Below are 72089 nucleotides of genomic sequence, written 5' to 3'. Positions count from 1 at the left end.
AAGGACAAATGGAAGGAAGAGGAGAGAAGACAGTAAGAAAAGATGAAAGGAAGGAAGGAAGGAAGGAAGGAAGGAAGAGAAGACAGTATGAAAAGATGGAAGGAAGGAAGGAAGCAAGGAAAGACAGATGGAAGGAAGGAAGGAAAGACAGATGGATGGATGGAAGGAAGGGAGGAAGGACAGATGGAAGTAAGGCAGGAAGGAAAGACAGATGGAAGGAAGAGGAGAGAAGACAGTAAGGAAAGATGAAAGGAATGAAGGAAGGAAGGGAGGAAAGACAGACGGAAGGAAGAGAAGACATAAAGGAAAGTGGGCCGGATTGGACTCCTCGGCGGGCCGGTTCTGGCCCACGGGCCGCATGTTTGACACCCATGTACTAGAACGAATGACTTGCAAACCTATTACTGGGTATGATACTTACTGATCACCCCTGGACCTTGAATATGGGTAATTGTTCAATGTTTTGTCTCTTGTCTTACCTTCCTCTACTAAATAGATGAAATTGTTCTATATGTGAGTTTATCAGAAAAAGAAAAGAAAAGACAAAAGAAAAGAAAAGCTTCTCACACAAGTTTGATGTTTGCAGTTTCCATTTGTTTACTTGATGGATTATTGTGACAATGACTAAAGACATCATCATCATCAAGTCAGACACACTTCTTCCCTCGCATTACAGTATTTTCCTTCCTTCCTTCTGTCCTTCTTTCCTTCCCTCCGTCCTTTCCTCCCTCATTCCTTCCTTCCTTCCATCCTCAGTCCCTTCCTTCCTTCCTTCTGTCCTTCTTTCCTTCCCTCCGTCCTTTCCTCCCTCATTCCTTCCTTCCTTCCATCCTCAGTCCCTTCCTTCCTTCCTTCTGTCCTTCTTTCCTTCCCTCATGTCCTTCTTTCCTTCCATCCTTTCCTCCCTCCTTCCTTTCTTCCTTCCTTTTGTCCTTCCTTCCTTGCTTTCTTCCTTCCTCCCTTCCATCCTTTCCTTCCTTCTTTCTCCCTTTCTTCCTCATTTGCTTTCCTTCCTTCTCCCTCCCTTCCTTTCTCCTTTCCTTCCTTCTTCCTCCCTCCCTTCCTCCTTTCCTTCCTTCTTCCTCCCTTCCTAACTTCCTTCCTTGACTCGAGGACAACAGGAGGGTTAAAAAAAATGCAGTTTCCATTTGTTTACTTGATGGATTATTGTGACAATGACTAAAGACATCATCATCATCATCAAGTCAGACACACTTCTTCCCTCACATTACATTATTTTCCTGCTGTGATTAGATTTTACTCTTTCTTTTCTTTTTATTCTGCCACATTGTAAACATCACATGTGCATTGATGTATGCATATGCAGATGGAGGAAGCAGTAAGTCCAGGTTCAACTTTAGGAATCAATGGAGTGGAATCGTTAAAAAAAATGCTTCCTTACAAATTACCGATTGGTATTAATTTAAAAGCAGTTCTATGTCAGCATTTGGCATCAATACCCAACTGTACATATCAGTGAAATTATAAGTGTGTGTGTGTGTGTGTGTGTGTGTGTGTGTGTGTGTGTGTGTGTGTACTCTATTCCCACCATGACTCCCAGCCTTGTGTTAACCCTCATAAATAAAACAACAGCACAATCACAGACTCCACCTTAATCTCCTCCATTGACAATATTTTGCAACACTTGCCCAACTCGTCTCCCAGAAGACCCCCACCCACCCCCCCCCCTCCCCTCCTCAGCCTCCTATTGGCCCCCTCTCGATATGCACGCCCGAGGACCACCACGAGTCAAAAAAAAAACGCAAAAGCCAAAGCAATTAGAAAAGCGTCTCCTCCCCTAAAGAGCAAAGTTGATCTGCAGCACCACCAGCGCAGGTCTTGGAGGTGCGCCCATTTAAAGCTGAAACACCGTAAGCACCAACAGAGTAAAGCCCTGCCATTAAGGCAATCTGTTTTGTAAAAGGATGGCCATCATAATTTATCTGTTTTTAAGCTGCAGTTGAGCAATTTTCCACATCCATCTTGGCGCACATTAGAATTTCAAAAGCATCTGTGAATCAGGGCTAGAGACCGGCTGAGATGATTGCAGTGGTTTTCTATAGTCTCCTGTGGCGCTCTCCCTGACCCCGAGTCTGTAATCTATATTTTCAGAATAATACAGAGAACCAGAGATGTTCAAGGGTATAACCCTCTAATCTACTCTACTTGCCATGTACTTGAAATGCCCACAACCACTCTTGAGTTTGGAGAAATAAAAGCTGCCGATTATAACTGACTCCAGTTTACTTTAACACCTCGGGAGTCTGGGAAATAACAAATCTGAACAATACAACCGCTAAAAAAAAAAAAAGAAAGGAAAATGGTGGAAATTGCATAAATATAAACCTGAGATATCCAGCTTGTGTTTTAGATGTACTGGTTATGGATAAAACTTAACACATTCTGGCATGATTTTTCTGACATCATGATAAAACTTCTCAGAGTGCATCTTCCATTAGATCCTCAAACCTGTTTATTAGGAGATATACTACAAATATTCAAAAGAAGTTTCTCTCATTGGCCATCACATGGAAGTCTGACTCCCAACTTTCTATAGGAAGAAATGAATAGTTGTGTACCACTTGAAAAAATGACATATACACTCAGGAGAGACTATAATACTTTTACAGAGATGTGGCAACCCCTTATTTGGTATATATTGACACATTATCAGCCTCTATGATGGACGGGTGGTAGATTTACAAGCTTCTGTCTACCTTGGCTCTCAACCTTTTTTTTTTTGTCGTTAGTATTTCTCTTTTTATTTTTTATTTTTATTTTTTCCTCTCTTTCTCAATTCGTTGGTGGGTGGGTAGGTTGGGGAGGATATCTTGAAAAATGCTGAAAATAAAATACTCTAAATGGCCTGAGTATGTTCACTACTTACATCATTTAATACCTTGCATATAAAACACACACACACACACACACACACACACACACACACACATTGCGCGTGACAGGAGCAAACACAAGTGGAGAGACAGACAAACACAGAGCATATGCTCCTTCCACAATGATCAGTGACCTCCCAGGCTCGCAACACAGTGCTAAATGAGCAACTTTCCTCTGCGGAGTAGTCAATAACCACACAGCCACAACGATCGTGTCAGCGTCCAGCCTGGCCAACATCCCCCGTAATTAATTAGTTCATGTCTCCTCCGCTCAGAGAGAGGGAGACAGCACAAGGCATATGTACTCATCCATTACATGTGCTATCCAGGGGTCAGTGGCCCTGGCAGCAGCAGTCGGCAAGAACGCCTGCAGACTTCAACCCGGGCCCATTTTAGAAAATTGCCTTTTGGGTTAAAAAAGCTGTGCCTCTTGGCTGCTGTGTCAGTCAAAGACAATTTGATTAATATCAATCAGCATTAGAAGACAGCGGATCTATACGCCCGGAGGACAACTTGTCCAGAAGCAACGCCGGGCCGGTTGGAGAGGAGTCTCTCTCGGCTCAGAAACGGTCGGTTTGAGGCAGCGGGCCAATCCCCTCGGTCTCAGGGAGCGGGCCTCTGCTTTTCAATCTCTGTCTCAGTTTTTCACTTTTTTTTTTTTTGCTCGACTCCAATCAGCCCTGCCTATCCCCACATCACCATCTTGTCATCTCCACACCAATACAATCCCACTGCCCCTGCACAATCCTCCCCCTCCCTATACCCCCACCCCCCCACCTCCCAAGACCCTGTGTGAAAGTCTCATATCACCATATGTGAAAAACATGGCCTATCTCTGTGTGGGGAGAGAATCAATCTCTCGCTCTGTGGAATCCCTGACCGTCAGATACCAAGAGGAGAGAAGAGGAGGAGGAGGAGGAGGAGGAGGAGGAGGAGGAGGAGAGAGAGAGAGAGAGAGAGAGAGAAAGGGGGGGCTGGGGAGGGGTATTTGGCGCATCAGTCTTCCCTTCAGTCACATGCTGCCTTTTTGACTTTGCGCTGACTCAGGATAAACACTAAAGACAAAAGCCGACCCCCCCCCCCCCACCCCTCCCCTCCTCCCCAATCACAGAGCATTCCCTTTATCGATCCCCGCCGCAGCCACCCTCTGCGCCCGAACAAGGTAGAGCAGCGCAACACATCTGTATCAATCTGTATATTTCTATAAGTCTGCACTTTGAGCATCTGCGTTGTCTGTGTGTGGTAGCATTTTAATCAAGGCCTGCACATCAGATTAATGGAGAAATTTGATAAACGTCTCCTATTCGCGAGCGGAATTGTGCCAACTCAGGACTTCAGCTCGGAGCAATGGGGAAATGAAGAATTAGAGCGGAGATGAGAGAAAGTGGGATGTTTGAGGTCATCTCTTTAAAAAATGACTTTTATCAGAATTAAAACTGTCTGCAATATCCCAGTGATGATTTCATTACCGGGGAAATCAAGATGTCATCCATTTTGAGGACAGGACGTCGGAAGTTCGGGGGGTCTCGATCACTGGGTGGTGGGGTTTTTTTTTTTTTTGGTGAAATGTGGAGCAGCTGCAAGCAGAACTAGTCACAGTCATCAAGACAGACAAGACAGGTCTCATAAAATATTCATGTTTTTAAATTTTCTCTGAGCAAAGTGAGCCTTCACGCATTTAATTTTTAATGAGCATTAAATATCCCCAACAAAAACTAATTGACACCCCTTTAACTCAGGGTTAAGATTATGTACAGCTATTGAGTTCACCAAACCGTATCTGTCTGGAGTGTGGAGTCAGTATGAACCTGTAAAAAAAATATAGGCAGTGTGCATCTGCATGTGCCAATAAAACAATAAAGGCTCAGAGCGACCATCGTGTGTCATAAGTCAAACGTGAGGAAAACTCAGAGGAGAGACGAGAGATTTACTGCTGAATACAGACTCGGAGAAAAACACATGAAATCTGTAACAAACTCTTCCTCTGTGTATACAAAACATACCTCCATTTTTCATTATGGTTTAAACGGCAGCAACACAACACCGAGGAGGATGGCAAAACTTTCATAACAAATATAGATTGGTTGTTTTTCTTTGCTCTCTTTTGACATTGTCACAAAGCTAGGATAATATTGATGGTGAAATTATTCTATTTATTAAGTCATCTTTGTGAGGCAGGGTTTTCAATTGTACGCCGGTTCCACCAGATACCAAAGTGGTACTTTGCGGGGCACATTGAATCGTGTCACCGCTAAGCGAGGCTGACACATGGGGAGATGAAAGTCTTGTCATTCATTTACCAGTGACAACCTGTGTATGCTAATGTCCAAGCATCTTTAGCTCAAAGGGAGGAGGACAGTTCTGCTCATGTCGGCACACATTTGGGGCCTGAGGGGAATCTGCAGGGAAGTACAACGCTGGCCTGTCGCCTGAACGCCTCGTAACTATGGCACACACTCATATAGCATGTTATAGCATAGCAACGCATGCTGCATGACTAAACTGGCACCTCTCATATCCACTTTATTGTGGTTCACGTCCTCAAGAGAAGTCATGTTTTCAGTCCCATTTGTTTAGTTAGACCTTTTCTTATCATTTAAATGTCTTTTTTTAACATTTACATGCTTTTATCTCAACTACAGTAATGTCTTCTGGCACTTGTCATGATTGTCTAACACCATGTACCCAATGTCCCCATTTGAATCCCCCCCCTCAACCCCCCTCCTCCTGAGTGTATACATATTTTAAAGGACTCAGTTAAAACTTTTCTATCATAAAAAATAAGAAAATGTGCAGCAGTACTCTCTCACATTATACTTTTTGTTATTTTCAGAAACTGACCTGACTGATCCTGCACTTCATATTGTTACATTTTAAAAAAAGCAAGTCTGTTTTCAAAGAAAGCAAAAAGCAAGACAAGATCCATTAGCGGCTATTTACAGCAACTATTCATATTCATACCAGCAAAGCTAACATCAAGGCTGAAGCTACTGTATGCAATTAGAATTTGTTGGGTTGTAATCAAATAGGGAATTTACTGTTTGATGCCCCAAAACAAATTTGACTCTTTTAAATCATAATACAGAGATGTCCTCCATTTGTACATCCCATTGAAACACAGGCTAAAGTGATGTCATCTGATTTACTTTAATTGCAATAATGTATGTAATGATTCATTAATGCAAAGATTTTAAAAAAAAAGAAGCTTATTATTATATTAAATGCTTATTTGTTGTTGTTTGAGATCACAGCATTTCTCATCATCTTTAAAGTCGACACTGAAATCTCTGTTGCACTGTTGAGGTCTAGATGCTGAGAAAACATTCAATACAGTCGTCTCCAGCCAAGTTCTAGTGCCCGTCACCTGGCAACCGAGCCAAATACTAAATTCTTCAAATGCCGCGCGTCAATAGAATTCGCCTTTGAGCGTTATTGACATACAGTTAGCTTTTCAAGTATTCACACAGGCTATTTAGAGGGCAATAATTGCATAGTATGGATCTGTCTTTGTTCAATGAATTAATCGAGTGGATTGATATATTCCAGCTGGATGATGCATTTAGTGATTGATGTAAAATCTATCACATTTGCCATCCCTGAGTCTTTTTTTTTTCTTTCTACTGAGCAAAAAAATAGACTTTTGGCTTCATGTATTTACAAATTGGTTTATTTAAATATGCAGATTAAATACAGTTCATCAGTATGTAGTAACTCCTGTTTTCTATTTCTAAGCATTCAGCATGTTCAACAGGCAGGAAGAGAAAAAGAAAATGTGGAGCATGCATTATAGCGGTTGTGAACATCTGTTAAGGCGGTCTTAAAATAGGACTTTAGATAATGCAGATGAGCAATTCCAGCTGAAAGTTATGGCCATCGGTGTTTTTCTCTCTCCTATTACCCAACAATATAACCCGCGTTGAGTTTGGTCCCTGTTCCTTCCACAAATCTACAAGACATAGAGTGTAGCCTACTACTAGTATATCACGGCCTTAAGGATTTCTGTTTATACCATACAGCTAATAGCTAAGCTGCCACCTCGAGGTGAACAACTCAAGCTACAGCACACCTATTCCTTTTTTGACCAAATCAACAATGCATTTCTCCAACTGTAACCACGCTTCAATTACCAGCTTAGATCGACCCGGTTAATAAAACAGTCCATTTGATCCGGTGAACCTGCTCCTGTTTTTTTTTTTTTTTTTTTGGCTCTGAGCTACAGTGTGTGTTGATGTCGTGATCAGATGTATTGAGGCAGACACCTGACATGCTGGTGTTACTTTCACAGCAGCTGTCACTGCGGTCTGTCTGTGATTGACTCGCACCAGATCTGCTTTCAGATTAATATTTCATCTCTCACTTAATAGAAAAACAGATGTTCTGCAGCCGTGTACACTGGGAAATAAGCTGGTGGTAATGTATGCATTACTTACAGCCAGCTAACTAAATTTAGAATGAAATATGCATCTGACAGATGCCTCACAATCAAGTTCCAAAAGCCTATAATGGGATATCGACAGATTTCATTTATGCAGGGCAGACTGACCTCATTGGGGGAACTAATAAAACTTTTGGTACATTCAACCGGAAAGATGCCTTGGCTGTATTTCAGTCTTAGGCAGTTCTCTGGGTGCCCTTTAAAGCATTGACCTCTTCAGAGAGTGAGGGCTCCTATGTGATTAATACTGCTAGGCATTTATTGGCACGCAAGGCACTTTTACCAATAGGTCACCTGCTTGACCTCAGCACGAGCACGGGGATCGAAGCCGAGTGGACAGGAAACTATATGGCTCAGGGTGGTAACAACAGGCAAAATACTAAAAAGGCATCTCAAACTCATAAGCATCCCACTCATATAAAGCTATTTGGGCACACACATACACACATACACACACATAAGGCTCCTTAGTCTCTATCACATTCACCAAGACCCACCCACACAACACACACAGCCCGGGGCATAAAAGGTTTCTGCGGCCAGAACACAAACAAACTCATTTGTAACCTGCCATGACACACTCCAACACACACACTCGCTCAGCCACACACACATACACACACACACACACAACAGAAAAGCCAAGTAACATTATCCCTCTGTGCAGCTAGATGGATCAGACTGTTTATCAGAGGCTCTCCACCAGCACACTGTAAGAAGGATCATAATGTCAGCAATCGATTCCATGGCAATCGATGCAGATACCTATTCAGATATCTATTGATGCAATTTAACGGGGATATTAGTCCGAGCTCAGGTAAATGTCAGGAGTTCTGCTAAACAGTGTTACCAGGTCATAATTGGACTGAAGGTTGCTTTAATAACATTGGACGGTTAGATAAAGTTAACTTAAGTGAGCTAAACTGCTGCTAGGTGATAGAAAACGGATTTGAAACTGTTTTTTTTTTCTCTACATCAGGTCAACAAGCGTCTTAAAATAGGATACAATTTGTCTTACATAAAGCAGGATAGATGGGGCATCAGAAGAAGAATAACAAGCAACCCGAGAAATGGCAATGCAACACAACACAACATATGCACACTCTGGTTTATCAGCAGTAAATAGCCAGTGCCATGTTCTATGCTCCTTAATCATACTGATGCACATGCACACACACACACACACACACACACACACACATTCTTATTCTCTATCTTCCACAGGCAGTCGAAAAACATGCACGCGCAACAACACACACACACACACACACGCACCCATTCACACATATTTTTCCGAGACCAAAGGAAGAGCTGACTGCAACATTTTTCTCCACTTCAAAAAAGTAGCCAGTGTCAAAATGATAAATGAGGGATCATGAGGGAGAGCGTGCATACTTACATTAGACTGCACAAGAGCTTCAAGAGCTGCAACAGCATGGACCAACGCTAGCTGCTTTCAGATGGTTCCAGCTCTGCTTTAAGGCTGTTGTTATTACACAGAGGGAACCAACATGCAAATTACATGCCACAACAGTGATTAGCAATGTGAAATTACTATCAACATAACAATAGCGTTTTCTACACAGCGGGCGTGCAGAGTGTGTGACCTGACATTACGAGCGGCTGGTGAGGGAAAATGTTGTGTTCCTTATACAGGTGTTGGCTGGTAAAAGGTTGATTGCCAATTTCCCCCGAGGTGAATACAGCTCACAGATGTGTGTGTGTGTGTGTGTGTGTGTGTGTGTGTGAGAGAGAACATCTGATAGGCCTTCAGACTGCTGATGCTAGGGCGGCGTGGGGATATTTTCAAACATCATTTATAACATCATTTTGGCATCAGTTACAAAATGGCGTTGGGAAGATTGATGGATGGCGAAGGGCTGGTTAATATGCGTGATTGGAATGATACACAGACTGGTACAGATTGTTGTTGTTGACAGTGATGGCACACATACTAAAAAAAAAAAAGAAGAGGAACTCTCAGATTTACAAGATCAACATTAATTCCCCCATACAGCCAATATTGGCGTGTAAGCATTTCTGTCACATTTGCATACGGAAAACGACTTTAAATAAAATGTATACCACTTTCTTCACAGCTGGTTGTAAAAAGCATCACGAGGTTTGCTTACAATGATAATGTAGCACACTTCTCTCCAGATAACAAAAGAAAGGAAAGCCCTTGCAAAGTTACTGCACGGGCAATGCCCAGCACACCCTCGGATCAATTACAATGTAATTACAATAGCAGACAGAAATACAACCTGGGTCTGTGCTCTGTCTGCACTGATAACTGATAGATAAGCACCTGAGGGATGGCTGAGAGAAGCACCTGGCCAGAAACACATCTCAATGCTGTCAATAAATTACTCTGCTGGGACCGTTCTTTCCTGGGTAAGGCTACACGATCGGCGGGCACCAGCCACATCCCAACCTCCTGTGCAGTCCATCTAGCTGTCCGTCGGGAAAGACAAGTGGGGGGAAAAAAGCACCATTTTCGGATACTGCGGTAAGAAGAAGAAGAAGAAGAAGAAGTAGTAGAAGAAGGCCTTGCTTTCCACTATTTCCCACACCCATGCCTCTTGACTTTCCTGCAAACCTCTTCGATAACCCTGCAAGTCGCTGCAATTTCAAAACTCTGATCAACCCTTCGCTTATCAGGAACCACTCAGAGCACACAAAAAAAAAAAAAAAAGAAAAAAAGAAGAAGTAGTGTGACACTGATGCAGATGTGCCAGCGATCCACGGTCAAAAGGATGAGTGCAAAAGCGAATTTCGCTGCAGAGAGTGTACAAAGACAAAGAGATCAGCGATAAGACAGAGAAGTGCACCCATATCGACTGCTGTCAGTTAGGAGCATGTTAAGGAGTGTATTAAGGATTAGAGGGGATTAGTCATATCAGATCACTAGAGGGTTATCAGTGGTCGCAGCTCCACGACGAGGAGCTCCCGGCCGCTCCGAAACAAGCACCCCACCGCCCTCGTATAAGTCTTAATATTAACCCATTAAGTTGGACGATTTATGAGTTTGGAAAAACAATTAAGCCTGTGATTTTTATTAGGAGCTTGATTGAGTGCCTCCTCCTCCCCCCCCCCCCCCCCGGTGTCTCGACACTACACCAAAGTTTACCCCCTCCAGAGAGCAAAAGGGGGGCCCCCCGCTCCAAATATTACCGTGATTTAAGATGCAAAACCAACACACATTAAAACAGCTCAGAGCTTATTCCACGCGCGCTTCCACACAAAACCAATTTAGTTTCCATTGATCGCTTTTCAAGCAATTAGATTTCCATTGATGGAAAAAGTAGAGGCTGCTTGTATGAGACGGGGAGGGTCAGTGGTCGAGCGCTGTGATTTGCACGTTTATTCAAGCCATTTGACCACCTCCTCTAACCCCTGACAGATCCCTGGCTCCCTCCCTCCTTCCCCTCTACCCCTCTACCCCTTTCACGTCCCCACCTTCCGGACAACAAATAATTCACCCAGCATGAAAAAATGCCTGGCGTCAGATTATATATCCGTCTTTATTTCCGATATTGCCTCTTTGTTTCTGCAAACTTGGCTGATTTTCTAAATTGTGGAGTATTGACTGTTTCAGAGCCTGACCAAGCGAGTCTGATGTAACACATTGGAGGTAATGATATCCCAGCGACGGGAGAGGCAGTGGCTGGGGCAGCACTGGACGATGGCCAGACCCTGTAACCATTAGTCTCCTCAGGAGCCGGAGTGTGTTCTGTTCCAGCACGGCAGGGGCTCGCCATCAGCATAAACGGTAACCCAACTCAACCAGTGAAACCACCAGAACCCCTCCCATGTGCCCCGCCACAGACAGAGATGCCATCAGGAATCACTTCCTTTCTTTTCATACAAGCCAAGGTCATTTCTCGTCTTTCTGGAATAATCTACAAACATGTTTAATCCTCAACTGTCACGCGGCTCGGATTCGGGAAGAAAAGATTCGATATTCAAAATACGTTGTAAAGGTGAAAGGGTGAAAAGTAGATTCAAGGTATAAAATAGGAACACTGAATGCCATTAATGTGAAAGTAGGGAGTAATTCCCAGCATGTTCCCAGAGGAAATCCACCTTTCTCCAAAGCCGTGGGGTTTTGACAAATGCCTTTTTCAACACCAGCAAAGGAGACAAATGTTACATTTAAACAGAAATACTTAATTTCCGCTTTTGGTGACTTGCAGCAGATATCATTAATCAACAGAGGCCTACCACGCTCAGTGAGCCTGCTAAGAACCAGATGATCGCCCTCTTCCACTCAATCCATCAAGTATGATTGGAGAAAGAAAAGGTTCAAAAATTTTGAGTTGCACCCACGCAGGAAGAGTAATTACCCTTGTGCCAGTCGCTGAGGTGTTCCCGTGACACCTCGACCCTCTGTTTATCATGCACCAGATTACTCATGGGGGTGTCAGCGCGGTGTGACAGAACCAGCACCTCCACCTATGTTCCTCTCACTCACTGCACCGGAGGGAGACAAAATATGACGTATGAGCGTCCTGAACTTTTAACGAGCAAACTTACCTCTGGATCCAGAAAACACACACGCACACACACATACACACACAAACGTCCCTTTATGTTTTGAGGAATCTGAAAAATACTGAGGTCCAGTTTGTGGAATGCTAGTATCACCTCTCCGTCTTTAAAGAGCAATCTGTTGATTTTTGTCACATCAAGCAATCACTGCACCTTGGGCATATTAGTCACTGTCTGCTTTATGATAATATGCATTGAAATAGTTTTTTTTTAAGTTGCTATGTGCAGCATTTTGAACATTAATGCATCATTGTCAAATTAATTGTGATACATTTGTTTACCTCACTTGTAAACAAATGAGACCATTATAGCCTCTAGCTCATGTCACTGAAACTGTTAGTGGTTGTGGCTCTAAAAGTTAGCATCACAATAACACTTTCTGCTGTTTCCTGGTGTTGTTTGCTTCTTTAGCTAAAGTTTTTAAGGTGATTTGTAGAAAGTGATGACTGGCTTACTCTGAGGAAAGAAGTTTTACTAGTTTAGGCTGTAAAACAACTTGCAAATAAAGGACTAATAAAGGCCATAACAAACATTAAGCTGCACTACGAGGTGTGAGGCACATTTCCAAAGCAATGATTCAGTGCTACAACACAGTCCTGTTATCTTTGATATCTTTGAGTGTCTTTCTTTAAAAGAAATACTATTTTCATTCACATATTATTTCCAATCAGTTCTACTTCACCGTTGATTGCTCTTAAGCTATCATCAGTGAAACTTCCTTCCTGCCTTATGCTGATTAAGCCACTGAAATATTTTACAGAGTGTGAAATATTGCTACAGAAATGCTGAGTTTGGCTGACAAAACCTTAACAGCCACGGCAAAGCGGAAGGGATTGGATTTTCAGCGGTGAGTATGACATGCCACTGTTGTTACACTGATAAATAACACACACAGGTAAACACTGAGGAAGGTTTGATTTAGTGTTAACTCAGGGAAACATGGGGAGGTAGAGATAAAGCCCTGTCTCTAATATCACCTAGCCTGATGTAAATAAAGGCAGCTGTTTAAGACATTATGTTAAGCAGACTTTCTACCAAATCAAACCTCTTGGCGGGAAAGTTAAAGCTCATCATTTTGAGGTTTTTGCCAAACAATACTCAAATGTTATAAAAAAAAAGGAGAAAACTGGCTGTTATCCTGATTCAGTGACCCCAATGCAAATGTGTTTTGTTCTGGCTGTTTACTGCACAGCAAATTAAGTCACTGTGATACCAAGACAGCTTAGAATACACTTACATTAATAAGGTGAAGATAAAAATGGGGACAAAAAACTAATGAGCTGCTAATTATGCAACAGAGTCTCTATCTAAAAACAGAAAGCAGCACATGGTTAGACTACAAATTTCACCAAATCCTTGTTTATTCTTTAAATGCAATTTTGACCTGTTTTCTAACATTTGAAATAAACACCAGTACATTTCTGTTTTTCGGTAAATCAAAAGTAATGAGGCCTTCACACTGAGTAAAATGCTGCGCTCACACTGGATCAGGCTAACAATTTTCCGTTTCTAGTAACTACACCAATTTCTTAAATTAAGATAGTGATATTTTATTGATGTTAAAATGCTACATGCATACTGTTTAGGTCAAATTTGAACCATTTTTGTATTTGAAAGCAGTGAAAACGCCCTAAATAATATACAGAATATACAAAAATGGAAGGTGGAAGGTGGAAGGTGTTGTTATTTATTCAAAGAGATTTTAAAGTCACCAGATGGGCTCAATCAATACATTAATCAAGGTATAGAGTGGTTATGTGGAATCTTTAAACAGTGTGTGTGTGTATTTCTGCCATTGGGACATAAGAACTGCCCATGTCCCCCAACATATTACAACATTTGCCAGGGCTCCCACCTCAGTGTGCATCTGCACCTGCAAACAAGCCTATAAATCAAACCCATCAATTCTCCAACAACCATCCTTCCCATAGTGGATGGCAGCTTTCAAAGGACTATAAAAAAAGTACATGAGCCCCTATTTCACTGATCTGGTAGAATATGAAGTAGTGATTCTGTTGGATGTGTTATTCCAAGATGAAAACGGAGAGAAAGTTTGAGAAGAAGAGGACTAGAGAGACAAAATGGAACAAAGGCTCTTGTGATTTGTCCCAAACAGCAGCACGGTAGTCCAAACCTGGCCCTGATCAGTCTGCAGTCCCTCGGTCTGTTGCCACACGGGGACAAAAGAGAAGAAGATGCAACTTCAGCACAAACAAAAAAGGATTGTAAAAGTAATGTGCTTCTTTTTTTCCTTTCTTTTTTTTTTTTGGTTGTTGCAGTTTTTATTGTTTGAAATGTGCAAAGCAGTTTGTTGCTTTGTTTTTATGACTAATACACTCAATGCAGAGTCGAGTGAGTCCAGCTGATAGAAAGGTGGGGGAGTGTGCTTTACAGCCAGTGTTTGTGATTGATGGTTTTAATGCTTATAATGAAACCTGCCATTCAAAAACATTGTCGTATCCTTCACTTCTAATAAAATCAGCTGAAATAATTACGGCTGTTTAGTCCTCCTGTTTTAGATAACATGAGATCATAATGTGATTATGAATGTTGTGAATGTGAAGAAAACACTCTCTGCTCTCTGAAACATTCATTAAGGATAAATTAAGGACTGATAAGATTTATATATGGATGCAAAATACATTCTTGGTTCAAAATTTGATATTAGATATATACGGTTATATTTAAAAAACGCCCCGTATGTAAGGGTTACTGAGCCTGACGTAAACAAAAAGGATATTTGTTCTTTAAAAAATGTATGAAAACAGTTTGTAAACATCAAAGATGAACAAACTCAGTCGGATTTAAAATATGTCCAAACATGAGGAGAGTCAGATGAGGACGGATGTGCAGAAGCAATAACAGTAAAGCAAACAGGCTGCTGCCTTTGCACCACTGCTTCTTGCCTCCCTAGTGATACATGCCAGAGATAACAGCTTAATTTCAACCTCAGCACTTTTACTGCACTGTCCGAGGCATTCACTGCATCAATGTATCAATGTACCGCCATGCTAGTCACTCTCCACTGCGACAACTCACTATTTTTTTTCCTATGATGGAGGCTTTCAGAAAGGTACCACGATTTAGCTCACACACAAGCCGCCCTCCTCTGATGGCTTTGGTCTTTGGAGACTGTGCTGGCTGTTTGTTTCTCGGAGAACAGGTCACAGGGCAGACTTTTGATTGAATCCCCCACACTGTGACGAGTGAAGGGGGCGGAATCGCTCTTGATTTTGCTGCAGAGGCTCTTCCCTCTGCAAAACATTTCCTCCTTCACTTTGAAAAGCAGGTGCTGGAGCTACTACTGACTGTCTGAGAGAGAGAGAGAGAGGAGAAAGAGAGAGGGAGAGAAAAATGACATCAAAAAAATAACATAAGGAGGCTGAGATTCTTTATAAGAACAGCAGCGCCAGTGGCTGAGTTGTTTTTCACGTTTAATGAGCAAGATCAGATCTACAAAATGATATATTATGTACCTCAATCTACAAAATAATGAGTAATATACTTCAAAAATGTATAATATACTTTAGAAAGAAAAAAAAAGCTTCAGTTCTCCTTTGAAAATCTGTAATGTTAGAGAAGAGACTTCAAAGGTTTTTTTCTTTGATTTTAATCAATATTCCCCCAAAAAAGAAGAAACTACTCAAAAATAAGTCCTACTTTGTTTAACAGCCACACTGGTGCTGTTCGTTTGCAGCCCCTCGCCGTCATAAGAGAGGATCTATAAAGAGATTTTACTGACATGACTCTGCTGAGAGTTGACATGTCGGCTCCCAAATCACGTTTTCTAAACAGGTGTTGATTTTCTTTTTTGTTTTGTGCTAAATTTAATGGCTAAATTGTTTCTCACGAGCTATAGCTTGACAAACACAACGCTTGAACCAAGGCTATTCTCAAAGCAATTAACGGCTAAATTTAAAAAATGTGCTATAATAGATTACATTCATTTCAAATCCTCTGTCGATTCGCATTCATTCTCATGCTCCCAGTGTAGCGGGAGACTCTGCACCACGCTGGCTGGGATTTTCCTTGGAAAGCCCAGATCTGCCGAGCGTTGACCCTGCCCAGCGCCCGGTGGCACGCCGAGCATGCCGGACTCTTATTAACACTGACGGAAAAGAGGCAGCGGCGCGGCTGCCCGGGGTGCTAGGGCCACCAAGGGATCTGGGCACCAGAGGAGATCCACCTTGTTGGGGGGCGTCATGGTGAGAAAGCGGCCACATCACACATCACCTCCATCTGTAGGGGGTCACGGAGGGCAGCGTTTAAAAGGGCAAACATGAGTTGAATAAAGAATACGCTTTGTAGCACATTATTCTGTCCTCTGTTATATATATATATATTTATAAATGAAAAAAAAAGCTCACCAGCTGTCTGGATTGTCGAGATGCCATTCCATAGGGCTTACATTTCAAACACAGGGATGCTTTTTTATTTATTTTTTATCATTTTCATGGAGCATATAACTGGAGACGACGTGCTCTTTGTGGCGCTCCCTGTGCTCGCCGTCCTCTGTTATGACAGCGGATCGTCTCTCTTAGCTCATGCATCTTACACATGAGTAATGATCTTGCAACTTAAAAATAACACAGCTATCCTACACTTTCACATAGGGGAGAGCTGGTGGCAGCTCTACGCAGGCAATGTCTCCTGTTATCCATAGGGAAGGCAAAATGAAATGTGCTTTTTATCATGTGCCATGAACGTTCTTCATGAACCCCCCCCCTCTCCCCGCACCCCCACTCCACCCCAACCTCAACCCCCTCCTCCTCCTCTCACTCATCTCCATGTTGAACCCGTCAAAAAAATATTGGCAAATGTTGTAATTACGTGCAGAGTATCTGAGCTTTACATGGCTGGAGGCTTGCAGCAGTCCCGGGCCTGATATTTCAGCTTTATCATATTTTAGTTTTATTTGAGGATGGTGGCAGCGCCGTGCCTCCAGTCAGCCATAATTGAAATGAGGGAAGGAAGATGTAGAGGCTGTGTGCCCCACTCCTTGTAATCAAGCCCTTAGTCCTGTGTGCTTTGCCATTTTTCAAAGTGAAATATCCTCGCAATCTTTATAGTAATACGCAGCGAGTCCTCTTCATGCCTTAGCCCGTGGGTAATTAGGCATGAGAAAGTGTACTTTTGGCTTGTAGAAGAGCCATGCATTAAGGATGTTGAAGCCACAAACTTGGCCTCGAATGTTGCAAGTCCATGAGAAACATTCAATTAAATTCACGATCACATACATAACAACATAAGGCTGGTTTGTAACTAATTTATTATTCTTTCTGTAGCGAGCGTGACATCAGTATTCTACAAGCGATGCTATCCGTTTTCCCTACATTCACCGTGTGAGTTGCATGTGAGTCGTCGTGTGTGTGTCGGGAGGCGAATAGTGAAAAAGTGATGCTCGGGGTGGGGGGGTGGTGGTGGTGTGGGGGGCTGGGGGGGACTGATGGAGAAGTTGATGTATGATCCCTGGTGGCTGAGCTTGTTTGAAGCGTGGAGCTGGGCAGGTGATTCGGAGGCGCCGGCTCTTTAAACAGCGTAATGAGCCAGAGAGGACGCTGCCAAGCCCCCCCCCCCCCCGCCACTACCCCCCCACACCACCTTATCCCATCCGCCTTCCCCTGTCAGCCCCCTCTCCTCAATCCCTAACCCCCCCCTTCTTCTTCTTACCACCAACCAACCAAACCTCTCTCCTGACAGTTCAGTATTATTGTTTATCGACATTCAGAAATCATGCTGTAATGAAATGAACAGCTTCATGATATGAAATGTTAATTACTCATCTAAGAAAAAAAAACAGTTACTTAAAGTGACATTGATCAATATTTCTTTAATTAACAATTCCTATCAGTCTGTGTGATGTGTGGAAGGGGGATTTTAGCCTCTTTTAGCTCAGTGTGTTTTTGTTTTGTGGCACATTATTCAGTCTCTGTGAGCTCATCAATCTCTTCTCCAGCAGCAGACAGCTGTTTTCTGTGAGAAAACTCTGATAAACTCGCTGTATACAACCTGCCCAGCACCAAACAACACCACATACAAAGTAAGAGACTAGCTGGTGACGAAAGTGCAGCATCTAACAGCTAAAGAGACACTTATTTTTCATTAGGAGCTGGTGGAGACCAAACCAGAGGTAAAAGAAGGGTGAATATTGGACTCACAATCATTAAATGGACACAGTCACAACTCTGGTTTGTATAATAATGTTTCTCTGTATCTGCTGGATGTGTAGGCAACAGTTTGTCTGCTTCCTAGTGGTAAAAAATACACATTAAACCTGCTTTAAGTTTGTGATTTCATTGCACGAATGCTAACTTTGACGGAGCACTACGTTTAAGAAAGGTGACATGAATGTCCCCAAAATAGTTGATCTCTATTTTAGGTACATTTTCAGGTTGTAATGAAGGTTTTCTGCCTCCTAGTGGCTAAAAATACACATTACAACTGCTTTAAGTTTGTGATTTAAACATATGAGACACCAACCGCAGACATTTCATTGCACGAATGCTAGAACGACGCGCAACTTTGACAGAATACTACGTTTAAGAAAGGTGGCATGAATATGAATATGCATGTAATATATCCCCAAAATAGTTTCTCTCTTTTTTAGGTTAATTTTCTAGTTGTAATGGAGATTTTCTGCCTCCTAATGGCTGAAAATCTATATTAAAACTGCTTTAAGTGTATGAGACACCAGCAGCAGACATTTCATTGCACGGATGCTAGAACGATGCAGAACTTTGACGGACTACTACATCAATGAAAGGTGGCATGAATGTGAATATGCATGTAATATGTCAACAAATTAGACTCTCTCTTTCTTTGGTTCATTTTCCGGTTGTAGCAATAATCAAGGCACAACACACAGAAGGGTATTCAACCGATGTGGAAGTCCAAAAAAAAAAAAGCGATACATCCTTGAACACTAAACTAAATCCATTGGAAAATTTTACAGATGTTTTTGAACCCATATTTATTTCACCAGTCCTAACCCTCTGCCTTTATTTCAGGTGTATTATATTCAGGCCCGGCCTCGCAGTCTCTGGTGACGCTGCTCTGCTACAACACTCACACTTCACTGTGTCAACTCAACACACTACAACAGGTTTGTGCACAGAGGGATTTGTGTGACTAACAGAAAGTTAGTGCAGATGCTGAATGTGTTTACATTGACAAAAAAAAAGTATGGCCGCCTGAAACTCATCCTCATGCACAATTTACCATGTGCCTGTTTGCAGACAGGTTTTTTTTTTGCGATGGTGAACAAAACACGGCAGCAGCGGCTCGAGGAGGAAACAAAGATGAGGGGGCACACGGAGAGAGAGAGAGAGAGAGAGAGAGAGAGAGAGAGAGAGAGAGAGAGAGAGAGAGAGAGAGAGAGAGAGAGAGAGAGAGAGAGATGGGCTACAAGCCGCCTATGCAGCGTTTCATTGCTGCTGATAATATATAAATTCATGCACACATGGATGCTGCTCATAAATGAATAAACACATACATCAATTTCAAAATTCAACACATTTGAATTTCAAATGCAGCAGGGCCCTTTTTTTTTTTTTTCTTGTCTTTTTTTTTTTTACGATATGTCTCATTTCTCTTGTGGAGATATAAAAGGAGAGGGCTGAGAGGAAAAATTAGAGGGGTGGGAGAGAACAAATGCTGTATGGAATTTGAGATTATGTATTTGGTTTGTGTGTTTCCCTCCTGTTTAAATCAAACGCGTGGGGGCCGAGTAGCCCTGGGCTTGTTGCTGGTGACAGTTTCAGTGTTTCTAGACTTCACTCCTCCCCCTTTTTCAACGACAGTCCTGAATTGAGAAGCGAGGTGGAACGGGGTGTGGGCTTCTGGCGGAGGGTGAATTAAATAGTCACTCTCTCTCCCTTTCCCTCTCTCTCTCTCTCTGTCTCCCTCTCTCTCTCTCTCTCTCTCTCTCTGTCTCCCTCTCTCTCTCTCTCTCTCTTGCACTTTCCTTTTTTTTTTTTCAGTGGCGTTTAAAATCAATTCATTCAGTGGACTGCTGACACAGCCCGGCCCAGAGAGCCCAGGATTTATGGCTCCCTCTAATGGGCATGCTCTGAACCAAAGCCCTGCCGTCAGCACAATCCTGCCAGCCACCCGTCCACCCCACTCCCTCACTCCATCTAGCTTTTAAAGACGCAGGCACCCCCCTTCCTCCCCCACATCCCACCCCACCCCTCCTCCTCTTCCTCCCCTCTGCTCCTCCTCCTCCTCCTCCTCATCCTCCTCTCTTTTCCCTCATCAGCCCTGTAGTGGTGGCAGCTGAGAAACAAAATGTAGAAACACAATACGAAGGAAAACAACTATAAATACAAAATAAACACTTGTAATTTTTTTTTTTTTTGTAATTTTACATTTTTTTATGTTGAATGTTTTCTTTCAGTGCGTATATGATGCCTGTACATTTAGAGAAACATTTCTTAGGCCATGTTGACAGGAGGTTTTTCTAACAAGTGGTGCTTCCCAGAGCAGTACATTATTATCTGAGTGTTTACCATAAAAGCTGTTTTTCTATATGACCCTGTTCGCTCCAATTTTAAAACACAAATGCATGTTTTTTTGTTTTGTTTTGATGTTAAATGTTTCCTTAATATCTCTGAAATTGTGGCAAAGCATTTTTTTTTACCAAGAGGTTCTTCTGAAAGCGGACTAAAGCGTCTCTTTCTCTCAGATTCTGCCCTCCAGCAGATGATTTGTATTTTCCAGGAAGAGGACAGACTATATGACACTATTCATTTATATTTTAAAACACAGATTTACATGTTTCTTTTAGTGTTGTGTGAAGCTTTTCTTACAAGTGGTGCTTCCCAGAGCAGTATATAATATCTCTCTATCCATTACCTTGTCTGACTAGTGGAGCTTCCTAAGGTCTTCGGAGTGTATATATATTCATATATTCATAACCAAGTCTAGTGTCACAGGATCTGAAACAATTTATGGCGCAAGAGGAAAAAAAAAAACATGATTGAAAACATTCGCCTATGAACCCAGCCAGTGTAAAGATATATAAAAAAGATCATGACCTGAATTGCGATGACAACATGAAGTCACTCCCGTACGACGACACTCGAGTTGAGCGAGTTAGCGTGTCTCTCCGTCTGAGTGAGCGTGTTTCTGTATTGTATTTATGTCTGTGACACTGTCTGCGTACACTCTGGAAAATATGCCACGCTGCTGTTGACCCTGTTATATCCTCAGGCAACCCGGCAATTTGCAGACAAATACAGACCTTTACTACAGCCCCAGAGCCTCTAACGTACATCCCTCTCCATATTCCAGCTCTGCTCTGCAGCCTGTCAAGGCGTCATGGGCCTTGAATTAGCCTCCCATTATAGCAGGGCTCCAGCTCCCCCTAAAGTTAACCATAACTGACCATTTGCCGTGGCTTCATTATAAAGCCATGCATGTAAAATCAAGTCATGGTCCCTGGCCGTCACATTCAATTTCAAAATACAATCCCCACCCCACCCCCCCACTGAGAATCTCCATCTTTCTCTCTTACTTAAGTTCAACCTTCTCCTTGTTTCATAAAATATGATCTAATTAAAATAGATTACACACCTTGTTAGCAGAGCGTTTCATATTTGATACAGTGGCGGCAACCTCCTCCATGATTCAAAGGAATTGTGGCCTTGTTCTCTGGCCTATTTGTTTAATAAGCTCTGCTACATCAGTGGGCCTTTTAAGTGAACACACTCCCCTGCAGCAAAGGCAAAGATCAATACCCACACCTGTATGAAAAAAAAATTAAAAATACAGGAATCACAGCCAAGGATTTTCTCCTTCTAAGGAATAGCAGGCAAGATAATCAGTAACATTCCTACTGCATGTGAGGAAATCCAAAAAACAGGAAGCAGCTTTTATGTTCTGACCTGTAGGGAGAGCTACGGGTCAGCTGTGAAATATTCGGCGCCGATCAGTCCACCACAGCTTAAACTAAACCTTTTCCAGTGTCTCGATGGTGAGGGAGACAGCGGTATGCAAATAGGATATTATAAAACAGAAAGAAGAAAGGCAGAGTCTTTGAGGGTAAATGAATTCATTATAATCCTCACCTCATCTGCTGACTGATGGAAGACTTCTCTTGTAATCGCTGATGGGGGGGAAAACCTTCTACTGTACTGAGGGGAGCTCAGATGTGGGTATAATACTAGGTCATATCGCCTCAAAATGAAAATAATACTCCCCCATTTACCGTGAACAAAGTCCATGTAAGAGGGTAAAATGTAATACTGTGCTTGAGGAATGTAATTATCATTTAGCGAGTCCGTGAGCCGTGTTTGACAGGCCCTGAACTGCGTGAAAAACTAATTTTCATTTTTCTTATTATATCATGATTATATAAACATTCTTAACCAGTGGCCACAGCAGCAGCAAATTATTGCAAATTAGCCCCATATTGCCGGTTTTTAGCAGAGGCAAATGAACAAGCACTAGAACTCCATTCCATTTATTCCATAAATCAGCCGAATGTTGCACCTGTTGAGAATGTAAATAGCTGAGACTATTTGATTAAAGTCTTACATCAAAAACATTTGAAGAGCTCCTTTTTTTCCATTTTTTTTTCAATTTTAAATGTTTATTCTCTTGTTTTCTTCTCAGCGTCAAGTTCTTTCTCTCCTCTCTCACACACCCACTGCAGGTGAAGTTTCAATGGGCAGTGACGGGGGAGACATAACACCCACCAGCTATACATGGGGGGGGCACGAGAGGTCCATCATTACCAAGCCACAGCGGTGATCACGGCAATAATATAGAACTATAACCGAGCAATTAGACTAATGGAAAACGTCCCTATTTCTCCTGGTGTGCTGCAGCAAGATACGCCACGTGCCCCACGGGTCTCTCCCCCCCCCCCCACCGGAGGTGAGGCTGGAGATGTGAAGTGGAGAGGAGGTAATGGCGGAGGCCCATTGATCCTCGCTGCCACCTGCTATATGGCTCCGCGGAGGACGAGCAGGGAGGCTGAGGGCTCCATCTGGGGAGAGATCACCTCAGCTCCTGGGCTCTCAGGCATATGGATAAGCGTCTCTCTCTAGTCTTCCGCTACTTAACCGGCACACATTAGCACAATATGGCCGGATTGGGGGAGAGTAAGGCATGCATACATACAGGCTTTAATACAGTAAGGGCACATTCACGCCAAGAGGGGCACGAAGCCGTTTTTTTTTCCTCAAACTCCTCAAAGTTTCTCATGCGAGGCCAGGTGAGAACAGCAGCAATGCTCAAATCAACCAAAATGAAAATGAGAGTGTCACTTCTAAACGGAGGAGGAGTGTGTAGGAGTGGAGATGAAATCCAAAACGACTGGTGAAAACAACTCCAAAAATATAAAAGATGGATAAGAAGAAGAGAAGGAAGATGGGTGTTGATACTGGACGGCCAGCAGCAACTGTGACCCAAAACCAGAGTCGGAGAAGACACAAAAATAGACAAGTTGTTCATCATGTTCACAATCAAAACTAAATCTTGACTCTTTCAATCAACCAGCTGATTGAAAGTTCTCTCCTTCACTCAGGCATCAACATGAACTTCACCTGCACTTGATACTTGATAGCATTTTTGCACAATTTATTTGGATTCGAGTCTGATTTTTCAAACTGTAAAAATCACGCCTTCTGTAAACATTGGTGTTTCTGAAGAAGAAAAAAAAAACTACTGTATGAATGAAGACCACGAGGTAGGAGAAGCAGAAAGTCACAAAAAACATGACACTCAGTAGCTCTGGAGTCAAAACTGAAATAAACTTAACTCCAAAAACAAAACAAAAAAACCTGAAGAAGGAGTGTTTGCACTATACAGTATAAGACACCTACAGAGGGTGAAGACACACACACACACACACACAAACACACACACACACACACACACACACACACACACACACACACACACACACACACACACACACACGGAGGGGGGTTTATAGACTGACCTGCCCAGCTGGGGGTCTCCATGTACAGGTAAAGCCGGTCGGGCTGAAGCTGTCTCAGTCGACTCGCTGCTGCTGCTGCCGCCACAGGATCTGATGAACCCTGAGAGGAAAAATAAGAGAGAAAAAAAACCACAGAAGATGAAGCATGTGTGATATTGTCAATAAGTCAGTTTAAGGGCCAATTTTCAAACGATGTTAGCGTCACTGCTCACATACTTCCATGCGTCCTTTACGTTGGCATGGATGTTCACCAATACATCCACCAGGAGGCAGCACCGAGTCAAACGTTTATGAAACGACAACAAACTCAAAAACAAACATGGCGACTGTGGAGGAGATATCGATAATGTTCCTCTTGCATAAAAGACAAAAACGATATGATTAAAGTTTCTAACCAACTCGCAAAACCTTTCTTCAAAAAGTTCCACCATTGTTATTTCTTCTTCGTGTCTCACTAGCGCTACGTATCGAGTAGTGATAGCAACACTGCCTCCCCATGGTTTCCGGTGGTACTGCTCCGTTTGGTCCGGATCCGTAAGCTTTATGGAAACGTGCAGAAATACTGACGAAATGAACGCAGAGCATGGACAGAAGGCTCCGTCTGTATCCGGATCTGTATTTAACATTGAGCATAAATGGGCCTTAATAGTATTAACTGTTAATTGCGAAAGGAAGTTAGTATTGTACTTAAAAACATCCATTCTCTGCTACTTTATACCTCTACTCTACCACATAGGCTATTGAAGGTAAATGTTGTACTTTTTACTCCTGTTCATTTATCATTGAGCTATTGTAACTTTCCAGACAGATCATCTTATAAATAAAAAACATGATGCCTTTCTACAGATTCAACCATCCAAAATGAGAGTATAGAGAAAGGTTTGTCCACTCTCACCACATATAAAATTACAAAGGTGCAGCTTACACAGTAATGCATCAGTAACATCAGTAAACCCATTAAAGTCAAGACTCCCATTTACTCCCATTTACTACAACAATACACATTTTAGTTTCCACTCAAACTCCATATACGGTACAATTCAATGCTAATACAGCAGGAGGCGGTTGGAAAAGTGAAGGGAGTTAAATATTTGAAAGCAGGCAGTTGTGTAGTGTTAAACAAGCGCCAAATGTCTCTATGCGTCATACATTTTGGTCACACTGTATATTATTTGATGATATATCGAATGTGTGACTGTAAAAACACATTTCATGAACTTCCACAAACTTCTGCAAAGCTACAAAAACAATATAAGATTGCATGATAAACATATGGCTTTTACTTTTGGTCCTACATTTAATAATACTTCCATACTTTTTAGTTAAGTAGCATTTTAAATGAAGGACCTTCTCTTGTAATTAAGTATTTTAACACTGTGGTGCTGTAACCTTTACTAACACTCATTCCACTATACTGCTAATAACTTATAAACAGAAAAAAACCGCATTCCTCTTAATTTACTGTTCAAAAAGTAATAAATCATGATGGTAAAACTTCTTGTTTTGACTCTACTTCATTCATGTGTTACAACAAGAAACATCCTGTTCCAGCTGAGCAGGTCAGGACATTATCCGAGTGTAATTACATTATGTTTTGGGTACAGAGGGAAATCATGAATATGTCTGCATGTGTTTACTTCCATGACCACACGCTTGTTCTATTTAAACATGTGAGTGAACATTACAACACACATATATGTACACACATGTACACACAACACACACATTTAAGTGTTACAGCATGTTTATGCCTCGGCGTGTGGCTGCTCTCATGCAGCGAGGGGGGGGCGAAGGGGGGGGGGGGGTTCTGCTGACTTGTGTATCTTTGCAGGCCTCGGGTTGGCTGTTGCCCAGAAGCCCAGCCGGTGAACCGCGGAGAAAGCGCATTGATTTCATCCCAGCAGAAATCCCTTCTCCCAGTTCCCGCCTCCCTACCCCGCCCTGCACCTGATTAAGCATTTGCAGGGAGCCATGCCAACACAATTTGTCATTTATCAAAAGTAATTAAAAGCAATTTCTTTTCTCTTGTTGATTGGGAATTGACTAATTGTTGAGTCTATGAAAACGGGGGAATAAATAAAACAGGGGAGGATGAATTTTACATAAACTCGGAGGAAAACATAAATGCCAGACATCTGGCTCTGTGATTTCTCTCTACATGATTATGACTGCAAAACCGAAACAGTTGTTTAGTGCATTAGGATATACAGCTCATAGGCAGTAAATAATATATTTCAATCAGGACAGACATAGTGAATGAAGTAAAGATAATTGTTTATTATAACAGATGATGTAGTGGTAATTAAGTCGTGGTCAGGAAAGTCTTTGACGCTTTTTAATCGAGGGGCATCAGCCCTGAGCAGCAGCATAATAAATCCCCTCATGGAGGCCAGACACTGGTGGTGGTGATGGTGGCTGATGACTTCTGCTGAGACTGATAAGGCTGATGAGGCTGATGAAGTGATGAAACTGATGAATCTGCGAAGACTAGGCGGTGACTGGGAGGAGGAGGAGGAGGAGGAGGAGGAAGGGGGGGAGAGAGGGGCGTGCATAACAGCGGCACGAAAGCGCTAAAGACAAAGAGAGAAACATATTTAAAAAGACAGCAGCAAGACGATAGGCTAACAATGGAGGCGTGCCGCTGCGCTATTGGATGGATGTGAACAGCTGATGCGAACAGCTGATAGCTCAATTGACAGCGAGAGGGGGGAATTATGAGTGAGCATGTGAGGAGCTAGGATGAAATGAGAAATATAACTACAGGGCTGTGCACGCAAAAAAAAAGACTGAACTTTCTCTAAAGCTCCATTAGAAAGCCGCATATTGACTAGCCGACTTAAAAGGCTGTTTTTCTTCTTCATGTTGTGCGAAAACGCGTGTGGGAGGAAAAACACAAACACTGGTCGGTTACTTGTTAACAGAAAATGAAAAAAAATGAAAAAAACGCTGCTCCCACTCGTGCCAAAAGAGATATTTGAGCCGGTAAATACCAACATCTCAGTTTGAGAGGAAAAAACAACAAGATGGAAGGTGAGAGAGATAGAAAAGAGAGCGAGAGATGGAGAGAGAGAGAGGAGAGGAGCTGAAGTCATCCTATACAGCAGAGGTTACGGTACTATCCAATGAAACCAAGCAATACCATTTCAACATTATCGGTAACAACCTTTTGAATGCACCATTACCTTCTATAAGGGCAGAATGAAATGTCAGAATTGATTTGAGAGGGGAGGGTTGAGATATAAGTGGGCAGCTAAGGTGGCCATTTTGTTTCAGTGGTCCTTTATTTGGTGTCCCTGGATCATTAGCAGACGACGACGACGACGACGAGGGGAAAAAAAAAAAAAAAGAGCTGGAGGAACATGAAGGAGGTGGTGGGCGGCCATCGCACGCGTCTCAGGTGACAGCATGTGAAATGAAAACAGCAAAACAAAAACACACTCATACACACACACACACACACACACATATATATAAAGCAGAAATCAAAGTTATAAAAAAAAAAGAAAAAGAAAAAGGCAGAAACACCAGAGGAGTCGTTCAAAATTTCCCCAACACTTTGTAAATAACTTTAGCTGCACAAATACCTGGCTTAGCTCTGGCCGCATTACATTTTTTTTCTATTTTTTCCCCCCAGCCAACAATTTATTCTCTGCCAACAAATGGAGCCGTTGCTTCGATGAGACGATTTGAATATCCCTTTGAAGGCTGCAGATGGACAAGCAATACTATCATTGCCTGGGAACACAGAGATAATTGGGCAACAGTGGGAGAAGCCTACATTCACATCTCTGCTGAGACAGAGCCCTACTCGGAATATCTAATTGAACCTCTCACTCTCCTGCCTTTTGTTTACATTCCCATTCATCATAAAAAACTCAATTACTTATGTTCTCTAACATGTATGGTTATTAATGTTCTAATTATGCTTCTACCCCTCTAATCTTTTCGCCTTGCAATTTGGGTGATATATGTCTGAACAACACGGCGAGTCCCCTGGAAGTGAAAGCCGAATTAGGAATCTATGTGCAATAACACACCTTCTCCTGGGAGCCATCTGACGGAGAGAGAGAGAGAGAGAAAGCTTGTCATACAGTCGTTCTTCTATACATGGGGATTAATGCCAGCTCACCGAGCATGTGTTATAATATACTGTCTTTGTTCGACATGCATTTCAAAGCAGAAAGTTGACTAATCAGCTCTCGCTATACTGTAGCATCTGAGCTGAAGCTGACAAGAACAGCCAAGAAAAGATCCCCCAAAAAAACAAAGCAAACTACCTCTGGCCAGCTCTTCTTATTCTTCTTGTGAAAGGCTACGTGTATGACAGCTTTAGAGGTATGAAATAATGTTGGTGAGAGCCTTGAGGAGCCCCTGCAGAGAGGCTGAGAGGGTCCTGTACTGCCTCAAGCAATGAGTGTTCTTCAAGGCTTTTTCCTCAGAGCACTTTTACAAGAGCACAAATTAGGTGTAAGGAATGCCTGTGTCGGCGGGCGCACCCCTGCCAGCCAGCACATGGAGAAAAAGACGAGGAGAGGAAAAAAAAAAAAAAAAACTTAAAAAAAATAAAAACAGGGGCAGAAACTTGGATGACAGTGAAGAAAGGAGGGCGTCATAAAGTGCGGAAAATAAGCTCTCACTTTCAAACGTTTACGGCGGCTCAATATCTGATGATACCTCTCATAGCTTTTAATCTTTAATGTGAAAAATTAATCATCCCATTCATTATTTTAATAGCTGTCATTTTTCTCTCCCCAAAGTGATGATTTATAACCATTAAGCCCTGCGTAGGCTTGTGTGAGAGGGATTTATCGTAATGTTTGCACCAGGTAGCCTCCAACCATATTTCATTACTCTGACAAGCCATTAAAATGCCCTGGTGATTAAACAACAGCTCTGAGGTCAGTGTGTATGGCTGTTTCTTTACCCATGCAGGAGCGCAGCCTTGCAGGCGGGGACCTGCAGCCTAACAAAGCCCTTTTCCCCCTACGGTTCCCTCCAGACTGACGATGGTAGTTATAGATCTCTATCTGCTGTGTTGTGCCAGGGCAGCAGGGGCGAATGAGAATAATGTACATGCACAGAAGCTACAATGAAATAACCTTAAGAATGGAGCTATTATGCTTTTTCTTTCTTTTTTTTTTACCTCAGAGGTTTGACACTGTGATAACTGTGCACTTAGAGGAAAAAACTGCCCCTCAGTCGCTCTCATATCCATCCATCTGCGGTATACGGCTTGTTCTGCGAGTTATTTTGTCATCATGTGTTGTCATTTACGCCTATAGTCACCCCATGCCTCTTCAACCTCTATTGCTGTTATTGATTCTCGACCAATCCACACACATGCAGGGGTGTTTTGAGAACTTCTAGGGGTAAAGGGGCAAAGCAATCCAACAATCCACCTCCCCCCTCTGCTTCTTGGATGTTCATATAACAGGAAGAAACCATAGCTTTTATATAAAGATGGAAATAGTGAGGTTTCATTGGAGCCAGAGAGTTTGAAGCCCAGATTTCACCACCATATAACTCATTTGGAGCCAGGACCTTCCAGATAAGGAGAGCGAGGTGTTGCCTTTCACGCTCTGTAAACATGTCCCGCTACCTCATACTCAAGCTAACGCTAGCCTACTGAAAACACTGAACACTGCACACTTGGGACTAACGTTAGCTAATTTATTTAAATAGTGCTAACAGGGCAGCTATTGTAATCAAGTGACATAAATCTTAGTCTGGCCCAGTGCGAGTCCGAGAGCCAGGAGAGCAGCAGGTGAGCCAACTGTCAATCACAATGGTTAATCAACACCCACATGGCAGACATCAAAGCTGCTGTAAGCCTTCAAATCTTATTAACGGAGCAATAATTTCCTAAATGACCACCAGCACACTTATTAGATGACCTGAATTTATGATTGAGACAGTAATGTCTTGTTGGAAAGAGAAAAAAAAAGATTGACTTTCTAGAGAGATTTTGAGGAGTCATGTGGAGCTAGCATAGCTGCGATGTGTAGCATTGCACTTTAAGGTAATGACACATTGTCTTCAGCTTTAAGTCATGGTAGTAGCAGAAACCTGTTGCTTAAAAGAGTAATTAATTGCACAAATTCAGAAAACACACACACACACACACACACACACACACACACACACACACACACACACACACACACACACACACACACACACATACAGGTATAGGTGGTTTATAAAGACACTTTTCCCAAACCAGTCTAGTGGTGGTTTATGGGGGCCTACCTTTCCCTTTGTCATAGAGAGTTGCAACAAAGATAAAACTGGTCCAAAATGTTTTAGAAAAAAGCCTGTCTACTTAGAATTTAGATATTGTGAAATTATCTGAAGATATAAGCATCTGACATTTGACAGGAATATGAAGACAGGGCGGGAAGAGGCGTTCCCTAGCACACTGGTGGCTTATGATGACATCCTTGTTTATTGGGACATAACCCCCACACACACACACACACACACAATCAGGACACAACCCTTGTTTATGAGGACCACACTGGTTTAACTGGACATTATCTAAGTCATGACAGTAGCAGAAACCTGTTGCTTAAAAGTGTAACGCCTGCACACTGACTGAAACTACACACCGAAAGTAACAAAATTCACCACATTAATAAATCCCAAACTATGCAGACTAAAAAAAAAAGCTTCACTTTTGCTGAGTGTTGTCCCACAGTGCAATGCACAACTGCAATAAATAAGAAAAAGTAAGACAAATTGCAGATGGTGGTGAGACACATTCAGAAAACACACACAAAAAAGTTTTAAAGACAAAAAAAGTGTCTATGTGTGAAGTTTTAGTGTTATTTTTAAGCCAAAGTTAGGTTGATGCCTGTCACACCTGCACACACACACACTGCATAACTTCCTGTTAATAAGATAAACAGCAAACTACACACATTTCTTGTATACTAAACTCTTTGCTAGTCCATGTTCTGCTGTTGGTGTACATTCTGGTCAGCTTCACTTTAGTCCACACTGTTTTGTTATTCAATTTCAAAAGAAAGAAGAAGAAGTCCTTACTGATTCATTCTCCAGAGATGTACGCCTTTAACTGACATTTCAATTTGATGTTTTGGACAACTGGAATGACAAAAAGTTTTTGGTCTATTTTTTTTTTTTTTTTTTATATCAAACCCATTGTGTGTTTGTGTAGCAAGGTGACAATACTGCATCTGGCCAGTTATCTGACAGAATATGAAATATGCCCACAATGACAAATGGCCAGAAACACAAGGCACACTCTCAAACAGTCTGCTTTTTTTTTCAAAATAATATTCTAGCTTGAAATGTTGGATTTTTGGATGTTTGAAAGGGTATTGCTGAAATTTCTGTGCGGACACAAAATGGACAGATGTCACTGAAGAGGTAGCAGCAGAAATAACAGCCTTTATCTGTAATCATTCCTCCTGTTCATACTGACTATTAAAATATCCCCTTTTTTAATGTGCTTTCAATGGAAGTAATGGAGGCCAAATAGTCATTTAAAAGTAGATGATCAGCTTATATTCAGCTTCAGCAGTCTGAGTTAGTCATATAAAGTGATATCTGACATATTTACAGTCTTTTTAGCATCAAATTCTCCTCTTAGTGTTTCCTTGCTGAGCTGTGGTGGAAGTATAGTAACAAAAAGAGGAACTTTAGCACTAAAAAAAGACTGTCAAATTGAAAGACATCTACTTGATTTGACTCATTTGGATGGCTGAAGCTTCATATTAACTTCACATCTTCAGATTTGTGGATTTAGTCCTCCATCACTTCTATTGTAAGTGCATTATGAAGGGGTCTTCTTATTGTCAGTATGAACAAGAGGAATAATTATAGCAAGCAAAATATGTTTAAATGTTCATTTGAGCTCCTGACTGTTGTTTTAAGACACACTTGAAAGAGCATCTAGCATTAAAAACCATTAAGTATTGCAAGTGGACATCAAATACTTTCTTATTAGACATTGATGCATGCATATTTTTTGCATATTTTGTGAAATAAAAAAAGGGTATCCCCCAAATTAACTCCTCTCATCCCAACTCCCAATTATTATCATAATGTCACTAATACAAAAAAGTCTCCAAATGGGACATGACCAGCAGTGTAAGATGTATTCACATGTTTTACATTAAAAATAATACTTGCAAAAAACACCTAATTTACATCTTTTATTTAAAATTAAAAGTGAAAGTAAAAGTTTGTATCAGCAGCCTTCTGTATAAGTGTAAAAGTAGTATAGTAAAGCGCTCATATATGCTGACTAATGCATTTTGGTGAGGTATTTTATCACATGTATTATGGATCATTATTAATGATACATTACTTTATAGCTGGTCAGGATAGAGCTATTTCTAACTACTTTAAAATGCGTTGGGTGGTTTAATGTAAAGCAAAAACCTTATATTTAAAAACCGGTCACGTGTTTTGTATGTAAAATCTACTTCAATGACTTGGAGCTATAAATGTTAGCTGAAAAGAAAAAAAGTAAAGCATTATCCTCTGAAATGTAGTGTTGTACTGTAGAAGTGTGAAGTAGTAGATAATGGGAATATATCGGTACATTGCCGTAGCTGAAAACTGTAAAGTACTGAAGATGTAATTGAGTAACTTTGAATTGTGATAATGGCATTTTTAAGAGAAACAAATATTGACAGAGGGAGAGAGAGAGAGAGAGAGAGAGAGAGAGAGAGAGAGAGAGAGAGAGAGAGAGAGAGAGAGAGATGGGACTTCAGCTGGTGCCATGCAGCAATCTCAAAAAACTTCTCAGTTATTAACATGAACAGCTTCGGCTCCTGAGGGAAAGAAGTGATCATCAGTGAAATCACCTCATAGATTTGTAAGCCTGATATGAAAATGAAGACATAGCCTGTCTGCTCATGAAGTTTCTATTCGATTTCATGTCCGAATCTTCTCGAACTTCTCGTTTCTGGGCGTTACACCAATCCAAACACACAGAACAAAAGCCAAAAGCTGTAGAGGGAAGATGTGCATTCAAACACGTGTATATGTATGTATGTGTGTGTGTGTGTGTGTGTATGTGTGTGTGTGTGTGTGTGTGTGTGTGTGTGAAAAAAGTGCTAATTTGTAATAGATATAAAAGTTAAAGTTAATTACCACAGCAAATACAGCAGTAATTAAAAAAAAAGGCAGATTACGCCATTTCTGCAGAGGAGTGTCGTTTCCTCCAACCAGAAAAATGATATTTAGTATCCAGATGTAGTTCTGGATGCAGGAGGAGGAGGAGGAGGAGGAGGAGGAGGAAGAGGCGGAGGGTGGGGTGTGGTAGGGTATATTGGGGGGTGGAGGGGGGGTGGAAGGTACTTGTAATTCTGAATATTTTTTCTGCAACTTAGCAAGTTTTTCATCTATCAGCAAGGCACATTAAATCCCAGCTGGTCAGATGCTAGACTCCTGATGCTCGGCTTTAGACATGAAACAAACTACTGCTGAAATGAAAGCAGTTCTCAGAGCTGTGGAAATTCGACTCCTACAAGAGTCTATTAAAAATACATGTTCAAATGAATCTTGGTGGTGATGACAAGTTTTACCATATTCTTCTTGAACTTTTAATGTACCCAGCCACGACTTCAAAGGGGAAATTAAATATTAAGGCTATTATCTAAGCTGTTCCCAATATTATCCAAGCTTAGGTTATTTATATAGTACAGTAATAATTAAGTTATATAAGCCAGTTTTCATTTTTGGAGCCAACATAATGATCAAGAGGTGGCTGGTTTGTAGTTTTGCAACCTAAAACGAGTAACCTAATTCATATATTTGCTGCAGTAAACTCAACAAGCTTATGTAGATTTATTACAGCAATCCTAGGTGGATATTGTGAATGTAAATAAATGTATTATTTATGACTGCAGAGAAATAGATCATTTACAGTGAGCGTGAGGAGGAGCTCAACTTATGGGCCGTTCAACGTCATTTTGTGCATCTGTGTGAAAAAAAACAAAACAAACTGTGAATTATTATCTGTTCTCATTTAGAAGAATCACAGTTAATCTGGCGCTACCTAACCCGGATCACCGCTGTTTACCCACCGGTGAAACGGTAAATACCCTGGCTGACATTTGAGAGAGGTTAGTGTGCTCAGAGAGCAAAGTGGAAGTGGAGGCTCAGATGAATTTGTCTGACAAATGCTTCTGGAGTATGTGTTGTCGACTGTGCTTCGGCGAGGCCCTGGACTGGGATTTGAGTCTGACTGAAGCCAAGCAAAGCATGCCAGATCACTAATTGCACAATTTAAAACCAAAGTCCCTGGCAGCTTGTCATTTGAAATGGAGAGAAGAGCCATTGCTTAATCAGTGAGCTCAACATAGATCTGCGAGGCTCTCCACCGAGGAACCCCAGACGTACGTGGCTGAAGCTCGGTGTCAGATGCCAAAGCAAAGACAAAGTGATCGGCTGTGCTGCTGCCACGGCTGTAATTGAAACGTTTTACGATCCGACTGACGCATGTGATTGGATGACTGGATCGCTGTGCATCAAATCTTGGTGCGCTGACAATGATTTCATTTTCGTTTAATTGTTCATATATGAGCGGGCAACTGTTGCTAAGCAGTTGGTGGTGATGAATTTCTCAGCGGCTGTTTGACGTCTCTTAAAGGTGTCAGACGGTGTGGCAATCATACAGTTTGAACTGTCTCTCTCTTTTCTTTCTTTTCAACATCCAATACCTGCTAAATTGTTGTATTTATATCTTCTCAGCTCCCCCTTAAAGGATACTATTACTGATTGTCATTTTAACTTAAGGAACTGCAGGTGTCATCTTTTCAGTGCGTTCCACTTTTCATACAGTAACTCAAACATGTAATCTAATATCTACACACACTACTGGGAGCAACTGTGGTGTCTAAAGCAAGTAAACTTCAATATATAGACTGGAAGAGTCAAAAATCAAACAGCCAGCCTCACAATTAATGGCATACTGTCAGAGCTGCTGCAGCGCCAGCATGACATTCAATATTAAATTATGTCAGAATTTTCTGTAAAATCATTTAATAAAATTAAGTTAGCGATGAAGTGAAATCACATTTCTCTTTCCTTGCTATAACGTGCATCCTGACTGTTACAATCCACAAACATCCAGATTCAGCTGGATGTATTTTTCCTTTCCATGACTTTCCAGAAAGAAGTAAAGCTTTTTTTTTTTCTGACAAGTCGAGTCGAGACGTGTGTGTGTTTGTGTGTTTGTGTGTTTCCATCGCCAGCAGCTGTTAATGTTGTTTTTATGAAGCTTTTATCAAAATGTTTAGATTTGTGTAGAGGCAGGCCTGTGAAAAAAAAAAACACATCTAATGCAATGAATGTGTTGAACAAGCTTGTAAGATACAGCGACCTATTTTAAAATACTCATTAGAGAATTCAGAAATCCCCTGACTCCCCTTGACTGGAGTTCATATCACTTCATTAGATGATATTCCAGAAATTTTCAGGACCGGTGGGAAACTTGAACATGTTTTAATTAAACATGCAAAACACCCTTTAATCCTCTCCCTAACAGTCTCTTCAGAAAAGAGCTACAATGAGAACAGACATCCCTCAGTCTTCAATTTATATATATATATATATTTAAAAAGGAATAATAGAGTGTATGTTTTACTGCATCTATACGACAGGCATCAAATTCTCTATTTCTTGATATAGCTATGTTACAGGTTCAGGCAATTCTCCACCAGCTATTGGGAGGAGCTGTAAATATTATTACTACAGAGGTTGGGGTTGTGTTTTGTTGCAAACGTTAGCTGAGAGCCAACTTACTCATCGCCCCAGCGACATGAAACTGAAGTTGAGTGTTGCTCTGGCCTAATGAGAGAATATACACACACACCATCAGGGAGACAGTGGTTCAGAGAGAAAGAGGTGGAGCTGGAGACACCCACACAAACACACACAAACACACACACACACACAGTTGCACAAAGTAAGGAAAATAAAAAAACGAGAGAGAGAGAAAGAAAATAAAAAAAACACTGCCCTGAAGTCAATTCCACACTCAAGCAACATCCGTCTCTGATCTGGGAGCGTTCTTTCAGTGGCGGCGCAACAAGAGTGATGCTGCACTGAGGGCCATGAATTAAAAAGTCAATATGTAAAACTATAGAGGGATGCCATTTTGAAAAAGCGTTCCATCAATGGAAATCATATTAACATGATAAAGGGCAGATTGGGAGGTGAGGGCATTGATTCAGATGCTGCTCCGTGGCTCTGTCGTGTCCACCTCAAACATGTTAATGAATCGTGCCGCAACAACAGAGGTGGAGCGGGGGGGGGGGGGGGGGGGGGGGGGTTGACGGGGATGAAGGTCGGGGTAAGGAAGGTGGAGGTGGGGGGCGGGGGGGTCATATGAGGGGAGAGAAGCTGGCTTTAAAGCAACAGGAGAGGAGGTTTGGGAGCAGACTGGTGGCGCCCCGGTGAGCCGCACCACTGGGTGTCACATCACTCGCCGTCTCTGCATCACTTCTGGATTGTTTTCTGAAGATTTTTTTTTTTTTTGTGGAGGATAGGTGGATGACTTGCAGAGTATTTTTTTTTTTGTTTTTTGGCAAGTTGGGAGTGGATCCAATTAGAAAGAAGCCTGGGAGAGAAAGATGAAGTGCTATAATGCCACCCAGAGACCGAGAGTGCAGGAGCAGAGAGAGCAGAGGATTCGCCCCCTGTTGACCATGACTACAGACACATAGCCTGGGGGAGGGAGCATCCAAGGCTTCACATATTCACATATGAAAACACACACACACACACACACTTAGAGAGAGAGACACACACACACATACATACACACACACAGAGTGACATGAAAGCAACAAGGCAGTGCTGCCAGGCCAAACAGATGAATTACTTATCAAAGACGCGCACAGCAGACTGGCTATGAGGCTGCAACACACAGACAGCTGGGGCATTATCAATTCACCTTCAATTAGCTGTCCTTGGCACTGCCTGCCAACAGGACCTGGAGTATCAGTACATTCACAACGCATAAGCTCATTCAACACAAAAAAAAAAAAAAGTGGGAGGATCAGGTGGATTCTTTTGAGGAATTCAATTAAAACAGTGTCGACATTTACCACAAAAAAGACAAGAAAGGAAAAACACACATATACAGAGACAATTTCTATAGCAGGATGAAAGCAAAAGGATTATTTTCAATGCCATAGGAGGCAAAAGAAGAAAGAGAGAGGGAGGGAAGGAGAGAGAGAGAGAGAAAAAAAGAAAAAGAAAAAAGCGCTCTTTCCTTGGAGTCTGATGGCACAGCACCTTTGTTAAATATGAACTAATTAAGTGGAAAAATGAAAGTGTTTCATCTTCATTAGTATCAGACAATAGGACTATGAAACATAATTGAGAGTAGTTCCACTTTAATAGAATGAACAGAAGTCATTTGGTATTGAAATGTGCAGGGTGATTTAGCCAAAAGAAAGTGTATTATTAGATTTAATAGAATACCTACCCATGATCAATGCTCAGAGCACAGGTGGTAGTTTGTCTCGGGTTCTTCAAATGATTAGACCGACGGAATAATGGCCGACCGGATTCACGTTGCTCCTGCATTGATTATAAGGAGCAGCCCATTTTTCATGAAGTGGAGCCCCGCACACCATTTATTAAGCCTTTACACATGTGACATAACAACTGGTGGCCGCGCAACGCAACACAGGTTCGGTTGAATCAGGATGCAGTGGCGAGGCCCAGTGACGATGATGATGATGATGATGATGATGAATTACAAAACTATGTGGACACCCTGTTTGTTGTCGGATATGTCAAACCAAAGGGCATTTAACCTGCTGCTAATATCAAGCTTCTGATTTCAGGCTTTCCCACCAGACTTTTGAGCCATTTCGAGTCATTTTCTCCAAGAGCTACTGCGGTCTTAATTGATCCTAAAGGTGCTGGATGCAAGACTGGATTACTAACCAGGCCAAGTGACCTCTCAAAGATTTGTCAAACCCCCAGAGATCACAAAAACCTCAGATTCAATACCTGTCTGCTAGTTGTTTTGCAAGTACAAATTTGTTCCCGATATGCATTTTAACCATCGACACAACCTGCTTATAGAGGAGGAGGGGGGCGGGTCTTGTGTCAAAATGCAGGTTTAAAAACTTTAATATATCAGTTTATATCTTACTGTTGGCTCACAGTAAGAGGGATCTGGGTTTGAACCTGTGTGGAGTTTGCATGTTCTCCCTGTGCATGCGTCCGTTCTCTCCTCTCCACAAAACAAAGACATGCAGCTCGGGTTAATTGGAGACTCTAAATTGCCTGTAGTGTGAATTGTGAATGTAAGCATTAATGGTTGTTTGTTTCTATGGCTACGTTCACACTGCAGGCCTTAATGCTTAATTCCGATTTATTGCTCAAATCCCATTTTTGTGTGTGGCAGCAGCCGGTAAATTTGTGAGCAGGTGATGAGGAAGAGGAGAAAGTAAATGAATACTTTAATGATGCCTGGGTTAGGGTTAGGTCTGTCTGTTTAATGTGTGTTGCTCACAGACCAGACCAGATTGCAGTCGTATTCAAAAAGATCCGATATGTATCCGATTCAGTAGCACATTTGAAAGTGGCCTGAATCGGATTTGGAAATGTCAGATTCAATGAGACTTGTGCTGTTCACATTGTCAGAAACAAATCAGATATGAGTCATTTTTAACTGCAGTGTGAACAGTCTATCCAAGGTTGTACCCCACCTCTCTCCCAATGACAGCGGGGATTGGCTATGGATAAGTGGTTTGGAATATGGATGGATGGATGGATGGATGGATGGATGGGTAAAATGATGCATATTTCAAAATAAAGTTCAATATGAGAAAGTGTACACAATGCGTGGAAGGTGGAAAGTGGGTGGCGGTTAAATATAGGCCCAGTAGCAAATTTGTGCCCTTGGTCCCCGGAGACACAGGTGGCCCTGTAGTACATCTGTGTCACATAGATTAATCTGCTCTGGTTGGATGGGGTTCAGTTCAAGTCTCTGTGCAGGCGAGTAAACTTCTTCCACACTAAACTGGAAAAAACCCATTTCCTTCTGGACCCGGCTTAGTTCATGGTGCAATTGTCATGCTTTGTTTAAAACATGCTGCATTTATAAGATTTCTCTTTATTTGAACTAAGGGTTACAAACCAGCCTCGCATCAAAAGCACAGTAAAGTAAGTATGTTCACCAGGTGTGTCCACATACTTTTTGTTCATGCTCTGTTCACCATGAGCACGGACACCTCGACTTCACAGAAACTGTAAAGAGTTTAACTCATGCAGCATGTGACCCCCACCACCCCTCCACAAAAAGAAAAGGCACAGTCGAAAAAGCAATACGGTCATTTTTAAAAAAAAACATGAGCGCATCACAGAGCTCGGCCATATTGAGACGGCTGTCTTGAGAAACAGTGGGTCTTTATCACTTCAAAGGCTGACATCCCTCGGGCGTCTCGGGGAAGCCGTGACTGGCACTCGTACAGCCCTCTTTCTGCTGCATTTGTCCAATCTAAGAAAGCCCAGAGTCAGGAAACACAAGGTCTTTTCAAAGTTAGTCAACAGGCCTTTGAAGCGCAGCCAACGGAGTCAGCAACCCAGTGACAAGGTGCCGAGCCATTATCATTCAATAGACAGCCGGGATTTTGCATATTTAACAGGAAATTTCACTTTGCTTTTTTGACACGGGGCATTATGCATCCTCTGTACATAAAATCCATCAGCACCTTGCCAATTTTGTTTGTGCTTTTCCCATTTCGCTGGGGAAATGTGTTTCTCTTGCAATGCACACTACATTCAAAAACATGCACTGGAATTAAATTATATGTCTGTTTGGACAAACAAATTGGACCACAGGTTCAAGGTAAACGGTTTTACTCATTTATTTATTTATTTCGTTAGCCTGTTTGTTTTACCGCTGATATAACCTCGCGGGTAGAAAAGCCTAAAATTGCGACATTTGTTATCTTTGCCTGTTTGTAAGAGAATTAAAAATTTAAAAAAACAACCCCACTGTGCTCGGATCAGTTTCCTCACAAAGAATAAGGCCAAGTGAGGTTATACTTCAAACAGCAATAGTTGAGGCAAGAAAACCGACACCAGAATAACCCCTATTATGTTTGGGTCAATGTTAAACTGCCCATTTGATAAATCAGATGTTGATGACTACATAATGCCACAATGGGAATATTTTCTGTGGTTTGGCTCAAAAACAAAAAGAAAAACATTTGATTTCAGACTTACTTTTGCACTTCTATGACTTAGTTGGGTATCCAGTTAAATTTAGGCCTATATTTAAACAGATAAAAAAAAACGACTTTTCAAGAAAACCCTGGCTAAGAAAGCAGTATAAAGACCAGTATTATGGTAATAAAGACAGCACAGACAACAACAAAGTGCAACAGAGCAAACAAAACATTCATGATCCAGTAACCATTAGGTTTTCTTGTCAGTTCCAAACAGAAAGAAAACCCCCGAAGCATTTTTCCAGGCCAGTTTTGCACTGATGTTTAAGAATAATGTGAGAAGTCAAAAACAGAAAAACAAACTCAGGGTAGGAGAACACACAATGGATCATAAAGCAACGCCATTATTCTGAGTGAGGGAAACACACACTCATGGAGTTTGCTTGCAAGCCAACTACATATATGACCATACGAATAACTGCTCTTTTAAAGGGAAAAGTCAGTGTCTCTCCTCTGGGATGTGTGTGATATAAATGGTGCTTGAAGTCTATTGATGCCACAGACTGATGCTGATCTAACAGTATCAGTTTGAACAGTGAAGAATCTCCATTTAAGTACAATTCATTATTTTAAACTCCTCAACAACAGCAGCAAAGTGAATCCACAAAAAAACCCCACACTGCTGGCATTTATTATTTGGACTTTGGGGGGCACCATCTTGTCTCTCTGGTGTCTTCATGAGCTTTGGTGTCCCTCAGCAATCTAACAGTAACAGTAATAGCTGCACTTAGTCCGCTGGGATTTGCTGTGATGACCCAACTCAAGTGCATCCATTCCTAATGAGCGGCAGCCAATGCCCGTCTTCTCCTGTGGGTTGTCAGCTGTCTGTCCCCCTGGTAGAAGAAAGGATAGAGAGAGCACCCAGCAACCCCTCAGCCCCCCGGAAGGGCAACTTCATAGGACGGGGTCCCACGACGAGCTGCTAATGATCCATATGATGGCTTGGGCCAGCCATTGTTTGGGCTACATTACCCAGAGAGGGACAAACAATCGTTCGCAGTGTCACTTGATAATGGCCCAAAAAGCAAATCTCACAGACCTTCATTCTTCACAAGGGTAATTAATTCGCCGCTGTGTTGGAATGCTTCGCCTCTTCTAGCTCCTCTTGTGCTGCCCCCACTATACTCTCCCAAAGATTTCCAATTGTTTTGCAGACAATGGTTTCAGAAGGCAGTAAAAGACCATTGATCTGAGGGCTATTTGCAAATACCCGCCTCCATACAGAGAAATGCATCTTACTGTTGTTGCGTTAAGCAATTCCACATTTTAATGGGTGGACTATTGATGGTTGATGCCAGAAGAGTATGGTATTGACGCGCTCAAACACATCCACAATGAGGTCTAGAGGGGATAACACCAGCTCAGCACAATAAATTAAGAAAGGGGCATCAAACTGAGGAGGAGGGATTGCATAACACTGCAGAGCCCTCATAAAAAAGTTACTATAATGTGTGTCATGATTGACTTTTATGATCAATGCTGTTGTACATCCAAACGTCTGCAGCAGCACAGCTTCCAATAAGCGAGTCAGATCCATACTTCTCAGGGCTGGACTACGTAGTAATTACAATTGCCGATTAGCTACATGTGCATTATTGGATGTAATTAGGTGTTGATTAAAATTGGAACATTACTTGCAACAGCTCCATTTAGAGTGATAATAGCAAAGGCCAAAGATTGGACTTATATCTCCATTTGTCATTAAAAAAAACACACACACACACACACACAAAGTACATAACAAGAAGCATTTGCTCCCCCTGTTTCTGTATTACCAATAAATCCCACGCACTGAGAGAAATGAATTATCTTTCGATGAAACAGAGACAGCACGAGACAAGACAAATGTCTGTGCTTACATCAAATGTTCCCAGATACGAAACAATCCAACCACACCAATAAAGCAATCAATGCTAACCTAATCTCTGCAGCCTCAGCGGCACTTGCTTGCAATTTCTTAGCCCCAAAATGAAGAGGAAAGGAGAGCCTGAAAGGCATAAATAAATAAACCTCAAACCACTCGTGTTCTATTGCTGCCACTACGGACGGGTGGAGTGGAGTTGGGGGGGAGCACAAACAGCCATCACACATCTACAGTATATAAAGCTCATTTTGGATGGGAGGGCAGCTTTATTCAAGCGCAGAGGTGAATTACAAACACAGTCACTTTCAAATTTGGTTAAAGGAGAGAGAGATAGAGGAGGAAAAGAGGAGGGAAAGGGAGGCTGCGGATGAGTCATCTCTGCCGATCTGGTTGCCCACACTCCTCGTGCAGGGGCCAACAGGGTGGGGTGTGCGGTTTTTCGGGTTTTTTTTATTTTTTATATTTTATTTTATTTTTTCTCTAAGTGGGGGAACAGAGTGAAGCTGGCCTAGTCAAAGGTGCTTTTGGGGATAAGCTGGGCACTGTGTCTCAAATGGGGACACTCGAGTGGGTAAAGCCTGCCTTAAAGAGAGCTGTGCCTTTTTTTTCCCCCCACTGTGACTCTTCATACCTCCATCCAAGCAGAACTAAGGGCGCAGCTCTCTGAGATACAAAAGGGACAAAATCACTGTTTCACACTTCCACACTCTCATCTCTGCATACCCCGCGTGTGTGTGCATGAGTGTACGTACTGTACTGTACAGCGCAGACAAAGACTCACAAACACACACACACACACACACACACACACACACACACACACACACACACACACACACACTCCCAGGAACAAGACTGCTCCCTTCTGGTTGCGCTGTGTGGCTACATCCCCTCACCGCTCTCCCCCACCACCACCACCAGCTCCTCCAGCCCATCGTCACATCGAGAGCAAAACGTGGCTGGATATTGTCCAGATGCAGTTATAATTTCACTAATGCTCACTCAAATGTCAATGGGGTCCAGTGACAAAGGATTCTTAATCCCTCATATGAATTTAGCGCCCAAAGGCAGAGAGGAAGGCGGTGTGTGTGTGGCAAATATGAGGGAGCTGCATGAGGGGGCATACATTACACACGACTTGTCTCTGGCCTTAATGGGACTGTTCAGTGAATTCAGCTGATATTTAAATCAGCGGGCAGAAAGAGTGGGGAAACGGCGAGAATGATGAGCATGTCGAACTATTGAACTTTCCTCTATTCACCTGTCCCTGCTTGGAAACGTCTTGTGCAAGTAAACACAGATGAGTTGGTGTTTGAAGCCAAAAAAAAAAAAAAAACACATCACGCAAACACAGCCAGCCCATCAGCCTAAATCACTTTAGTGGAGCAGAAACAGAGAAGAGAAGAACCCCCTCCCTCCCCCCCCACCCCCTTCCTTGTCCCCTAAGTGAGACGCTGTAGTTTCACTCTATTTGCCCAAATTATACTCCGCTGTCGGAAGGGCCGCCTCGTCCTCAGAAAGTGATGAATCAAAAGTGAAAGGCTAAAACTGCTGCAATTTGACTTTTTTTTTTCTTTCTCTCTCTTACTGCCATTAAAACCTGGGCAAAAAAGTTGAAACCTGACAATGTATTTCAGAAACTGCACGACAGACTGTTTGGCTGCAGGTTTTTGCTTTTGCTCCTATTGTTCTGGAAAGTCCATTAACAAAAAAAAAAAGAGCTTTCAAAGCCATACTGTTGTTGTTGTTGTTGATGTTGTAACAAATGTAATATACGTCGGGTTGAGCAGCAGTGTAGTTTTATAGTTTCATTTATTCCAGCTGCAGTTTTAACTTTATCTCACAGCTGATGATCACTTTAATGGAGACTATTTTCCAGTTTTTACATCACTTCACACCCGTATGGTGGCGGTGGAAAAACCCAAACAAACCGATTCAATCTTCACATTCAGTTTTTTTTTTTTTTGCACAATGGGACGTTTGATATGACTGCAGTGAAAGAAAGTCACATGATGAAAAAATAAAAAAAATAAAAAATTCAACATGACTGCGAATATGTGCACGATTTCTGGGTTTGAACTTAATGCTTTTTTCTTCTTGCTCTTCATTATGAGCTGAAGTGTGAATATATCTCAAATCATTTCAACAATAAGGGGATCAACACATTTCCTCTCCGCTATATCTGAGCAGGATCACTTTATGAGGTTAGATTAAAGGACTATTACGGCTGACATTCAGTGATTTTGTTTCTCTTTAATTTCCTTTGAACATAAATTACCTGACTGCTCACACTCTTGTCACAAACCCTGCACACACAGGGACCATTGTTCCCCTCCAGCAGTGGCCCTCATCTGAAGGGACAGCTCCTGCAGTTTCGGCACCAATAATTACTTGACTTCATGTCATAATCAAATCCCTTTAATAATGGGAACAATTCAGTGATTGCCTGGCGTAATCAAATTAGCCTGAGTCTTTTTGGATTTTCAATTATCTCCAGTCGGCGAAGCACTTTATCCGGGGCGCTGGCTCCGGCTCTGACTCGGAGCTCTGTGCTGCACCGGGGCTGACAGCAGCAGCCTCACAATTACAATGAGGCCGGGCTAATGTGATGACAAGATCGCCTGCCTGCCTTACTTAGCCTTTCATTTGTGCCGGGTCTCCATGGCGTCCCCGCTCTTATCATCATGTCCGTGTACCTGCACTGCACCGAGAGACCCCCAAAACACACCGCTACCTCTGTTTACCTCCGTTTATAGAGGGCAACAAGCATTTAAGTTGCAGGTCCGACATTTGTATTCTTTTACAATCTGCAAAGAAAGGTTTGTTGAACGGGTCTGAAGCACTTTTTTATTCATACAGCTCTACACATTCACACCAGCAGCGGCAGCTACTGTACCAGTGTGCCAAAAAATACCAATGAAGCAAGAGGGCATTTAGCATGTACTGCTAGCAGAGATATAGCAGCTATGTCCAGTTTAGCAATTTGGTTATGAGGAATGAAGAGAAGAATGGGTGCATATTAAATTTGCTTCATCTAAGTATCTCCAGTATAGAGGCTTCACTCAGGATTTTCTGAATTTCCCTAAGGGGATGAATGAAATATCTATCTATCTATCTTTTTTGTGTTTTTATTTCTCACGTTTGTGTTCAAAGCCGCCCTCCAGACATGCTTTAAGACAAAATACTCTGCTTCTTTTTTCAATAAAAAAAAAGTTAAATTTCCTGGTTAGAAATTCTTAAATGACATCTACTCCTTCTACCTTGTGAAAGATTGTGAATCTATGAATATGTAAAATACTGTATATTTCATTTCAAAACTTTCCCTGCTGGACACTGGACTACTATTCTGAAAAGTCCATTCTCAGTATTTATGCACTGGAGGCTTCAAGTTTCTACAACACACTTGTATAAGTTGCATAGTGGGCTGCAATTGGCTTTCGGACGTGTTGTGATATCATAAATCATGCTCGTAGGTACACGCCTTAAACTTAGATTTTAGGCGAGCTCAGAGATAACTTTCCTCTTTCAGCAGATGAATGTGAAAACAAACTCTGCACATATATCATTCTGCACAGACAAGCTCAAAAATATGAGTAAAGTAACAATGGTCAAAACACAAATTTGAGTGGAATATGTGCATAGTTTAGAATTTAGTAGCATCTAGTAGACCAGACTTGGCACAAATGGAGTATAAGTATATTTTAATTTGTGTATTATCATCTGAAAATAAGAATTATTGTCCTTACAATACCAACAGTGTTATTTAGTTGGTTGTAATATGCCACATTACCACTAGATGTCACTAAATCCTACACAGTGACCCTTTAAATATTTTAATTAAAAGGCTTTCAGGGTGTAATTTTGTTTTAGTGATTTAACTTGTTTCATCATGACACTAGATGTTGAGTTGGACCTAAAGTTGATGACTATTAGACATGATGAATATTAGACAAGCCAAAAGCAGAATAGCTATCAAGATACCTTGTATATAATTTCTGGTTGACTGGCTGAGGCAAACAGAAATGAAAAGTACAATAATTTGGGGATGTGTGATGTGACAATATTAGATCTTGAATAATTAAAATGTCTCTGCAATCTGCCTTTACAGAGAGAAGGTTAGTATTGTGCTACAGGGCACATTTTATCAGTTCAGCTCTGTGATGGAGCACAATCTGCTAGCAGGAGGCTAACGGGTAACATGGTGAGCGCCTCGTGCCACATCTTCAGTCTGGTGGAGAAAATGACCTCCAGTGTCAAGGAACCTCGGGTAAAAACGAGCTCACAGCAGAGCAAATTATCTCCATGGTTCACATCTGGAGACAAAGCTGTTTGTTTTAAACAGTAAATGCTATGAAAGCAGCGAACAGTAGCACATTTTTGCTGATAGCCGGCCACCTGTCTGAACATCGTCACGTCACCAGCTCACGAGATTTGATGCTTGGTAGCATATTTGTTAAAATCTGCAGCAGCTGTAATGTCCTCCTAGGAAGCTTACCTGCTGCACACATGTTAAACTGACAGCTGGACTGCAGGTAAATGCCACCTTTTGTCAGTTAGCTCACATGCTAACTGGTAGCATCAACGTCTGTCATGCTGCAAGAAAGCCATGCCATCAGCTCTGGTGCAATGCGTCAGTGCCTTTTCTTAAATAGTGCACATCCCGCTAGTAATCCCACACAACACACTAACACTTCTACACAACATCAACTGTTTGCTTTTCAGCTGTGAAATTAGTTTGGTTATACTATTTTGGTTTAACGCTACAATATCCATTTTAAACAAGGCCAAATAGACTGTCACTACTTTTTAATGCGGCTTTGCACACTTAGTTATTTATAGAATCGTTGTGTTTTAATGTAATTTTATGTGAGTCTTTCGTGGGTGTACGTTTTATGTTGTTTGTGAGTCTATAAACTAAGACGAATTCCTATCATTATGCGATAGACAATAAAGAATCTTGAATCTTGAGTGCTGTTTAGTAACTTGCAAAATAGTCTTAAAAACCATGAAAACATGAAAGAGAATCAAAGAATCAAGATAAGATAGTAGATTATGATCCTGCTTGAAAAAAATGAGATGTGTGATATGATAGGATATGATATTTGTCTATGTCTCCCACCTCTAGTAATAATGTATAAACGTGCTGAATACATTTTCTCTCTCATATAACAAATGTAAACCCAGATTCTCAAACTCAACTCCATCGAGTCGTCTGTTCTACCTCAGTGTGCTTTACTTTATAGGAAGAGGGAGAATGGGATCAGACTGTGAAATAAACAAATAGACGTGTAATTACTGTAACACTGCAGAAAACAATTTAAAAAATATATTTATTTTTATGTATGCAATTCTCACGTGGCTCTGCTCTGCTCTGCGTGCTCCAATTTGGTTTTGATTGTCTTGATGTAAAGGAGAAACTGACTGGAGCACTACAGTAAGTACTTAGAGATCAACTTAATTAGCTCGTCTTCGCCCGCTGCCACGTTTGATGTGACCTGTGACCTCATCACTGATTTGTCATTAACTGTTGGGCTGACGTGGTGAGAGGCAAAACTCCAATCTGCCAGATTTCAGAAAACAATCCAACAGTCTCTGTGTGTGTGTGTGTGTGTGTGTGTGTGTGTGTGTGTGTGTGTGTGTGTGTGTGTGTGTGTGTGTGCCTTCCTGCCGTGCCTTTAACTGCTGCCAGGGAGTCTGACAACGCTGCTCTGACCGCTGAGGTGAAATGAAAGCAGGGCAGCGACACTGACACTCACTGCCGTCTATACTGCTCATACAATTCACATCCAACTGGAACTGGAAACATCCTGTGCTCTTGCATGTGTTGGATAATTTTTTACCTTGAATGATGAACTGATAGAGAAGACCTTGAAATTAATCATATTGATGTAGATAAATAAAATCTGTTCAGTTGTCTAGGAGCCTTTGGCGTGATATTCAAGCTAATCCAAGGTTCAGCTTTTGCAGGTAAACTTTTAAATCAACGGACAACTCAGCCAAGCGGCATGAGTTTGGTTCTTTTCAGTCAAATTAGTCAAATATTATCAAGGCAAAAATCACAGTGAAATAGTTTAGTTTCACAGTCATTGTGGACTTTCTTTTAAGCCAAAAAAGTTGTGCATTGTCCTCATCACCTTAGCAGCAAATTAAGAATACAGATCTATTAGAAAGGGGTTGTTTTCATAAAGGCTATTCAGATGATACTGCCCACCTAGAGCACATCAGGCAGATTTTAAAAGTAATTAATATAAGTGTTTAAACTTTGTGCTAGTCGTAGCTAGATAGAAGCAATAAGCTCACCAGCAGGAGGATTAAAGTTTACAGCATGAGGAGTTTTGGACCAAGCTACTGAGAAAAAAAATCATGCATTGTTGTCAATAGGAGGTTTTAGTTGCACACAGAATTACAGCTGACTTAAGGCCAAATAGAAACAGTTGATGGCGATTTGGGTTTTTTTAATTTAAAGGATAAAACAGGTAATGATCTATAGAGTTTTGTTATTGACAACAGATCCCATGAAAAGACCAAATGTTAGTCCATTTCTCTTCCTACACTACTTTTGTGGCTCTCACCCCGAAGCCCATTGGTTCCTACTGAAGATGTAAATCCTTAAAACCAGACTTAATATAGTTTAATATTTAGAAGAAAGGGCTGAGTAATTTCTTGCTGCTTATAACACAGAAAAAGGAGGGAATGGTGTGTTTGTTGGGGACTATTTTCAGTGGCGGATTAATCCACATTTAGTCCTCCGGTGAGTATTTCAGGCAGCAGGACAGTGTGTGAGGGATTGAGTCAAAATAAACCACGGTGTGTGTGTTCATAGTAATAAAGAAACATGTCAACCAGTGCAGCGTTGAGGCTCATTGATGTGTTTTTCATTGTTTTTGGACAACAACGAAGCTCTATGGCAAAGAGGAAGAAGATATATTAAACACAGACAATACCTGTTGGCTTTGTTGTTGTTTTTTCAGAGCTTGTTGGCAGTAAAAAGTATAGAATATCATCAGATTTATCTAAACTACAGTATCGTGTCACCCCTTCTCAAGGAGGCTGGAAGTAGTCTTGCCAAAAGTAGCATGATTCATTCTCTGCCATTGGCTGCCAGTGTGAAAATTCAAAGCAGCTGCTTCAAGACACAGGTCCACCTTCCAAAAAAAAAACTGTACAATGCTCAAAGAAAGATTTCCATAATTTAAACATTACATTTTGATCATGTTGTCGCGTGAAAGGACGAAAGGATAACGACAGTCATCTCACTATTTACTGTAAATGTGCCTCCTCTTTGTTTCCTCACTGACAGTTTCACTGAAGTGATTATTCGGATTTTTTTTTCCTCTTGAATATGCTCTATTTGAATATTATTCCATAATCAACATAACATGTTGCTGCTTGTCTGTGTTTACATCACTGATTTGCATTCAAATCATATTTCCTCTTTCTCTCCCAGCATGCTCAAGTGCAGATGCTCCAGAGGTAGCAGGGAAAAAGGTTGTGTGTGCCAAATATACTGTAGGAATAAATAAACACTTTATCAGGGCATGGAAGAGAGGAAAACCTATGTACGGGGGAGGAGCGGGACCAAAAAAGGAGGGAAAAAGACTCCATTGTCCTCTTTCGTATGAGCAGTGTGAGAAGTGATAATTAACCGGTAATTAATTTGGTGGTCTTTATCTCAGAGAAATGTGTGCTCTACGAAAGATTAGCAGAGCTTTTTAATAAGCGGCATAGAGTTTGATTCTGCCTATTTCCGCCTGCAACAAATAAGCCTGTGTTTGTTTATTCCAGACAGGCAGCTGGCAGAGAGCTGCTGATACGTTCACAGGAAGGCTTTCCCAGTTTATTCTCAGTCTGCTGCTGCTGGTGGAAGCCTGAAGCTCGGCATGTGCTGTGCACCTGATACCAGATCACCACTGATAATTACAAATGAATGCATTTCTCTCCTGATGTGGGCAGCGACACAGAAGCTGAGCCGTTATATTGGGGCTAAAAAAGAGCAAAAATGTTGTTATGGATTTCATTTACGTGCTCTGCAGAGCTGAAACAAATGGTGGATTTATAGATTTATAGAGTCAATCATCAGGAAAGTTATCAGCAACAATTTAATAGTAAATCATCAATCAAATACGTTTTTTAAGGAAAAATGCCAAAACTTTTCTGGCTCCAGCTTCTCGTAAGTGATTATTTGCTGGTTTTATTAGTCTTCCATGGTAGTAAACTGAACATTTGGAGTTTTGGACTGTTGATCAGGGACCATTTTCACTCTTTTCTGACATTTATTTGAGAAAATAACGAGCAGATGAATCGATCATGAAACAAAATCATTAGTTGCAACTCTAGGATGAAATTACAATCCAAATGCTCTACTGAGTCTTTTTAAATGTTTATAGAAAATGTAAAGGTGTAAAAATGCAGGAAGAAATGTGATTGAGTGCCGTATGTTTCCATCAATGTAAAATTGAACACATATTTGTATATTTTTTAAAGCAAAAATAATTCAAATGAAATAAAGATGCTGTTTAAGACCCAACGTTCTGTATGTCAAGAGTAATTTCCTGTTTATGCTCAGCGTTCCAGTCTCAGATAAATAGGGGAGGATATGAGGAAATCTTGTTAAGAGCATTATTTCCTTTGTAATATAAATGTATGCATTATGTTGATTGATTAAAAAAAATAAAAAAAATCAAACGCCAGCATGGAAGTTAAGAAGTATGATAAATAAATGCTTCATTCCTTCACAGACAAAAAAAAGGTATCCATGTGGTTTGTTTGTTTTACAGTAAAGCTAATCCAGAGCACTGCTGCCATCTACTGGCCAAGATTGACAACAGGGCAGCAGAGTGATGGAGGCACAGTGAGGCAGAGCAGCACACTGACATGCAGCTGATAACATATGAGATAAAGATATGGAAATGTATTAATGGAAAACACTGAACATTGAGATGCATGTGAGGGTTTTAATATATCTAGTGAGGGTTTCATTTATATTTTTCTATGTGTATTATTTACTGGACATATGTAGAACAATTCATCCAGGTCAGTTTCAACCATCTGTTTGAGTTCACAGCCCTTCAGATTACAAACACCTGCCGCCATGATGAGCTGCTACTCACTAAACATGCAAAGAGAAAAAAAAAAAAGAAAAAAAAAAGGTGCAGATATTTGTTTCAGTGCTGCAGTTCTGCCTGTGTCCACCAGATGTCCCTGTGCAGACAGAAATGCAACGAACGCATGCCACTCCTCTGTCCTCAGCCGACCCCTTTCCAAAACTGCAGCAACCACCCAGCATGCCCCCCTCTCGAATCCACGCTCACCCCCTCCACCTCCACCCCTCCCTACCCCCCCATCCGCCCTCTACCCCCTCTGCCTGCCTATACTCATCAGCCTCTGCATCCTCAGTGGAGGAAAGTCATCACATCACCTCTCTGAACTCTGCAGAGGGAACAGATTCAGTCCGTTTAACAGGACTTAAATCCTCCTGAGAAGCAGAAAACTGTCTGCGGGTTTATATTTAACAGGGACAGGGGCGCGTTCAGAGGAAGACGGACTCTGTGAGAAGCCATGTCCGAAATGTCACACAAACCCACACTATTTCCTACTGTACGTCCTTCACTAGATGACCTAAATCAATTGTCAGCCCACACAACGGGGTGAGTGCCCCCTACTGGAGCTTGACCTTAACACTCCTGTCTCCTGTTCAAAAGGCCTGGAAACAAACGCACACACACACACACACACACACACACACACAGAGCGAGAGCGAGAGCGAGAGAGAGAGAGAGAGAGAGACAAAAAAAGGAAAGATTAGACTGCCTCGCAAATACAGCCGGCCTGTGAATAATGAATAGGAGATGAACGCCGTTCTAAACAATAGGGGCCCCGGTGGTCGTTCTGCAGCTGTTCCGATGGCTCCCAGCATGCACTTCACTCCTGGGCAGTCCGTGCCTTTATACTCTCTAATACAGTGACACACAGAGGCCGCACCTGCTGTCCCTGTGGCTGCCCCGGGCCCTACGACAGCAACGCCACACAGCCAATAAAAGAAATATGAGCAGGATGTAGCGGCAGGGCAAACACACACAGCCGTACTCGCACACGCACACACACACACAGCGCTCCCACTCTCTCTCTGTGAAGAATGAGGATATACGAGCACACAAAATCCAACTCTATTTGTCTCTACTACCCCCCCACCCACCCCCTCCCTCCATCTCCATCCTTTCCCTCCGCACTCTCTCTTCATCTCCCCACGGCAGAACTGACTAAAAGTAATTATACATGTTTAATAACTTCAAGGACTATAAAAACCGCTGTCGGGGGGCGAGGAGGTCCAGTTTAACGACGGTGATAAAAATGAGGGTAAGGAAGAGGGGACAGAGGAGGGGAGGAGTGGTGACAGTAAGAGAATGAGCTTGTGAGAGGAATCGAGGCCTCAGAAAATATCCAGGGAATTACGCCGCATGAAAAGTAGTTCAGGCCCATTTCGAATTTCAACGCTGTGTGTTAACTCTATTGGCATTAGATGAGCTGAGCGGCGCTCCGTCAGAGGCCATCGCCTACTGTCTAACCAACAATCCTCCTCTCCTCCGTCTACCAGTAAAGCCTGGAATATGTGATGCCCATATTCCTCGGGAGTATCGTATTTAAAAGTCAAACAGACAATGGCGATGAGGGAAAACCTGTTTCAAAGGCGCTGAAGTGAAGCAAATCTTTTGTAGCTCGCATCCTGACGGAGTGAGACACTCGTGGGCCGGGCTTGTATTAGTTTGAATTCTGGGAGTGTGGGATTGACGAGACAAAGCTACGCAGTCTGCTGTGTGAGAACACAGGGCGGTGAAGGACAGATCGGGCTTTTTTGCTATAGACACTGAGTGATCCAGGGGTTAGTTCTGAATTTCTTTGCCTGCTCTGACTGACTGCGGTTCTGCCTATTTGGTGTGCAGCACAGCATGAAAATCCCCCGAATAACCCCCGGTTCACTCATTCCCACAGCAGCCTGAACACACAGAAGACTTGCCGTGTTTTGGGCAAAGGAAACACATATTGGAACATGCAGCTCATCTACTTTTACTGACCTTGGCTGAGTTACATCCTTTTTGCTTTCGTTTTGTTTTCACTATAACCTCCTGATCATTGGATTATTGGAAAATAGTGTAGATTTTTCTCAGCCTGGTCTAACTGTACAGTGGAATTCCTTTGCACTTCATTGTGAAGAGGAACAGAAGGTCTGCTGGGTTCACGCTGCCTCTCCTCTTCCTTGCTCCAGGCCTGAGCATTTTGCGATTATGTATTCTTTCCCAACTTCCTGACCTTGTCCATGTCCAGGTGAGTGTTGCCGGGCTCAGTCGACCCAGATGCCCGGCAGGTTTGCTTGGCCTGGGCTGTGTGGAGGCGCCCGCTGCCCCACTGAGGGCGTGGGCGAGGAGTGTGAGGGACGCTGGGAGGAGGAGGAGGAGGAGAGGACATTCCTTGGCCTCAGGTGAAGCCGGGCACCGTGCCGCAGTGCCGGACGCACACTGTGAGCAGGAATATATAAACACACTGAGCTGCAAGCTGCACCCGCTGGCACAAACACACACACACACATATGCAGTCAGGAAACACATGTATGCATACACACAAAGACCCGCTTGGATGTGCACACAAATCATATTCATAACAAGTCTGAATGTAAACAAACAAAATGAGTAGAGCGCTCATGTCTGGCATAAGAATACACAACCCCAGTTTGACTACACAAGTATGTGTTTCTGTATTTATATCACAAATACAACACCAACGCACTGTTGGGTATTACAGCACACAGCCATCCTCCTGCTGCTACTTCCGGTAACGACAGCCAAGGCCCCAGCTCTAAAGAAAGAGCTAAGCCAGGGATCAGGCCTGCACGCCTGCCAACAAAAACCACCATCACCACCCCACACCCCCCCCCCCCCCCACCCTCCAGGACCATACTGCCCCTCACATAAACCCACTCAGCTCCAGCAGCAAAGCACAAAAGGATGTGGGAAGACTGTGGCATGTGTCCCAAAACGGAGCGGACACACATACATGACAAAATATTGTGTTGAAAGAAACACAAGGCGGAGAAAAGAAGAAGATGTAGGTGCAAAGTTACACATTGATATCCAATATAGGCCCCCAAAAAATCCAAAGAACAACAGTGTTCAATACATCCTCCAGATTTGTTATTTTTATCAGGGTGAAGAAGCCTCTGAAAAAGCATCACAGGACACAAAAAACAACAAATCTTTATTCAGTAATAATGTAAACCAACATTAAACCTCCACTGTCATTCTATTAATAATGAACCAAACAACTACTTGGGGCTGATTGCAAAACATACAGACAATTACCACCAACTCTGCAGCTTTACGGGGCTGTTTTTTATATCTTTTTACCATCTTTAGTTTTTGTTTTACAACACATTTACTGTCTGGTTCAGCCTCAGCGCTCTCATCAACCCATTCTCCAGCTGTAGCAGGCAGATGTTTTCGAGAAACAAACACTATATATGTCGCCTGCCCTGCCAGCACCAAATGGCAGGAAGACAAAGTTAGCAATGAGCTGGGGAAGACAGAGAAGCTAAAGATCCAGATATATTTTTTTTCAGGAGTTGATTTAAACTTAAGCAGAGATAAAAGGAGAGTGAATCTTGGACTTACATTCATTAGGTGGAGAGAAATGTGACTGTAACTGAAGGATAATGTTGCTTTGAGTGTGAACATGTGCAAAAGGTTTCTAAAATGTTTGCTGCATCAACTTTATAACACAGTATTACTGTATGGAAGTGATTTTTTCTGCCCCCTTGTGGCCAAAAATAAACTACTGGTAAAATACAACTCATGAGCTAAAACATGTTCATTAAGAGATTATGAAGAAAATAAATCCACTGAAACTAACTGACCAGAGCTTGATTCCCAATCAGGAAACACTTTATTTATTAGGTTCTAATGTAAAATTGCTCTGACATCTGTTTTATATGTTGTAGGTGCTAAGTTTGAGCTGCAGTGAAACCATACAATCTACCATTGTCCTCAAGTTTATCTTCCATACAACCAATGCAATACTGCTAATTTCTAATCATACTCGGAGAAATGTCTGAAAATACTTTCCAGATCCAAAACTGATGTCTTTAATTTGCAATCAAGAGTCCAAAATCTAAATATATGTCATTTAATTTGAGATAAAACAGAGAAAGGCAGCAAATCCTCACATCTGAGAAGCAGGATGGTGAGAAAAAGACTTTAAATTATTAATATGTATATGAAGTGTTGCAATTAATTTTCTGTTCAGCTTATTCTAACAATAAATATGTACTCGAGCACACTGCAGGATTTCTATCACAGTAAGTGTGAGCCTCACTGACAGATCAGATCACATTTCACTGAGGATGACTTTAAGTAAAAGGCCAGCAGAGAGCCAACGCAGACACAGAGAAAGACGGACTCACTCTGACACAAACACACTCTGAGCCTGCGGAGTGACAGAGGAGAGAGATCTGTCGAGGAGACATCGCCTTGGCCTCAGAAGATGGCTTCCCCTCCAGAGCCACGGGAGACAGGAGACTCAGCACTGGCTGGCTTCGGGTTAGCTCCATTTGGCAACCAGCAGGCCGAGCTGGCCTCGGCGTGTTCACAAATGAGCGCGGAAGGGAAAGGTGATGATGTGTGCTCGGCGGCGAAGCCAGTGGAGTCATTATGAGAATCAATCATGACTTATTATCACCATAACTGATCATATCGTACACACGCATGGTTGTTCTGTTCTTGGATGACAGCCTCTTATTTTCTCGGGAACAAGCGCTGATAGAAATGAGAGGCTTGTTGTTGCCGCCGCCCCCGCAGCACCCAACCCTGGCCCGATCATGAGATACACGCAGTTAAAACCGCACGCCCGCTCGTTTGATGACAATGACCTCCCCGGCTCCGCTGCCTATTTTCAGGGAGCTTTCAGGAAGTGTCTTTTTGACAGGCTGACATGCCGCTGTGCCTCGTCCTGAAAGACAATTCCAATCAGAGCTTCATTCAGATAGCGCCATTCAGAAAACAGGAACAATGGAATAACTGAAGTCTATCATGTTCTGCCATGTAAAACAACCTTTGGGCTAATTGTTCCCAATTAGGTGGCTGACACAAAGGAAGGATGACAAGCACACAGGTGCCTGTCTGGCTGACTGTCTCTCAGAGGAGTATATCCTAGCTGCTTTAGCTTTGTTAGCTTCACAAGCCTCTCAATTTGTCTGTGCACATCAAACCAGAGCCTGAGAAAGAAAAAAGAAATAAGTGGTGTGATTTATAATGAAACAAAAAACAGGAGGAGAAGGAGGAGGAGGAGGAGGAGGAGGAGGAGGAGGAGGGAGAGAGCCAGCAAGGACTTTTTCGTTTCTGTTTGGTTTTTTTTTTGTTTTTTTATCCAAAACATGTTGATAGAGCTAAGTGAATTATTCAGGGTGTTAGCCTGACTCTCGCTGGGCAGCAGCTATAATGTGCACATTTGCTTCAGGGCTCAGTAAAAGTTTGTGGAGATTCGGACAAGAAGTGCAGAAGCTGAAAAAACAAAACACTGTTTACATCTACAGTATATAATATCTTATAAGTGAATTGGGGGCAGCTGTCTGACCGCTAAGGCTGAAGATTCCCACCATTTGATTTGGTTTTGTGTTACTGTACGATTAAATGTTAGCTAGTCTTCATTCTTTGTGTAACTGTCAATAAGATGATGAATAACAGGTTTAACATCGAGGCTTAAAAAAAATCTGATTGTTGGAAGTCTCCCTCTCCTCAAAAAAATTGCCATCTCCAACATCTCCTGATTTGAATATTGACTTGACATGATGAGCCTTTCCCCTTGAGTCAGTGCCATTCATCACTAAAGTAAAGGTATAAAACGAAGGCTGACATCTAAATGATTCCGCCCAGTCCGCCATATTTCACAGGAGGCCTTACTAATATGAGTGTTGACATTTAAATGAACATTTTCATCTATGGGAAGGTCTAATTTGATCAATGCAAAAAAAAAAAAAAATCCAAAAAGAGAGCTTCTATCTACACACACACACACACACACACACACACACACACACACACACACACACACACACACACCCACACACAGTGATGTGCATCTCAATGTACATCTGTCACCTTCATGAGAGGAGACCTCCCTGTGACCTGGCCTCCATAAAGACAAGTCTCTGCTCACCGGCTCACAACAGACTGCCAGCATCTGAGCCTCATCCACCACCAACGTGGCTTTTATCCGGCATAGCTGCAGGCAGCCGGGAACATACAGCACAGCAGCTTCACAGAGACATGTGACGGCAGACAGAGAAAAGTACACAGAGATACGTACGGCAGAGGATGGCAGGAAAACTAAGATAAAGATCCGGCTATTCTGCAATAAATCTCCTAAAACCTGCAACTAAATCTAAGTTGTGTATTTTTTTTTCCTCTCCCCTGAAGGTGTTAAGTTTGATTTAACAGGGCCAGCGTGATATACTTCTTCTTCTTCTTCTTCTTTTGTGCTTTGTGACAACTTCTCACTTATTTTCCCAAATGAGCTACACACACAGGAAATGATGAAATATCTTGACAATGTCATTCACGATGCACACAGAGGAAGCAACTCAAAGCAAGCACCTAGAGAAGAAGACTGACGGAGCTAAATCATGAAATGAGATCTTATATCTTGTTTAAAAAGGGGAGGGGGGTAGGGTGGGCGGGGGGGGGGGCTTATTCTGCACATTGCTAAGTCTATATTTAAATTCTGGGGCTCCACTGGAATATCTCAGTTAAAAAAAACCTCTTATATTGGTTCTTTGTGCTGCTCTTCAGTTCAGCCTCTGTCTTAAAAAGGCCTTCCTCCATCCTTCCTTCCTTCCTTCCCTGCCTCCCTCCCTCCCTCCCTCCCTCCGTCCTTCCTTCCTTCCTTCCCTCCCTCCCTCCCTCTCTCCCCCCTTCTGTCCTTCCTCCATCCCTGCCTCCTTCCCTCCCTCCGTCCGTCCTTCCTTCCTTCCCTCCCTCCCTCCTTTATTCCTTCCCTCCTTCCCTCCTCCCTCCTTTCCTTGACTCGAGCACAGGAGGAGGATTAAACAGGCCGTTAGTTCTTTAATGTGTACTTTACTTAAAACATTAACTTCCAAACTGTGTCTGTACATGTTTGAGCCAGTATCAGATCTAAAATATGAGACTGGACAATGCAAACAATTAGCAACAAAAGCTACGGAGTGGACGGATGTTTGTGGGCATGTACGAACTATCTGATGTCATCACGAGAAGGAACTGGAGTAAATAGTTTTAGTAGTTTTACATCATCATCTATATCTAACAACACAGCAATATAAATACATATATAGTTTTTTTCTTAAACCACCAAAAGCATGACACGTCCCCTTTAAATCTCCCACCTTATTCTCTAAACTCTAATTTTCCTCTAGTTTTCTTTGAGATTACGATCAGAACTTTTTAAATTACATTGTATCACTTGTAATTTTGTGATTAAGTGCTTCACAGTACAATACAAAAAAACGTGTTCAGCGATATAAAGAGTTATGTGTAACACTTTATCATTATGTCCTGAGGATTATAGCTGCACAATATCCGTACTCAGGCTCCTCCTGTATGTATCTCTGTTAGCTGATCCATCTCCACTCAAGTCTTCAGCTCCACGTGAAGCCGGCTGGATTCCGACAGCACTTATGATCAGCTGGAAATTGATAGTCAAGGAGCGGAAGTCGCCGTATCCTCCTCTGTGTGCATGGTACCTGCTTATAAGTAGAGTGTCCTCTTACAAGAGATTTCTCCACTATGAGGACTGATAAAGCTAACGTACTGTATATGCTAAGAAATTGCTAATTTTTAAGACTGAATGCTCCCTGAAAATGTCAAATGGTGTAACCACATAATAATGATAAATATTAAACATTTTATCCACCAACAGTGTATTTAAGTGGACTTATACTAATAATTACCTTTAATTTAGAACAATTGTATTCCATTAGCTTTATTTAATATAAAAGTTATAATGTAAGATCATGCCAAACTAGTTGATATGGTGTTTTATTGAGAATTTACTGTTTTTAAGCAAGTTGAAAGTTTTTATAGTTACACCACTTAGACATTTTTGCTATAATCCGCTAATATATTCTCTCAAAATGGATTAAAAGCAGAAATTTGAATGTGTGCAAGTTATTCATATGTTTATTTTCACATTTTTACGCCTTTAAATTTAAACTAAACCACAGAAATACATCACTCACCCATATTTTTATGTTATATGTTACATGTTATACAATTTGTTGCATTAGTGCTTCTCTGCCAAAATTATTATATAAATATGTTTGGTATAAAATGCCTTTGTATTATGAATCCATTTTTTTTTAATTAAAACTTATTTTATATAGTAAATGTTGTTAAAAAAAAGGAAAAATTGGAGGAGATGCAAACCAATGCATAAGAAGAGAAAACCAAAATAACCTAATTGCTCTAAAAGGCATTGGCTCATGTTTTTACTCACATGTGTTTTATGTGCATGAAATAATCAGCCCGAGGAAAATACAACTGTATCTTCTGACACTCAATCCGAAGCCTGTTTACTAAATATAACCTGTAACACTGCAGGAACAGCTCACCCAGCATCACCTCATGCACAGCCAGTACACTTAGAGGCATCTCTGAGGCTCACACACACACACACACACACACACACACACACACACACACACACACACACACACTAATAGACCCACACCCACTCAGACACACACATCAATCGACAGCATATCAACATCAACCGTAGCCTCCCGCCTGCTTATGAGAATGTGTCACCTCTCGTGGCACCTGGAGCAGATAGCAGGAGGCTGAACCAGAGTGTTTAACTCGGGCTCAAGTGAATGGCTGTAGGTCACCACTGTATCATCTCCCTTCCTCTCTCACACACACACACACACACACACATACACACACACACACACACACACAGGGGCTACCAGGTGGCTTTTATTTGACTTTAATGTGGAGAAATATTAGATTTTTCCTGGACAGGCTAAATCCCTCCCCTGGGCTCCCAGATAGCCCTGCAAAAACCGTACACAGAAGACGGGTCAATAAGAGCCCTGATGCCAAATCTCCTTAAACTCGCTCTTTATTCATGAATATGTGCTGAAACAATCTTTTGGAGGTATTAGGGAGTTTGTGAACAGAGTGCAGGCCTCTCTAATCCACTTTAGTTAACGTACTGGACAGAAATTTAAACATGCTCACTACTGCACTTTAAGCCCATAAGGAGGACAGATGATGTGCCACCCTTTTTTTGGCTGGTACGCTTGTGGAAGCTACGTTTTCATATTTTTAATCATCACCGGGTTATTGTTGAAGTGATTAGGCTACCTATCCTGGGTGTAATTACTGTAAACAAATCAAAGCGTTGGTCCGATGATTGGGAGACTGTAGCTCTAATCGTGGTGTTGTGAGTCATATTTGTTTTCATTCAGATTAAGAGCTAGAAACTCGTTTTAACTTTTACTTATCTGTCTCAAATTTAAAAAAAAAACAAAAAACAAACTATAACACAGCACTGTTCATTCTCATAATTGTATAAACCCGCCTCGGTTGCTCATCGACTCATCTGGTTTCCAGCTGCTGGGCTAAAATCGATTCTCAGCTGGTGTTTTCTGAGCTAATATCTAAAACTGAGCTTGCAGGATTTATGCAAGCTTCTGTAAGGCTACCACAATGTAAAAATGCAATTTAAATGCTGGCAGGGGCTGCCAATCTCCTCTGCAATTATTTTTTTCTCCTTTGTTTGATTGTATAAAATCTGTCATGTAGTAATGACTATTAATGTCAAAATAATGCATGTATTGCTTTTTTTTTTTTTTTTTTTAGTATTTCTCTCTGAGCTAATTAGAGGAGAATGTCTTCACCTCACATTAATGGCTCGGACACAGTTTTTGTTTTATTACAGTGCCATCATTGCCATTAAATCTTAATCACATATGGAGCTGTCATAGCAGACAAGAAGTGAAGGAAAAAAAAAAACACATCCAGGAATAAAGATCTACAGCTGACTGTCGGGGGAATACATCACAGCAGCGGATACACTGATTGATTGACAACTGATAGTAGTACAGAAAATAGCACAACCACGCATCAACAACAAGTAAAACTAATGGACTACAAAGGACTATAAGGTCAAAGGATCAAATGACTATATGTAACCAGGCGGGGAGTTCTGGTCCTCTGAAGTGAAGCCAACGTGGAAGTAACTTAGAACTGCATTCTATCAAAAGGCCACCAGGGGGCGACTGTCTCTATACAAGTCAATGGAGAATCCACCAACTTCTCACTTGATTTCTAACCTCAGTAAACGTTTTCAAAATGTGTTTATGGTCTCAATCGCTAGTTTAAAGCCTTCTTCAATGCAGTATGATGTTCATTTGGGACATTTTGGCCTCCCTGATTTTATATTTGACGATAAAGCAGGGTATGCATTAGGGCGTGGCTACGTCCTGATTGACAGGTTGATTGACCAATGTCCTCGAGATCCAGCCCTCGCAACCATAGCAACCTCCCCGCTCCACCCATGGCCCCGCATCATGCCCATATATGCAGAATGTGTGTTTTTATTTTTCCCATCATGCACCTGAAATTTTCAAGATGACGCTGCCCAGATTCAAAACTATTGGCTTCCGAGCAGCAGTCCACAAACCAGTGGGTGACGTCACAGATGTCACGTCCATTTCTTTTATACAGTCTATGTATGTAACGTGAGAATGAACAACCGAGGAAGTAATCATCCTAAATGTGCGATTGGCATCTTTCAGCTGTTTTAGTTTAGTATCCGCTCCCTTAGTAACAGGTTTATTTCCTGTTTTCAGCAAACCCTCACCCTCCTACTTCTACTACGCTTGGTTCAGCCCTCTACCACCCCTTCAGAAATCAACTTGGACTCTTCCACTTTCAGTTTCACTACAGTATGTGACTCTGACACCAGCATGGAAAAGTGGAGAGAGAACAGGTGGAGAGGTACTTTGGAAAAAAACAACACATATTTCTTAATGAACTTTACAAATGGACTATAATGTACCACTTCTAACGATGGTCATATGTATGTTTAGACAAGCAAAAAAAAGAACATATTTATCATATGCTGGCAAGATATAAGTACAGATAGACCTGGTTACTCTAAGTTTAGTGTGTGTGTTTCAGCATTTCTTCAACTTTTTAACCAGAACAAGATGGAGCTGATACTCAAAAAGTCGCCTCTAGGTAACTGAACGCCTGCCTCTCGTATCCAGGCGACATTATCTGTGACAGTAGCTGCATCACGTGCATGTTTACAGGCAGGTGTTACACAGATTCTGCCTGTTTGATAAATTGATGAAGTGCATCCCATCACCAGATCACTTTGAGAACTGATGACGTTATATCAGCCAGACTATATTTCTTGGATGTTTTTCCTTTTTTGTATCCAGCAGCTAAAAAAGTGTCACATTTGAGTTAATTTGCCTCACATTTTATATTATACACATCCTGCAATGTTGATGCCGGCACGATATATTGTGCAGCACCACTGCAAGCCAATTAGAAGCAAGTCAATTTCACATATGCGGCATAACACAGATACAATATTATTCTTAGAGAAAAAAAAAAAAAAGGAAGAAAAAAACACACACACACAAATCTCTGTCACAGAGCAGAATCGCAACATATGTCAACTTAGTAATGGTTTATCTAGCAGGCTTTGTCAACCCATCCCCCTGCAAACACACACACTCTGTATCTATACAGCACACATGCAAGGATATCTGCACAGTGGAGCATTAAGTCTGTGCACGTGCACCGCATCCCTTTCCTTAATGTAAATGCGCAGTATGACGGACGCGCATGTGTGGGGGTGTGGTTGCGTTTACGTTGAGTCTGCGGGTGATGAGCACATATGTGAGTGGGTTTTGTCTCGCTCGCCCCAGAAAATGACCCATGAAACACATGCACAGAAAGAGAGAGAGAGACAGAGAGAGAGAGAGAGAGACAGAGAGAGAGAGAGAGAGAGAGGGAGAGAGAGACAGAGAGACAGAGACAGAAAGAGAGAGAAAGAGAGAGAGAGGGAGAGAGAGACAGAGAGAGAGAGACAGAGAGAGAGAGAAAGAGAAAGGGAGAGAGACAGAGAAAGAGAGAGACACACAGAGAGAGAGAGAGAGAGAGAGAGAGAGAGAGATAACTCTTAAAGAGTAGCGACTGTACTCTGTGACCTCGTGACTCTGCCGCTCCTCCCTCTTCCACTCTCTCTCTCTCTCTCTCACTCTCTCTCTCTCTCTCTCTCTGTATCAGGCAGCTCAGTGCATCTTTCCCTGTGTTTTACACTCATAATAAAATGCTCCATCCAGCTCCTACACACTACACCCCCCCCCCCACCCCTACCGCCCCCCCCTCCTTGCACACGTTCCCCCTAATGAGATAAATTAGCGCCTTGCAACAGATGCATGGAATATACACTAATGGCCACCATCTGTCACTCATCTCTGGGAGACGGGGAGTGAGAATACGGCGCTAAATCCGATCACAAGCCCCTGGCAGAGCCCCACCGTGGTGGTGGTGAAGAAGAGGAGGAGGGAGGAAGGGCGGGAGGAAGACACACGCAGAGAGAGAGAGAGTGAGGAAGACAAAGAGAGGGAGATAAAGAGTACAGTACAGAGCGAGGAGGGGGTGGCAGTGTGGAGGTTTAGGTGCAGACTGGACTGAGGTACAGTACAGTACAGTACAGTAAGTGGTGGAGAGGCGTTTGGAGCTGCAGTACAACAGGTTAGATGATGATGGTGATTCAGCAAGCACAACAAGATTTTTTAAAAGTGTCGAAGGGGGTTGTTCAACTCCCTCTGGCCACTAATAGAAAACAGTTATTGAGTTTGTTACTTTAAATACATTTCAACTGGTAACTCTCTGTGTTACACTGCAAAGTAAACACAGCTGAGGAGATTGAGCTGATTGCCTTCTGCTTGCACATGTTGAGGACATTTTTTTTTTTTTTTAACTTATACTGTATTTCTCCCTGTTTTTTTAATTTCATTTATGTCAATTTAAATGATATATTTTCACTTCTACATTTCTTGGTAATTGCTGCATCTGTGTAATTTGTTCCTTTGGAGAACATTCCTTTAATATATTTGTGCTTAATTATAATTAAGGCTGTCCCTAATACCTTTTTTGGGCTTCGGAGTGAGTGTGTGTGTGTGTGTGTGTGTGTGTGTGTGTGTGTGTGTGTGTGTGTGTGTGTGTGTGTGGGAGGGCTCAAGCTGTGGCTGTTCTAACCTGTTAATATGGGCACTGAAATGAAATGAAATAAATGACAGTCTTAGACTATGAAAACTAAATTATAATGCATTTCATTCATTACTGTATATCTTATTGGGACTCGTCTTCACAAATTGACGACCTTCTTGGTGAAGTTGTAGTCACATGTCTTATGATGTTTTCTTGGATGGATTTACTAGTGTGGATACTTTCAACTTTAATATGATATTGTAGATTAAAATGAAGATATTATAATAGAAAGTCAGACTAGTCCGTTTAAACTTTAGAAAAGGAGGGAAATTAGAAAAGGAGCAAACCTGATGGAAGTTCAGTAGCTAACTTATTCATGAAGCTCATACTATCTATTTGCTTTTATATCAAATTGTGTGCAACTAGTACAATTGATTATTAATTACTGATGATTATCTTCTTCTTTTGTTTTTCGTTACATCTCACTCACAATACTTTGAGCCTCGAACACTTTAAAGATTACAGGTTTCAAAATCTTAGCTAGTCTTTGAGATTCAGGTTTTTCTCTGTTGTGATTGCACATTTTAAGACACAGTCTCTTATTTTAAGTGTTGTGTGAAGTCTTTCAATTCAATTTAAAAGTTATTTATACCAACTCATCGCTGGAATAAACTGTTAGACAGGTAAAAGTTAGAGAAAGTCTTTCCTCTGACGAACTTTACCTGCTCATATTGATCTATTGATGCTTTGTGCAGCTGATTAGTCTTCTTGTTCTCTTTTATATTAAGATATCTAAAGATCTAAAAGAAGATATGAATAAATGAGCATGTGTGAAAATGTGATGAAAGTAACCAACTAACTTTAACCCTCCTGTTGTCCTCGAGTCAAGGGAGGAAGGGAGGAAAGGAGAGAGAAAGGAAAGAAGGAAGGAGAGAAGGAAAGAAGGACAGAAGGAAGGAAAGAAGGAAGGAAGGGAGGAAGGAAAGAAGGGCAGAAAGAAAGACAGAAGGAAGGAGGGAGGGAAGGGAGGGAGGAAAGAAGGAAGGAAAGAAGGAAGGAGGGAAGGAAAGAAGGACAGAAGGACAGAAGGAAGGAAAGAAGGAAGAAAGGAAGGAGGGAAGGAAATAAAGACAGAAGGAAGGAAGAAAGGACAGAAGGAATGAAAGAAGGACAGAAGGAAGGAAAGAAGGTCAGAAGTAAGGAAAGAAGGACAGAAGGAAGGAAAGAAGGACAGAAGTAAGGAAAGAAGGACAGAAGTAAGGAAAGAAGGAAGGAAAGAAAGAAAGACAGAAGGAAGGAAAGAAGGACAGAAGGAAGGAAGGAAGGAAGGAACAGTCAAAACAGACGGAGTCAATTTGACCCAGGAAGACGACACAAAGGTTAAAAATCTAAAATCATGTGTTTGCAGTAGTTACTAAACTATGAGTTTGGGTTAGAAAGTGTATCCCCCTGCATGCAAACCTTTACATAACGACTGCTGTGAGTGTGCAACTAGCTGGGAGCTGCACAGCTTTGCACTTCAGTTCAATGTCAGAATAAGCTGGGAGGAAATTGTGTGCGAGAAAAGACTTAAGCGTCTCTTCTGCCAAGGGCTTGAGTAGCAGTCTGAATTGCACCATTTATGCATAAGGTACCTAAAAAAAAAAAAAAAAAAAAAAAAAAAAATCACCCTGAAAAAAAAAAAAAAGCCTCAACGTCAACTCTCCTTCTAGGATCCATCAGAGATATTCTAATAGAGCTTCCCCTTGACGGCCGGTAATTCCCCTCAGCAGCGTTCTCCGTCAGGCCGTGGAGCTACCGCAGAGCAGACGGACGCTCTGACAACCTGCTGGGATGTACCTGCACCCCCCCCCAAAAAAAAAAAGTCAGCTTTTCATATCTAATGTCGCCGTGACACTTTCCTCTGTGCAAATAGCCACAAATCCATTTATAGAATGTAATCAGACAATGATATATTCCAGCCTCTAGCCTGGGCCGCACTGTGCATTAGCATGCGGCTTATGATGAAAGTGAAGGGAAACAATGAGAAACAAAAAGGGTGATGAAAAGGTAGACGAGCTTATGTGTCTGTGAGACCAGGAGGAATGAATCACCCGGGGGGGGGAGCTGCCCTGTATACAGCCACCAGCCACCATGAGAACAAATGGACTCAAGCCAGCTACAATTAATCACTATTTGCGTCGAGTTGGCCCGTAATTCTTTTTTAAACTGGTTTAACTAATGACAACAAGTGGAAATTAATTACTCGTTGCTTGGAGAAGAAAGACTGGTGGCAGCAGTAGAAGTAGTAGTAGTAGTAAGAAGAAGAAGAAGAAAAAAATAATATAGCAAGTATTAGAACATAAAACCAAGATGTGAATCTGTACAGCACAGTGGGAGTTTCATCTTAAAGCAATTACATTAGATATTCATGTATTGGAAGTGAAATGTAAAATTGTGAGCCCAAAGCAGCTATTTCTTGGACATTCTCTCTCTCTCTCTTGTCTTTTTTTTTTGGTTAAACAGAGGCTTGCATATATTGAACAGAACCACTGATCCCTATAAACTTCCCAATCCAGCAATCATACCGCATCAACATTTCCACCGAAGGCTTCACATAAAAGTAACTGGCCTCATAAAAGACAGTGTCAAATACGAGCAACCTCTCATAAAAGCACTGATGAAATTCTCAGACAAAACTATAAATGGCATCTGTATAAGAGAGAAAAAAATAAAATAAAATACTGTGTTTTATAGAGTGAATCCAGACTGCTTTGGTGCATTTTTAGAGTCAGATATGTAGAACCCCCCTCGTCCCCCCCCAACTCCCCCCCTTTACTCACGTTTAACCACTAATAGCAGCAACAGCAAATCTTCTCCAGCCTCAATCTGCAAAATCTCATCTATACATCCTCATTAAGATGAGGACTGATTCCTCAGTTCTTAAGTCAAGGAAGGAAGTGAGGAAAGAAGGAAGGAAGAGAGGAAGAAGGAAAGGAGGAAGAAGGAAGGAAGGGAGGAAGAAGGAATGAAAGAAGGACAGACAGACAGACAGACAGAAGGAAGGAAGGAAGGGAGGAAGGAAGGAAAGAATGACAGAGGAAAGAAGGAAGGAGGGAGGTGGGGGGAGGAAAGAAAGGAAGGAAGGAAGGAGAGAAGGAAAGAAGAAGGGAGAGAGGAAGGAAAGAAGGACAGAAGGAAGGGAGGAAAGAGAGAGGAAGGAAAGAAAGAGAGAAGGAGGGAGGAAGGAAGGAAGTACAGACGGGAAGGAAGGAAGGACAGAAGGAAAGAACGAACAGTCAAAACAGATCCGTAGCTTTTAGTCAAACTGCTGCTGAACTAAATCATGTAGCACAGTTATATTTATTTATTAATATATTTATTTATTGGTAGTAAAGATTTGGAGTAATGCAGGAATTACAATCAACAAAAATGACGAATGATGATGATGAATTTTAATGGGGATCATATATCACACCTGTATAAATGGAGGTATGACTTTATATCTGCCTATCACCATAAACACACTGCCACTAAGCTACAGCTCCTTTATTATCACCTTTATAATGATCTATGATATTCTGTGTATTTTAATATGTTTTAATTATATGGATGGATTAATGTTTTTTTTTTTAAATGCAAACTTTCTTCATCTTTGCTTTTCTGTCTTTTAAACTGTGTGTACATGATGACAGCTACAGTACAGTATGTATTATAACCCCTCACATACTGTACTGTTCATTTTCTCACTTCTAATTAGTCTCTGCACCAATTTACATTCTTACATTTCCCCATTAGTTATTAATTCATGTTTGATTAATCCTTCAAATTCACTCCTTTCTAGTCCACGAGAACATTTGATAGAATATAATGAATATATATTGTCATGTTTGAATGTTGATTTTTATTTTTTCTTAATAACCGCAGGTCAATTTGGTAGATTTGTATATATACACATGTGTATCAGCTGCACAAACATTTAAAAAGATTCCTTAGTTCTTAACCCTCCTTTAGTCCTCCAGTCAAGGAAGGAAGGAAGGAAGGAAGGTAGGGAGGAAGGGAGGAATGAAAGAAGGGAGTAAGGAAAGGAGTAAGGACGAAAAGAGTAAGGAATTTAGGAGAGAAGGAAGGAAGGAAAGAAGGACGGTAGAAAGGAGTAAGGAGGGAGGGAGGGAAGGAGGAAGGAAGGAAGGAAGGAAAGGAGTAAAGACAAAAAGAGGAAGGAATTTAGGAGAGAAGGAAGGAAGGAAGGAGTAAGAAGGGAGGGAGGGTAGGAAGAAGGAAGGAAAGAAGGACGGAAGGAAGGAGTAAGGAGGGAGGGAGGGTAGGAGGAAGGAAGAAAATAAGGACAGAGGGAAGGAGTAAGGAGGGAGGGAGGGTAGGAGGAAGGAAGGAAGGAAGGAAGGAAGGAAGGAAAGGAGGAAAGAATGAACAAAGGAAGGAAGGATGGAAGGAGGAGGGAGCAAAGAAAGAGTGGAGGAGGGGAAGAAGGAAGGAAAAATTAAAGAAGGAAGGAAAGAAGGAACAGTCAAAAGAGACGGGGTCAATTTGACCCGCGGGGAGGACGACAGGAGGGTTAAGATATAAATGATTACTGAAAAGATGATGGTGGTTAGGGTAAGAAAAATACATTACAAAAAAAAAAAAAAAAAAAAAAAGAGCATTAATTTGGATCTGTTACAGGATGCTAACTCCGGTCTCCCGCATGATACTTGGACCTGCAACACATCCACCCACCAGCACAACCTGCAAAGCCTCCTTCACTTCATATAGGGAGCACTTCCTCCGGCATTGGCACTGAACGCTGGCAATGGAAGTAAATCATGAGGTGCAGAATCATATAATACACCAATCCCCAAGATACCAGGTTATATATCCACTCTATATACATACAGTACATGCATATGGAGAAATATGTGTAATATTCATATTCCAACGCAGTTTGGAGCGAGATAATAATAATATATCTGAGACCTGGTTTAATCTTTTATTCTAATGTAATTGGCTGAATAGTTATTTCTAGTTTCTTGCATATTCTCTAGTTAAAACATTTGGTTAATCAAACTTGAGAGTAGAGCCGGGAAACAACTTTGTATTTGAGTATTTGACATCACTATGAAAGAGTGTTTCAATCAAATTTTCAGCTGTTGAACTTCCATAGAAACTTTTTACTATGAACACATGCTGTATATTATATTGGCAAGCTTGTTCTTCCTTCCTTCCTTCCTTCCTTCCTTCCTTCCTTCCTTCCTTCCTTCGTTTGTCCTTCCCCCCTCCTTCTCTCTCTTTTCTTCCTCTCTCTTTCCTCCATTCCTTCTTTCCTATTCCTACTATGAATATTGGCAACCTTGTTTTATTCTTGTAGTTTTTACTGCAAATATAAGCCTTCCTTCCTTCCTTCCTTCCTCCTTCCTATATCCCCTTTCTTCCTTCCTTCTGTCCTTCTTTCCTCCCTCCTTCCTTCTCTCTTTTATTCCTCCCCCTACTTTCCTCCCTTCCTTCTTTCCTCTGTCCTTCTTTCCTTCCTTCCTCCCTTCCTTTTTTCCTTTCTCCCTCCCTCCCTCCCTGCCTCCCTCCCTCCCTCCTTCCGTATTTCCTAAATCATTCCTTTTTCCTTTCCTTTCCTCCCTCCCTCCCTATCTCCCCTCCTTCCTTATTTCCTAAATCATTCATTCCTTCCTTTCCTTTCCTCCCTTCCTTCCTCCCTCCTTTCTTTCCTCCTTCCCTTCATCCTCTCCTTCCTCCCTCCTTTCCTCCCTTCCTTCCTCCCTTCTTCCTCCCTTCCTTCCTTGCCTTGATGACAGGAGGGTTAAACATCTATTATTTACTGTATATATTTAATGACATAAACATAAAAACCAGCACAGAGCTCTTTAACAGAAGTAATAAAGCTTCAGTCTGTCTTTCTCTCTCAGGCTGATTAGACGGTTTGGTTTCAGAGAGCCGCATCCTTTCAAAACACTTTCATTTTATTTTGTGATTGGTTGCTGATTAGTTGGATCTAATTGGATTTTTGGTGAGTTGTTTTTTTTTTCTTTTGTTTTTCTGTCTCTCTTTTATTTTTATTTTTTTCTCCTCTGTCTCTTTTACAGTCCTGCCTTTAGAGACCTGCGTGTGATAAAGGGCTATGAAGATAAATGAACTTGAACTTTAACTTGAACTTTGTCTGCGTCTCCGTCTCTTTTCTTTCCCCGTCTTCCCTCTCTCTCTCTCTCTCTTTCTCTCTGTCTTTTTTTTCCCCTCACTCCATCTCGCTCGTCGTCATTTACACGGCTCCGGCCTGCAGAGCTCTAACAATCCATTAGCTCTGCAAAAAGGATGTTGAGGAGATCCATGCAAATAAGTGTGAAATTACACTGTAATCAGTCATGTAAATCGCAGCGGTTTTCAATCTGGGCATCATCATTTCTTTGTACTTGTTTAGAAAACGTGTGTGAGGGGGCGATGGGTGAGGTTGAGAGAGGGAGGGAGGGAGGGAGAGAGAGAGAGAGAGAGAGAGAGAGAGAGAGAGAGAGACAGAGAGAGAGAGAGAGAGAGAGAGAGAGAGAGACAGAGAGAAAGAGAGAGACAGAGAGGGAGAGAGAGAGACAGAGAGAAAGAGAGAGAGAGAGAGACAGAAAGAAAGAGAGAGAGAGTGAGAGAGACAGAGAGAGAGAGAGAGACAGAGAGAGAGAGAGAGAGAGAGAGAGAGAGAGACAGAGAGAGAGACACAGAGAGAGAGAGAGAGAGAGAGAGAGAGAGAGCAACAACGAGGGAGGGAAAAGAAAAAAACAATAAAAGATGTGTTTGACAAGGAGAGGATGTGAAAAACACTTGAAAAAAAAAAAAAAAAGCTTTGATTCCTTATTCAAGAACTCAACTTTCTTTTCCTTTTGGATTCAGATTTAAAAATTCATGCCATGATCAAAATTGTTCAGCAATGCAAGACTTCCAGCGCAAAGGATTTCCGCCTCTTCTTTGATGAGGAGAAAGGAGAGGATGGAGAGAAGGAGTGTGATGAAGAGGGATGAACCAGTAGGTGTGAGCTTTGTTCATAACAGAGCAGCTCCAGCTCTGCATAGTAATGTACAGGAAAGGAAAGCAGTGTTTTTGTGAAGGTGCAGCACAGATAGAGCAATGCATAAGAACAACTTTTTGACTATAATAAAGGTTGAAATTATTTCTCTTTTACTTTGAAGAACATTTTAAATGAAATATTTATTTCCACCAAAGCTATAGAGTGTAGCGTGTACTGTACGCTCTGATGTGCAGTTTTCTCAGCTTTACTATAGATCCTTTTTTAATACTGAAACTAAAACTAAAAGCAGGTATTACACACTTTACACACTCTGAAAAGAAAAATAGATGTCAGGTAACACAAAGAGAAGTTTTTAAGCTGGCAGGATTTAATAAAACATGTTTTAACCTCCTGTTGTTCTCAGGCGAAGGATGGACAGAAGGAAGGACAGGAGGAAGGAGGATAGTCGGAAGTAAGGGGAGAAGGAAGGAGGAAGGAAGGCAGGAAGGAAGGAGGGAAGGAAGGAAAGCAGTAAGGATGAAAATAGGAAGAAATTTAGGAGAGAAGGAATGGAGGAAGAGAGTAAGGAGGGAGGGAGAGAGAGAGGAAGGGAGGAAGGAAAGAAGGAAGGAAAGAAGGACGGAAGGAAAGAGTAAGGAGGGAGGGAGGGAGGGAAGGAGGGAAGGAAGGAAAGAAGGAAGGAAGGAAGGAAGGAAGGAAGGAAGGAAGAAAGGAAGGGAGGAAGGAAGGAAGATTTTGGAATACATCTGGCATGGGCTTAATTGGTACTATGAAGCCATTTAAGCCCAAATGTGTGCTCCAAATATGCCCATGATATAACTTATTTACAAAATATTAAAAGAAATATTGATTTCAAAGAATTAAAAACAGCAAAAAATAAGGAAAATCTTAAAGGTCTGACTTCAGATGTAAC

Source organism: Scomber japonicus, chromosome 18 (assembly GCF_027409825.1).
Source record: "Scomber japonicus isolate fScoJap1 chromosome 18, fScoJap1.pri, whole genome shotgun sequence".
NCBI lineage: Eukaryota > Metazoa > Chordata > Actinopteri > Scombriformes > Scombridae > Scomber > Scomber japonicus.
Note: the sequence above shows the minus strand (reverse complement) of the source record.